At 35.7% G+C, this 72,089-nt stretch overlaps 1 protein-coding gene across 1 annotated transcript; it reads left to right on the plus strand.

The window, feature by feature from the left end:
• Positions 1–20,040: 20,040 nt before the first annotated feature.
• SLITRK6 (SLIT and NTRK like family member 6) lies at positions 20,041–26,910 on the plus strand. The gene is made up of 3 exons (XM_072344480.1): positions 20,041–20,261; positions 20,349–20,537; positions 23,690–26,910. Exon 3 carries the CDS (start codon positions 23,705–23,707, stop codon positions 26,228–26,230), a length of 2,526 nt encoding a protein of 841 aa, XP_072200581.1. The 5' UTR covers positions 20,041–20,261; positions 20,349–20,537; positions 23,690–23,704; the 3' UTR covers positions 26,231–26,910.
• Positions 26,911–72,089: the final 45,179 nt, after the last annotated feature.

Below are 72,089 nucleotides of genomic sequence, written 5' to 3' on the forward strand. Positions count from 1 at the left end.
TGATTTAATTATGTACAATCAAATGCAGGAGTCCTAAGCTCTTTGCTACATAATGTACTATTTTTGGAGTATACTTTTTATTTTACTTTATCAAAATTTTAGACATTTTTAGAAATTTTGTTTAATAAATTTTGTTTTTTCATTTTTTTTTTTTCTTTCTCCCCCCCCCCCCTCCCCTTTTTTTCTTCTTTCCATTTTCTTCTATACTCATAGGTAAGAATACATCATTTAACTTTATAACTCCTGTTTAACTTCCAGGTTAGCATACAGAATGGGTAATCTGTAATTTTTCTTTATGGTTACAGATGTTTGCTTCAGCAAAGCTTGTAGAATAATATTGTCTTGGAATTTCCCACTTTGTTAAATTTGTTGTAGTTTACAGCGGATTAAAAAATTAATCCACTCTGAAGGAACCTTCACAATCAAGAAGGCAGTTACATAAATACATGCACATCTGCAAGAACATGAATAGGAAGAAGAGACATCATGACATCACTCAATAGCTTCAAGTTAATGCAACTGTCTAGGGTAGATTTCATACAATTAAAATACTACCTCCACCTGATTAGCAGGAATGGTTCAATTCAAATACATCCTCACCACAAAATGTCTAATTTAAGCAGGAGTACATTGTGATGTCTGTTAAACAATTATATAAAAATTATGTCTCCAGATCCCTGCCTAGGCACCTACTGATTGCTGCTATTATTTTATATTTCACTGTGTTATCTGGAGCCATCATGTTCTTCATCTGTTCTTCAGTTTCTCCGGGTAACTAAATCATTGCAAGAAGTGGCATGCTATTAATTCTTAAGGCTTATAGGTTTTACCATTAAAATTCAAACTTTAGTAGGAAGAAAACACACTAAAATCCATGCCATCTAGAGATATGGTAGCAAATCATAATATTTTGATCTCCTCATGGTAGTATATTTAGTGATGTTAACAGTTCTGACCTTCTTTCAGGCTGTAGTTTCATTATGCATGTCTGAAGTATTTCTGAGGTTGGGAGGTCAAACTTCGCAGCAGTATTGGTTTCACTAACCAAATACCATCTTATATCACCTATTTAATGGACATATTTATTGACCTAAAATGATGAACAAAGAAGGTATTTTTTTTTTGTGATGGATGAAAGAACTCAAATTACCAGCTTCTTTGTAATATGATATCTTGAAAGAGAATGACACACAGTGCTGAAGTACATCATCCAGAAAATTTGAACTGATATACCTAATTTTTCATGAATACTGTATTTGAAAGTACGAAGCCAGCTTTACAGATAAGAGTCAGTGAAAGCAATTTTCTTTGCAGTATTGAAAGCAGAAGAGTTTATGAGAAATTAATACTGCGGATTTTTAAATGATCATTGAAATTAGAATTTCATATTCTGAGATATGTGTGGAAGTTTCATATTCTCATCAAGATGCTTTAAGTCAGGAAATTGTCTCTAACTACTGCATGCTTGCTGTGATTATGCGGGAAGAACCAAAACAGATCTGTAACAATGTCTCATGTGTTTGCAAAAATGTGTTTTCATCCAATGATTTTCCATTTCCATCTATATACAGATACCACTGTTTACCTATATAAAGCTTACTCATAGCACACTTTAGTGGGAATAGACCCACCAATCTTTCTATTACCTGAAAAAGAATTATTTATATATATATATATATATATATATGTATATGTATGCATATCCAGCTTTAGTTTGAGAGCTAATACAGACATTTATTAGGTCTGTTGAGTCAAAACAATATGTACCTCATTTCATTTCAAATAAAAGCACTGTAGAAGAGTTAAAAGGTTTCCTGCTACAAAGAATGAAATGTGTACATCTTCTTTACATTATAGTTAGATCAGTTTAGTTAAGCAAAATAGATGAGCTAAAAAAATCATGACTATTTCTCCTTGCACTAAATGTATCACTTTAGGTACAGGAACATTTCCATTATTTATAATTTATGTACTAGTTTGATAGAACACTTTTTTTTTCTTTTTTTTTTTTTTTCTTTTTTTTTTTTTTTTTTTTTTTTGTTACAACAGCAAACAGCCAGCCAGCAGAAATATTAAATTTATTTGACTCTTAGCAGGCATTTCAGAGGAAAAATGCTAAGATTCTCTTAACATTTGTCCAATGATAATTGCACTTTTGCCATCAAGTAACTATTATGACTTATTTTTGTTCAACGTCTGAGTATATCATATACAACAGAGGTATGACAAATCTAGGTAGTTCGTGGTCTAACAAACAATAGCCCTTATGTTAAATGAGACTAAGGAAAACTCACCTGCAACATTAACACTAATGAAACACAGAATAAATCTAATAAAATAGCTCTAGTCAAATTAAAAAAAATTGACTTCAGCAAGGCAGTTTCTGTCTTGTTGCCCTCAACTATTGGCTGCTCTCTCTGTCACAAAGAGATTTAGGCTGGTATGATCAATCAGAACAGAATCACCCTTTTTCTCCTGCTGATTACTCTTTTTTTACTCAAATGATTCAGGTGTATAAAGGCTTTGGTAATGAAGACTGATTAAAAAACAAACAAACAACACACACACACACAGAGTCACACAAACAAAATACTCATCTGTCACACCCATTTTCCTTAGTGAAATTTTCCATTGGATAATTGTCAAAAGAAGCTAAACAATCTCAAGCCAAAGCATGCCTTAAGAAATAATCATACTACACACTGTCAAATCAATACAAAGTATATGATCTTGTGGTAGCTATGGCAAAATTTCTGTTTCTTCTGATGCAACTTAGATAAGATGGATATATTTAAATCCATAGTGTTGGATCAAATTCATTCACTGGTGATGAAATAGCAGGCCAACGTGGTTGTAGGATCATTACAAAATACAGAAAACTGTGATTACTGAAGGAGTCTCGGGGGGAGGGGGGAGGAAGGGGGATGGAGAGCGGGGAGAGGTGAGAAGAGAGAGAAATGTTACTTTTATCTTTTGCATTGTTGAGAAGGACTTGGGGACTTAGCCTGTTTAAACACTATAGAGAACAACATCTTGGAATCCATTTTCAAGTTTACCAAGTGCTACAGAGTTATCTAGATCAATATACGGCTGTGGTAGGGGGGGCAGTAGGCCCGTGGACACCCCGGTCCCCCAAAAAATGGGAAGGGAAAAGGGAAAGGGGTAAGGAGACTGGAGCTGGGCTTAAGGAAACAAACATAGCAGCAGTAACAATCTAAGAAGGAAAGCTGAATTGAAATTGAGGCTAATAAATCAAGTAAAAAAAGAGAGTTTTCCAAAGACTGAGAAGCCTACTTTGAAATTGAAGGCACGTGGCTTGGAAGAACACCCACACTCACTGCCAGACAGTGAGTGAGAGAGAGTGAGTATCATTTCTGTGATGCATTCCCCTCTATGAACGTGAGATCCTCTGGGACATGTAGTTCTTCTTTGTGCTCCATGTGATGTCATGATGTGGAATACTAACAGCAACAAATTACAAAACCATGACACCAAGTAAATACAACTTTGCCATTTCCAGGAAAGCAGTGTATTTCTCTGACACAATAGTGTCTCAGAATTTGTTTGAACTTAGCCTGAGCTGGATTTAGTTTTTTTTTAGCTGTGACAGAAGCAGTGTAGTTGTAAGTGGGCAGAATACTGCTGCCTAAGAAGTTTTAGTCTAGCTTCATTAACACCATATCATACAGTAAAAATCAAACAAATAGAAATGGCCACTGAATACCAAACACTAGCCCCTTATGTTAATTGTACCTGAGGAAACCATAATGTTACTTTAAATAATAGCTAACCAGTGAAGATTTTCAAACTTGAAATAGAAACCACTGTCTTAAGAGCAAGTACATTTTGTGTTAGGAAAACATAAAAATAATCCCAAAAACAGACAAGTAAAGAGGAAGAGACCTTTGTCATCAGTATCAATCCTTCCCAGTGAAGAATTCAGGATAATAAAGACTGATCTTAGCTCTTCTTGAACTCAGACTGATTCTGAAAGAATGAACTTGACAAAAGAAGATAAAAGGAAAAGATTCCATTAATTTTTTGAATAAATAATTTAAACTGTAACATTAATTAGTCCTTTTTTTTCCTATAATAATTACATAATTTTATCTATAAGTGCCAGTTGTAGATATTGCTTTACTCATAAATCATGCAGCCATCATTTTATAAAAAGAAGACGATAACATTTGTAAATAAATACTATAATGTATTTTTTTATTAAAACTCAATTAGATTTAATATTTTTGCCCAAATCCATTGACTTCTATGATGAAATAACTGGCTATATGAATAGTGAGAGTGATGGTTATACTTTAATAACAGTCATGACAGTATGTATTTACAAGTGTTGCATGGTGCAATTGCTTACAACTGACTGACTGATACTCAGACAGTTCTTGAGAGGTGGCTGTCCCCCCACCCCCCAATCAACTCCCTCTTCATATATATATATATATATAAATTTTATATTTTTATGTGACTTCTTGTAGTATAGAATATCCCTTCATCTAGATTAGGTTAGCTGTCCTGGCTGTGTTCTCTCAATTTATTGTGCACACCAGCCCTTTCAAAGACAGAACAGTACAAAAAGCTGAAATGTTCTTGGCTCTGAACCGCACTACTTAGCATCAACTAAAACACTGATGTGTTACCAACATTGCTGTTCTTCTAAATACAAAATGCAGCATCATATCAACCACTATGGAGAAAATTAGATCTATCACAGCTGAAACCTTATTAATGTTTATAAATATGTAAAGGGTGTGTGTCAGTATGATGAAGTCAGGCTGTTCTCAGTGACATCCAAAGATAGGACAAGGGGCAATAGGTACAAGCTGGAACATAGGATGTTCCACATAAATATAAGAAAAGCTTCCCAATAAGGGTAACAGAACACTGGAACAGGCTGCCCAGAGAGGCTGTGCTGTCTCCTCTGGAGACATTCAAAACCCACCTGGACGCATTCCTGTGACCTAATCTATGTGCTCCTGTTCCTTCAAGCTGACTGGACTGGATGATCATTTGAGGTTCTTTCCAATCCCTGACATTCCACAATTCTGTGATTTTGTGAAACCAGGACAGCTATACAACCAGGTCAAACAGCAGTGAACAGTATCTTGATGCCCAAATACTGCCAAGTAACAGAAAGAATGTCCCAGAAACATCTACTAGATTCCATGTTCCTGGGCAACCTGATCTTGTAGGCAACAACCCGGCCCACAGTGGAGGGGTTGGAATTAGATAATCTTTAGAGTCCCTTTCAAAGCAAGGTATTCTATGATTCTATAAAAATAGCATTAAAGTACTGTAGTGCTTTACTGCTACTCTTATTGTTACCTATTAGTGGAAAAAGAAGAGATAACAGGTTGTCAAAGGCTGTCAACTAAAGAAACTTCTGAAATCTTGCATAAAAATATAAAGAAATCAGATTTGTTTGGAAAAGTCTAAATCCGTTGTAATGAACAACTACTCAAACTTCTATTCTGCAGCATCTTTCTTACTGAAGGGTAAACACAACAGATTTCAATTCTTGACTTTATATTTCAAAAGTTGTGACTTACTTCATTGTTTCAATTGCTGATATATTACATCACGTCAATTACCAACACATCATAACATATCAATAATGCATGCACTTATAGCTACTCAGAAGTAGATAATGATTATTTGTCAGGCTTTGAAGTCCTTTGGAAATACGAAATGGAATCTATAATCTTGCAGGATGTCTTAATCGAAGTTTAGACTGAAGCAGTTTTTAAAGATGTAAATTCCATATTTTTCTGGTAGCCTGAATTTGTGCATACATCAAAGCTTAATTAGATATATATTTTTCCAATAAAATATGTAGAAATGTCATCAAAAGCTTATTTACAAGAAGAAAGAAAATAGAAATAAAAGAAAAAAAGTGAAAAAAAAATATAGGGTCAGGATTTGATTACCTTTCTCTACCTCCGATCCAATTTGTGGCTTGTTTTTTTTTTTTTTTTTTTTTTTTGGGGGGGGGGGGGGGGTTGTTTTGTTTTGTTTTGTTTTCTTCCATGAAAATATTTAATTCACTGTATAATTTACTTTAGATACCCTTTTCCTCAAGACTGGGAAGCTATCTTATAATGCAAAATCTTGTAGCTAACATTGGGTGAAATTTTCAGTGGAAAAAAAAAGTGCAGAAGATACACAAGGGTATTATATACAGTGCAATTCCAGAAGGAACTTTTTTTTTTTTTTTCTGTTTTCTGTTTTTTCTTTCTTTTTTTAAACAGAAGTACTATTTTAAAATCAAAGATGGATAAAATAAAGCAAATAAAAACAATTTTATATAGTGTAACTAAACTTTGATCATGAGCAATCCCCTCTACTTTTTGAAACCTAAATTCCTAGTCTATCTATATGCAGCACTTATCAGTGGAGCAACTACTAACACAGATAACCTTCCCATCTAATAGGTCAACAAGACTTTGTATAAAAAAAAAAAAAAAAAAAAAAAAAAAAAAAAAAAAAAAAAAAAATTGGTTTGTTTTTGTTTCTTTCTGGTTAAACTATTTCTTATTTATAAATCAACATTTCTCTCAAAATAGCTTTTGCAACTGCAGGCACAATTAACAATTAAGTACTGATAACACATGACCTCATTTCTTCTGCAGAACTATTGACACACAAGGCAGAAACAAATTTCTTTCATATATTTCTTGCTTAATGTAAAAATGAATAAAGATAATGATCACAGATATTTATTTAATTATAATCAACTCTAATTTTAATCTCCATACTCACATTTAGGTACATGGCTTTCAGCACTGTCACTGTGGGTGGTTTTTAATATTTCAGTTTTGTTACTTGATCTGCAGTAATCTAAGTTTTAAAAGAAATAATAATAATAATTATATGAACACCTGGAAATTGGGTGGAGTATTTCTAGCAAGCATTGCCAAACTACTTATTCATTGCATTACTGTAACTCTTAAAAAAAATATATCAAAATATGCTGAGCATGAATAAGAACATCAATACACAAACACTGAATAGGAAAGCAGAAACATGCATAATAATATGTGCCAAATGGAACTGCAGATTAATTTAAGTGAATGGCAACATTTGGAGCATCTCCCATATGATCTGGGCTTCTCTGGAGATATTCAAGACCTACCTGGATGCCTTCCTGTTCAGCCTACTCTAAGGAACCTGCTTTAGCAGGAGTGTTGGACTTGATGATCTCCAGAGATTCCTTCCAACACCTATGCATCTGAAAAACTTACAACAATTTCTATAGATCCAAAATACAAAACTCTTCTAACCTGAGATAAATATTTGCATAATAATAAGTCTTCACCATATATTCTGTTTCATGAGATAAGATTATTACTTATATATGTAGACAGAGTGGCAATGACTGCAATTAAGTTTGACATGTCATTTGGCTGTTGTGAAAAAGATGTTGAACTCTGAAAACAAAATTGGCCTTGTTCGTGTCAGAGGCCATCTATTTTCAATTTTCATGTGCACATGATTATTATTTTTGGACTCAGTATAAATTAAGATGTTAACAGAAACTGATTCCACATGACCTTTACCATATCTTTTCTCTTAGGCTCATCATGTTATTGGATAGATTTCACTGCTTTAACAGAAGTGGTGTATTTCTTGAGATAGGTTTTGAAGTTTTGCCAAAAACACAGTCAGTATTGGAAAGTAATTAAAATAAAAAATCTGTAAGTGTGTAAGAACCTATTACACAGAACTTGCAAAGTAATTAGAGAGAAGGAGAAACAGTTATGCTTCATCAACATATAAATCAAGCAGGTAAGATTTCTTATTACTTTACCCTTTACTCAAATTTCTGTTTTCTTATCTTTTTTTTTTTACATCATATTGAACTGAAATAAATTCCTGATCTTTTATTTGAAAATATTTCCCTTGTTTCCCCCCATGTTCACCTCCACCAATCTGGTATACTGAATAAATCAACAGAGGAAACAAGTAATGACATTTTTAAGTGGTTAAAACACAGAACTGTTAACTAAATATGACTTGGGAACTGCATGCAGGCTCAAGTTTGTACAGACATTTATGGGAATTTAAAATATAATATTTAAAATTAATTATTATAGACCAGTCTATTTATTTATTTATTTATTTGGTGGATGAAAGTTTTCACAATAAATAAATAAATCATTTTCTCCTCCAGTATGTTAAAAATTTTGTCTTAATTAATTAAAGTAACACGTAAATTTTATGAACAACACACACATAAAAAAAATTTTGTTCAAGACCTATTTCTTTTTAGTTCAGGAATTCTTCCAGGAGAGGGTGATAGTGAACTATAAATCTAAAGCTATCATGTCTGCCTTCACTTGAAACTATGTAGATTATTTCTACTAATTGAGATTCCAAAACTTTCTATTTTTTTTTTCAAATTCTTACTTGAAAAATGGCAAGGATATTGTAAGGCCTTCAAATAAATACAACTAAAATTTCCAACATTAATAGAGAAGGAAAAGAACAGATTTTTTTGTTTGTTTGTTTAATTTTTATTATTTTTTTCCTACTCATCAAAATGACAAACATTTATATGAGTCATAACAATCAGATTGTAAATGTGTATTAAATATTAAAGAAGAGAACAGACCATTAGCACACCAGTTAAAGGTCATTAAGGATGGCTCTTCTCTCTTCTTGTTTTGATGACTTTCCTGACATATGTTTTTACTTAGTTACAGAGAATATTGCAGTTTATGAAGAGCAGCTGAAGACACTCAGAACACTCGTTTGTAAAAAACAAAACAAAAAAACAAACAAACAAAAAAAAAACAGGCAAAACGAATTGTAACAATTTCTTACATAAACTGATAAACTAGAAAGCAATATTACTACTTACTTATGAAATGTGGAATATGAAATCACAGTCATAATCTCTCTTTGCTCTGTGTAACAATCTCAGCCAAGAGGATAGGAGTGCTGAAGATCTGTCACTAGGCCTATGCAGATGGGTCAGCACTCTTTTCACCAGTGAGCAAGGAGTTCTTTGCTGAATTTAAGTTTCTATCTCACTGGTCTGCATATAAAATCTGAATTTTTCCATGTGATATTTTTATGATACAGGATAATGAGTGGAAATACATTGCACTGGATGAAGAAAAAAATTGTTTCCTGTACTCTTTGTTTTTCTTCTTCTGTCAGGTGTTACAAAATTGAATAAATATCACATGTTGTTACTGCAAAAGACATGAGCATACTTAATTTTGGCATATTAGTTAATACTAATGTGCCAGTTACGTGTTTATATCACACTTGTTATTCAAGAAAGACTGACAAATTGATCTATTTCCAATAGCTGTAGGATGAGAAGAGACTTCAGTAGAAATTAATGGATGTTTTTCCTGTAATGAAATGCTTCATTACTAATCTTACTTATCTTTCAGAAACTGAATCTTAATCACTGCCACCTGGAAAAAATTACACTTGATTGGAAAGAAACAAGAAACAAATAGCCACATCACAGACACATCTGACTGTGTATGTGACAGTCTATTTACAGATCTGACTTTTAATTTCCTGCATTAAATTATTTTACTCTGCTGCTAATATTGAAAATCCAACCATTTATGATTATTTTCTAGAATGTATTTATTATTTATATATATAAGAAGGTATTATTTTTAAAGCTCTTGAATCATTGATACTTCCATAATTAAGGGACAAAGACACCAAAAACTTATAGTTAAATATTGCCCTTGAGACCATTAAAATCTTTTGAATGCTGGCCAGTCAAAATGTTGGATGTCCATGGTAAAGAACATTTTTGTGAAAGTACATATGTTTTTTCTTGTGACTAGTGATTACTAAAGGAATGTATGTGCTTCTGCTGAATGGCTATGAAGTTGCTCAATACTTCGATAAATGGTGTGGCAGCACTGATGTTCAATACATGTCTGGTTTGTGTTTTAGACACACTAAACGATATAATTTTGCATCAGTATATTGAGAAAATTAAATTGACAGTCAAACCTTTTGATCAATTATGGGCAGAAGACCTGTGACTTTCAAATTGTATTCTGTATAGATTCTGACTTGGTCTGTATTTTAGCTAATTGCCAGTGCTTCTAAACTGACATGAGACAATTTTTCCTTATAATAGTTTTAACAATAAAGTGTTTACAAGATTATGTAAGAAATGTCAGAAACAAGACTTTTTTGAAGACTATATACTGCTAGCTTTCATTATCTGCTTTCTCCATTGGAACAAGAAATATCAAGTAAAGTACTATTTATGGTATACCTTTAATCTTAAAATTACGTATTTCAAAACTAGGCTATGTCATTATTTTTAATTGTAAGATATCAGTGTCTACATTTGCCAGATTATCCATAAACATTAGGAAAGAATCCAAGATAAGTGTTGTGGTTTAACACGATAGGTGTCTCAGCACTGCATAGTCACTCACTCACTCCCTGAATTCCCAATAGGATGGAGCAGAGAATGATAAATAAATAAATAAATAGGTAGATAAAATTCAAGCTAGTAACTTGAGATAAAAATATTTGTTATGTGGAGAAAAGGAAAAGGAAAATAGTTATGACTGTATATGTATGCAAATGTATAAAAGACTGATGCACAAACAACTGCTCACCCTCCTATCCCAGCTAAAACTATGACAAAAAAGTAGCACTAAGTGAGCTTCTTGATTTCTCCAAGTTAACGTTACATGGCTTGTTCAACATGAACAACTTTATGCTGACATGATATTTTAGTGCTACATGCTGTTTTCAGATAATGAAAGCATCATTTCCATTGTAACTATACAGAAACCACATAGCATTGTATAGAATCACAGAAAGAATCACAGAATGGCTTGTCTTGGAAGGGATCTTAAAGGATCATCTCGTTCCTTCACTCCTACCATGGGCAGGGATGCCAGCAACTAACTCATGCTCAACATCATGTTGCACAGACTTCCATCCAAACTGGCCTTGAGCATCTCCAGGGATGGGGCATTCACAGGTTATCTAGATAGTATGTTTCAGTGTCTCACCACCCTCATAATAAAGAATATATAAAGAATACTAATATGTAAACTACATAGATCTCTGTCTTGCCTCAGTTACTGGAAGTGAGATTCATGCTGAGTACCCAGAGTGTGACTAAGACACAAATAAATATCAAATGTTCTCTCAGCTTACCACAAACTCTTAGTTAGGATGATGGGGAAGGGTAGGCAGGTGATAGTAAAAATGAAATTAAAGCAAAGGTTCTCTATAGAAAGCAAGAGGTAGTCATCACTATGGGTTCCAGTGGCATTCCATTGGTCCAGGAATGTCTTAATGTCAATGAGGAAGGTTATCTTTTTCTTCCTTTTACTTCCCCTTTCTCTCATTTTAACAGTCCTTTATACTGACCTGTCAATCTTGAGTTCCTAGGCAACAGCAAATGTTGGTGAGTGCATCCCCTCTCAGGCGGTTGATATCCTTCAAGGACCACCCTACAGGAGATTGCTTGGCTATACCTTGGACCCTGGCAGAAATTGTCTTAACTTCAATGCCCCTGGCAATCATGAATATGCATAGGCAGGACTGGCAAGACAGGAAATGGCCACCAGCCTTTGCGTAAACCTTGAGGCAAAGAGTGTGAAAGGGCTCATACAAACTTTGAGATAAACAGTCTCACAGCAAACTCTAAGTCCAAAACAGTGTTTCACAGTCTTTCCTAAAGTATATTTAGTTATTTCTATGGAAACTACAATAGATACAAAGAACACAACAACACTCTTCAATAGAGCAAACTATTAGCTACAAGACACTATTTTTCAACATAGTCACCACCAGTAGCCATGTGTTTTCACAGATGATGAAAAAGTGCCTGCATGTCATGTTAGTAAAAATCTGTATGGCTGTTCAGGACATGGCTTGTTCTTCACATTGCTATTTACACTGCTCTAAGGCACTGCCTACTGCTTCACTGTGCTCATATCCACAGTTTGGTCTCTATAAATATCCAGAAAGCATCAATGAATGTCAAGGGGTGCCTTTTTTTTTTTTTTTTTTTTTTTTTTTTTTTTTGCATGGAGGAGCTCAATTCCACATATTGTCTTCATATGCACTTCCATTTCAGATGCCATTTTGTCAGACTGCCCTTCTGCTGCCACCTGTTGCAAAGCAACAAAGTGTAACAAAATATTGTTGGGAAGGTTCAGCCTCTACTGCCATGCCTCCAACATCCATCTCTGATTCTTTGGACTGACATAATAAATTAGGATACATTACTTTCAGAACAGTCCTTGTGAAACTCCCCTCATTTATTTTAAAACCATTCCCCTATGTCCTACCACTATCAGACTGTGTAAAAAGTCAGTTTATATCATGTTTATAAACTTTCTTTAAATACTGAAAGATCCCAATAAGAGCTCCTCAAAACTTTCTCTTCTCCAGGCTCAGCAAGCCCAGCTCCCTCAGCCTTTCTCTATAGGAGAGCTGCTCCAACCCTCTGGTGCTCTTCATGACCTTCCTCTGGACCTGTTCCAACAGCTGCATAACAAAAATGAACATTTGCTAATTACTATATTATGAGATACAGTAATTCAACTCTGATGATTATGTTAAAGTGATGTGATTTTCATAAAATTCTGAACCTATGGATGTTAGACTGCCAAAGCACTTCAGAAAACAACATAGGATCATTGAGTTTTGGAGAGATGTTTCAATTTTCTCATTTGCCTTTCCTGCTTAAGCAGGGTCAGTTTGTGTAGGAACAAGTTTTATTATTATTATTATTATTATTATTATTTTATTTTTATTTTTATTTTTATTTTATTTTGAGTAACTCCAAGCATTGAGATTCTGTACCTTTTAGGGGAAACCTGCTTTCCACGGAATAGCCACCCTCACTAAAGTCACTACACCACAAAAAAGTATTTTGTGAACTGGTGTTCGCAGAACAATAGATTGAGAACTTCAGTTCTAAAAGGATAATGAATACATTTTTGTTTCTCTTTCTTCTTTTGCTGACTCATGGTCTTAGTTGCTAAACATACAACAGATTTTGCTATGCTTATATGACTGGCAGGATAAAATAGGTGGCATCACTAAAGGAAAACAGAATATTTGTTTTAAATACTCTGATTCAACAGAAAAAAAAAAAAATAAATAAATAAAAATAAAAATAAAAATTCAACATCTCTGTCCCGGGCAGGGTTGCTACCCACTAGGTCAGGCAGCCCACAGCTCCATCCAACGTGGCCTTCAACTTCTCTATGGGTGGAACACCCACAGCTTCTCTGAGCAACATGTCAATGAAAATCTCCAGGGATGGGGTATCCACAATTACTCCGAGCAGCCTGTTTTAGTGCCTCACCACACTTTGAGTAAAAGTACATATCACTGATATCGCAGTATGTACTGTGATTTTGAATTCATTGATATACTAAAGAACTTATTAAAATCTCAATATATGCTATTTTTTTGCTTTTAGTAAAATCTTATAGATCATCACAGAATCACAGAATGGTGAAAGATGGAAGGATTGTCTGGAAGACATCTGGACAAACGTTGCTGCTCAAGCAGAGGCACTTAGCACTGCTTGCTCATGACCATGTCCAAATAGCATTTGATCCCCAGCAAGAGAGATTACCCATTTTAACTTGGCAACATGTACTAGTGCCTGACAGAATCTCTTGTGTTTTTAGTTTGTGTCCATTGTCACCACCACTGAACACCGCTGAAAAGCACACAACTGTCTTCTTTGTTTGTCTTCTATGGACCCTCTCGTCTGGAATTTATCCACATAGGATTCTTTCCAGATTACCCAGGTCTCTGTTGCACTGAGGGGGCTAAAACTGGACACAGTACTCCAAAAATCTGTGAGATTTTTGTCAGACTGTCAAGGACCCTCTGGATGGATGTGTGGCCTTTTGGTTAGTCAGCCACTCACCTCAGTTTTGTGTCATCTATGAATTTACTGTGGATGCACTTTGCCATAACATTCAGATCATTAATGAAGAAATCAAACAAGACTGGACCTAGTATTATCCAATCATGTTACACTGTACATTGCATGGAAGTTTCTATTAGTTCACTGACCAAATTATTAATTAGATTGAGACAGTGACTACCAAGTTGAAAGTGATTCTGATGACAAAATCTACGCCTGATACCATGCAGAGTACAAGACCCAGCTGTCCTACTATTAAGTTCACACCTGCTCATGGTCTGTAATTACTTTTCACAGATGCTAGTATATGGTTGTTATTAGAACAAACATTAATCTGTAAAGCCTCAAGTGAAAATGAGATAAACTTAATTGGATAGTTTAGGTGCTTGTAAAAGGCTTTGTATGTAAGGAAGGTACATAGAAGGTAGGGTACAGCACAAATGGAGTTTTGGAAGTATATAACACATTTAGCAGTGTCACTGAGAAAGTAAATGTTTCTATCAGTTTGACCACAGAGATGAGATGGACTGTCTCAATAAAAAAATATCACTACTTCACCCTATTCTCATCTTTTTCAATAGCAAAAAGAACATAAAGTTCACTCTTCCTGTCCTACTTTCTGCTTTTTTCTTTACTGGAAATATTCCCACTCTCATCTCTCACCTCTGAGGAAATGAATTTTTCTTTCATCTTCATAAAGAGGATTTTCCATGCTTTTCCCACTTTTACAGGGGCAAAATGACGGATTCTTGTGTACTAATGGTCTTCTTAGCCCATATAAGCATGTCAGATTTATGATTTGGATAAAATAGATAAGAGCCTACATATGGATAAATATGAATGCACGTTGCATATGAATAAAAATTCTTACTTGCATGTATTGCTCAAGTGTTCAGTTTGTCTGTATGCCTGATTGCTTAAAAAAACAAAACACAACATTTAACTAAATAACATCTGAAAAATAACACTGAAGAGAGATATATAAGCATGTTCTTACTTCAGAAATAAAGCAAAATTTACCCTAATGAGCTTGATGTTAGAGCTATCATCCTGTCATCAAAATTTCAAGATAAGCTTAACTGATCAAATAAACACCTCTCAAGTGCTTACTTATATACACGAGATAGATACTTTTTTAAGAAGAAACTTGTCATTCCTTCTGCTGAGATATAACATTATGTTTTTTCAACAGAGAAATTACATCAAAACTTCTAAAATTATATTCTTTAAATTAAAAGAGAAACTAAAAACAAAAACAAACAACAACAACAACAACAAAACACAACAACACAAACAGCTTTCTTATTCAGTTCATTACTTTTTTTTTTTTTTTTTTTTTCTAATATATGATCTTCAGTAGTGGCCAGCATGACTCTCATACCTTTGAAAGTTAAATTCTTAAACTAAATGACTATATTAGAACAGAAGCCAAAATGAAATCATTGGCAGATGTGGGTTTGTATGTTCTTCCCAGATAGACAGAAAAGCTTTTTAATATTGCTGAAGTGAGTCCAGTTAGTCCTAAATCTGGTAAATTTAATTACTGTAATGGGCTCTATTTGATCTGTGATAATAATATGAATAATATGAAATAAGAACTGTGGCTACATGGCAGAATGAAAAGTTGAGACAATATCCTCTAAATGCAGGAGTGAAGTTGATGAGGCCAGACTCTTCAGTGATGTGCAGCAATAGAATGAGGCAATGGACAGAAACTAGAACACAGGAAGTTTAATGCAAACAGAAGGAATAACTTCTCTAGCGTGGGAGTGACAGAGCATGGGACAGGTTGCCCAGAAAGATTGTGGAACATCCTTCTCTGGAGCTATTCAAGACATGCCTGTATGCTTTCCCATGCATTTTCCGCCTGAATATGTACATAGCATCCTCATGTGAATGCACTGGCTATTTTTGGCTATATTTTGGCTATATTTTTGTTATATTTTAAACCTGATTGTCTATTGCCGTACATTTTTTAGGTGTTTTTATTTTTTCACGCTCTCAAGTATAATCTGTGTTGGCAGAGTTTCTTGGAACAGAAATATCATGCAATTTACAATTAGCCTATATGCAAGCATTATTATCATGAACAGGCTTAGACATATTCAGCATGTAGAACATAATTTACATCTAATAGGATACTAATATCGTACACAGCAGTTCCACTATTTGATGGTTTCCCATTTAGACTTACTGGAAACGACTAAAACCAATGCTTTTTAACATGAAAAAGAAACAAACAGAAAAACATATTTAAATTGTCATCTTTTATTCCACTTGTTGATTACAGCATATTTAGTGACCATTTTTAGCTTGTATCCTTTTCCTGTAAAAGCTTCTAACATATTAGCATATCTGTATATTCATGTTCCAACAGTAAAATTTATAAACCACTGATAGATGAATTTCAAGCTAGCAGTTCATCTGGAACAGTTAACATCTTGAAAAATTACATTTTACAAATTACATGATGAACCTATACAGTATGTGCATGTGTGTGTTTATCATCCATCTTAGGAACTAGAAGAGAAAACAGGATTTATTTTATTTTATTTTGTTTTATTTTATTTTATTTTATTTTATTCTATTTTATTTTTTCTTGAAAAATACTATGGCACACAGGACAGACTGATCTGTTACTTATTTTACTTATGTTGAAAACTTTTCACATTTTTTTTTTTTTTTTGAAAAGCAAATAGAACATATGTAGCATATATTAACTTAGAATTATATTTTAATTTATTTACTCATACAAGCATAGTTTAAAGGATATTGTTAAGATTTTAGGAGTATTTGTTAAAAAAAAAAAAAAAAAAAAAAAAGTCAAATGCCAAAGAAGACAAGAGAAATTTTTCTGCTGATTTCACTTTGGGTTTTCTCTCCTACTTGACAAAAAAAACCTTTACAACAACTGCCTTTAAAGTTTCAGTGCCTATTTGTCAATGGAGAGGATTACTTGACTCTAAAATTACATAAGATGACTGTATCAGTGTATCACTGTAATCAGTGACAAAGATTCTAACCTGCAAAGATTGTTAAAAAAATGGAGCACAGATAGATTGCTACAGAGACTTTTAGGCTGCGAGCTTACTATATAATACCAAACCAGAACTCAATTGTTTGGTCCTCAGGTAATAGGCAAGCCAATTACATCAAAGGGTATGAATCTGATTAATCACAATGGAAGACTGCATGTACTCAGGTGACTTTTTTTCTCTCCAGACCAGTCACCTCCAGGCACTAGTTTTTGAATTGACAATCAAATATTGCCAAGCTCAGGAGGAAGATAAAGGGGAAGTGGGAGAGAAAAAAGGGAAGAAGGGAGAAGGAGAAAGGAAGAGGAGTGAAGGGGACAATACTCCTCAGAATTCTGAGATTTTCTCAGAACACATTAGAATAATTTAACTTTGATAATAAACTCTCCATTGTGCAGAACTGTGAGTTTTCTGTTAGTGAGTAAACAAAGGAGAAAAGCAGAGAAGATTCAAAATCTATTGCATAGAAGGAAATAATATAAGTTAAATAATAGATTACATATTTGCAAAAAGATAAATAATGGAATAAAGTTGTTGCACTAAAGAAGTATGAAATATTTTCAGAAAAGAAATCAGTTAGCTGTCACCTGTTCCCAAAATAAAGCCAATTTATACCCACTGTATCACATTTTATGAAATTACTAACAGGACAGTTACTCAGGATTGTAAGATTGTTTTTGTTTAATCCAGCTGCTAATTTAAAGGAACAGAAAAACAAAACAAAAGCTTCAGTACAGTTTTCTTTAAAATCCTTTAGGGAATGTGATATTTACATGATGATTACTATTAATGCACCAAGAAAATTAATGTTTTCAAGCATTTCAATCTGTAAATTTTAAGTTCAATGTCTACATTAGAAATAATTATTTTTTATGAAACAAATGTTGCCCAAAGTAACTGAGCATTTATAAATTCTGACTGACATGATGGCTTTCTGTTACTTCCTACTGACTTCTCTGTAGTCTTCAAATTTTTCCTGAAAAGAACAAACAAATTATTAAGACTTTCCTCAGATATCAAACAAAGTATTCCAGAAGAGCCTTGAGAGGCTTTTTCTGATTGTACTAAAGTTTACTTTGTGTCAGTTGTTTTGTCTGTAGCATATAGTGTCCTGCACAGATCATCATAAAACATAGAATTTAATAAAGCTTAATACATAGCATTCAGTCATTCTCCATCAAGGTTTAAATACAAGGCATTGTAATTTCCACCTCTCTGTGTATGAAAATTTAGTACCTGAGGAATATACCTGTATACTATACCTGTAGTATATATGTATTACTTAGAGTACTATTGTCTCCTTATATGGAGATATGATAGTGAAGAATTAAAGAGAAATGATATAAAACATTCTGGCCTTCATGGAAGTAAGTAAGCATGACAGTTTTAGATTTTATTTATACAGCTTCAAAAATGTTTAACACTGTCAGAGCAACTGATAAAGATGAACGTTTTAAGTGGAATCTGCAAAATTCATATCAGTTCAGTCTTATTCATCAACAGGCACTTCCAGAAATATTCTTTATAATAACTCAATAAATGATTGTTTCATTTTGGTAGAAATAAAACAATTAGCCATGTTTTTAAAAATCTAGTAAATATGTAAGGAATAATAAGAAATGATTAACATTCTCAGTGGTTGTTTTAATTATATATGATTATGAAATGCTTTTTTTGTTTTTCTAGTAGTTGATTTACAAAAACATTTTTGTGATCTTGTTTTACTCTTGTGGATGTTAACAAAAGGGTAGTAAAGTTGTTTTCATTTAGGACATGAATACATTACTACCAATATTCTCCATCTTGATCAAGTATGAAGTATGAGAACCCTTAAAAAATTAAATACAAAGGATTTTATCCAAACAAGCCAAAACATCTATAGACATCTACCAATACACATGTATGTATATATTCAACAAAATTTTGATAACATACATCATCTGGAACATATGTATATATAATGATATCATTATATGTTTTCACCTGGAGGGCTATCCTCACAAAAGGAGGTTACTGGAGCTTGACTGGTATAAGGCCTCTAATAAGCAAACTGTTAAGTAATCAAGACACAATAAGGAAAAATAAAATAAAATAAGATTAAATTAAAAGACATAGAAATTATGTGCTTTACAGGATTAATATGCCCGAGTACCAGATCTGTTGTCACTCACCAAAATGGCCTTGTGGTAGTAGGATGAACAGGAATGTAGCTATTACCGCATATAAAACTTGCTGAAACAGTGTAGGAAGGAGAATAAAACTGTTCCCTTAGATCAATGAAAAATTTTGCTGTAGTCCTACAGGGTCTGATAATCACTTGTTTATGGGCACAAATAAATTAATACTTTACACATAAGACATGCATTTAAGAATGCTGTCACACTGAGAACAGACTGTTTCTTATCAAAGAAATATTTCATGGATTTAGTACAGAATCTCACATGGGTAGGTACTATAACACTGTGCTATAGCATCTGTAAAATAGACAATTGCAATTAACCGAGTTCTCCTCCTGTAGAACAAAGGGGATATTTTAAAATAAGATCTACTGTGTGTGCAATCACTGTGCAAACATAATCACAAATATATACATATATATATATTTCTCAGAAATTAAAGACATTAAACTGTAAATCCTATGAGTTGATTGAACTAAGCTGTACAGTTTCATTTATATTTCTGAATAACCGTGCATTAGATTGTGATAGACATATTTTCCAGAGGACATTGTTTCCCTTGTGGTGTATTTTGTGAAGTGCTTTAGGTGTGGAATGTTTACAGTTTTTAAAGCAAGCATTAACAGATATAAACTAAATGCAAGATTTGTCTCAGAGAACAAATGAGCAGGAGCTGCAGAAGATGATTTACTGTTCCACAAAATCAACAATTAACACTTATCCACAAAATAAGTAGCTGAATTTTACTTTCTGAGGTTTGGTTAGACACAGGAAAAAAAAGGAGGTTTGTGTGTTGCAGGAGGAGGAGCTGATCTGTCTCAAGGTGGAGCTATATGTTATATTAAACGACACTGGCAGATTAAAGCTCTCTGATGGGGAAGGGCTTAAAGGCTGAGTCAAAAGCCAAGAAGTCTCTTTATTTACGCCTACCTCCCAGCCCCCGGCAGTCTGACTGATAACAAACTGAGCTAGCAAGAAAGACTAGAAAGAGCACAGAGAACACAGAAGCAGCTAGGATCTAAAAATCTGACCAGACGAGTGATCCAGTAAAGCTGTGCTTAACATCTTGTTTGTTTACTGCATCCCAGTGCTTGCAAACAGTTAACTGCATGCGGAAAAATCAGCATAGCTGTTAAGTATGCTGTGAATTTTAATCGAGGGAAAAGGAAAACTGCTTACAGGACGGTCTAATGTACACTCTGGATTTTTTCTTTTCAGTTGGACGCTTTGTACTTAGTCTTCTAAACAAGGATTTTGACTTCATGGAGCTGTAGTATCTCCGGAGATTTCAGCAAATAATCTGAGAAGAAAGTGCACATTTTTTCACGGAGAAAAATTACACTGTATTCTCACAGCTGTTCCAATTGTGCATTACTGAGAATTTCAGGGAGTTTCACTGCTGTACAGGTAAGTAAAACATTCCAGTTTGTTATGTAGCTCTGAGTTTAAGAAATTCATTTATCAGTACCAATTAGATTTATTTTTTTCTGCATGACTTTGAATTACATTTAGGTTAAATTATGGTGGTTTATACTCTTATCGCAAACAGTCTTCCAGGTGCATTTATTTATCTTGTTAACAGTATTTCTGAATAGTAGAATATGCTTATTAAGAAAACACTGACCTGATGTCAGTTGAAGGTGGAATGAACAGATGTTACCTTTTGTTTTCTGAAATGCAAAAATTCTTGTAAATACTTTATTTGACTGTGATTCCCTTCAGAATTTAATAAACAGTTCTAAAGGCTTTTAGAAAGTGCCAGTTCCAGGCTGGAGGTTTTGGAATTCCTCAAGATGATTTTTTTTTTTTTTTTTTTAATAGTTGAATTAAAACAAGCAAAAAATAGAACCCCAAGTAAAATTTAAAATAATAGTAAAGCAATTTCAGTGTTCTAAGAGCCTGTTGTTGATTATTACTTGTCAATCATGTGAGTTCTTTGCTGTAAAGTGTTTAATTCTGAAAGTATTCAACATTGCCTTGTAGAGAAGACTGATGTTTTTTGCTTTCAGAATTCAAAATGCAAAAATATATTATGCAGTTAGACAGTGACCTACTGAAAGCAGATTAACTCATCTAAGTTAATAGACAGCCCACTGAGAGTTTCATGAGGAGTTCTTGGATGTTTAGAACAAAACCAAAATTTTAAAAAAGTAAAAATGAAGGAATACTTGTATTACTTCTTTAGAGTGTGTATGTGTATGTGTGTGAGAGAGTTCTATTGATGCTGTTCACAGAAGTATGATGATGATTAAAATGTGACTGTTTTTCAATTGGTAACAAATGTTGTTACTTTCATTTCTAAGAACAAGGCTTTCATTTTAATAAATAAATTTTTAAATGTGTGCTAAAATGCAACAAACTTTTCAGATTTTTGTTTTTTTTTTTTTTATTTGTTTATGTTTCCCCGGGGATTTTTTAAGTACAGCTTGATTTTGGTGCAGATCAAAGCAGGAATTTCTATAGGGGAAAAAAAAATAAAGTGTAGGAAGAGGCTCAGCTAGTCATACAGTCGGTTTGGAGATGACATCTGTGAAAAGAGCCTGTGTTCTTTTACCTTGGGTCAGTGGAAAATACATTGATTAGTATAAATCATAAATAATTTTCTAGCATACTCTGATCCTAGCATTATTCTGCATACCTCAAAATAAAGTTTTGTTATGTTGGATCTTACCCTATTCACTCTGAGAGGAAAAATAAACAAATAAATAAATAAATAGCAACTTAAAAGATTATACATATTAAACATATGCATTTAGAGTTCAAGGGCTATTCTACGAGACAAAACAAATTATTTCCTCTCCTGAAACAAGTATGCATTTAGGGGACACCTTCAAATACCACAAGTTATACTCACTACTTCTAAACTCATACATCTGCTTCCAGTTATCACAGATCTCTAATGGAGAAAACACAGTTCACTTTCCATACATTTGCTGTTGGTGTGGTTGTATATAAAACACTCATATGAGAACACTGAGGTGCTTACATTTGTAAGTCTTTGCATCCTTGAGAAGCTGTGCTGCTACTAAGGTACCATTATTACTAAAAATGGATTGTTGAGAAACAAAATATTTGATCATGCTTTGAGAATGTTCATGCATGTAGTTGAATATATTCTCAGTAAGGGTTCTAATCCTTCAGAAACTAACACTTCAACTGGTTAATTCTGTGGTGATAGTTAATTCTGCAGTGGCATTTTGAAATTCCTGTTATAAGAAGTTACTTTGAAAACTTATAGAACTTTAGTATCTGGATTTCTTAAGAAACTTGCTAAGATCAGTCCTAGAATGAATAAAGAGCCCAAAAACATTGCTCTGTAGTAAATCTTGCATTCCATTTGAAAATTTCACTCCATCTCACATATCAAGAAATATTCATTCATGCTAATTATATAGAAACAGAGAATCTAGACATGAAAAGTGCAGTATAATCTATTTTCAAACAATAACAAACATTTGTTTGACTTAAATGCATAAGTTTTGATCTAGACTTCACAGTTGTACACTAACAATGCATTTCTCAGGTACTGCAAAGTTTCAGATAAGCTTGCTGTTACATCACATAGTTGATGATTCTGCCAATAGATTTTAAGTAGTAAGATGAAGTTAACTCTGCAGATTTCAGAATTATTGTGTTAATTAATATCTATAATAAATGAAAGGAACCTAATGATCAGTTTCCAAATAATCTCTTTGTTACTTGCCCACCTATTTCTTCTGAAATGTGCTGCATTTTATTTTCTCATTTCTTTTTCTCTAATTGCATCCACAAATATGTGTATATTTTATGCAATCATCACAATATTAAAGAGATTAAAATTGCTCTTTTACTAAATACACATGAACTACATTATGCACATTATAAGTTATCTACAGGAAAAACAGCATTTTGTCTACTTCCTTTTTAGCTTGAGTATACAAGGATTACAAAGGAAATAACTTCTAATTTGCATACGTAATACAGAATCAGTGGAGAAGTTCCCTGTTGGAAGGTCTTTTTGTTGATGTTGTGGTTGTTTTTTTTTTTTTCCTACAGCACATTGTTGAATGAAATCTTTTATCTTCTTTTTAGCAGCTGGACAAAATTAAGTTGAGCTTAGAAAGGTACTTTTAAAATCTGCAATGTTAAATGGTGATGTATAGAATGCATCCAAAATATATAAGCCTTGATATAAGTTGCTTGGGGGCAGTAACTTACTATTTCTGTGCACTGGTTAACCATATGTTATATAAGTGGTTTATATGTAGAAAATGCACTTCTGATTATCTTCTACTGAGGTGTATCAGCATGATACAATACTGAAGGACTCTTTGTGAATGTCTGCTGATTCAGTACATTAAACTAAATATTCCTAAATTTTCCTAATCCTTCCTCCACTTGCCACCACCACCTGCCCCCTCCCCCCCCCCCAAAAAAAAAAAAAAAAAAAAAAAAAAAAAAAGAATAAAAGAAAAAAAGAAAGAAACAAAACATATGAAACCACAAAATGCACTAATTGTGAAATCATGACTGTTGCTTTTTCTTTTTCCATGCCTCCCTCCACCCCTTCTTTATTATAGAAACTGCTGAGCAAGATGAAGCTCTGGATTTTTGTGGTATGTTCAATTCTGGTTGCATCTGATCCTTTCCAGTCAGAAACATCTTTTACTAGAGTCAGAGGATCTTGTCAGAGTTTGTGTTCCTGTGAAGAAAAGGATGGCACTATGATTATAAACTGTGAAGAAAGAGGCATCAAGATGGTGTCAGAAATAAACGTCCCACCATCACAGCCTTTCCATCTTAATTTGTTAAACAATGGCCTGACAATGCTACGTGTGAATGATTTTGCTGGCCTTGTTAATGCTATCTCTCTTCATCTTGGATTTAATAATATTGCAGATATTGAGCCTGGGGCTTTTAATGGTCTCCACCTTCTAAAGCAACTTCACATCAATCACAATTCTTTAGAAATACTTAAAGAAGATACATTTGATGGATTAGAAAATTTGGAATTTCTTCAAGCAGACAACAATTTCATCACAGTGATTGAAGCAAGTGCCTTTAGCAAGCTCGGTAGGCTTAAAGTGCTTATTTTGAATGATAATGCTATTGAGTACCTTCCTCCAAACATATTTCGTTTTGTGCCGTTGACTCATTTAGATCTTCGGGGAAACCAGTTACAGACACTACCATATGTTGGCTTTTTAGAACACATAGGTAGAATTCTAGACCTTCAGTTGGAAGATAATAAATGGGCTTGTAACTGTGATCTGCTTCAGCTGAAGACATGGCTGGAAAACATGCCTCCCCAGTCAATAATAGGAGATGTTGTATGCAATAGTCCTCCAGTTATCAAAGGCAGCATACTAAATAGACTGAAAAAAGAATCGCTTTGTCCTGTTCCTACTGCCAATGAACTTGAAGATCCTTCAGGGTCACTGCCCTTGGTTGTAACCACCTCTGTAAGTGACAGTCACCTGTCAACTAATGTCATTCCTATACTGAAAGCTCCTACTAAAGAAGCAAATTTAATGTTTCATACTTCAAAGCCACCTACACAATTTCCAGGAATCTATTGTCCCATTCCCTGTCACTGCACCAGCCATATGCTCTCAGGTGTTCTCATGCACTGTCAGGAGCGAAATATTGAAAGCCTGTCTGATTTAGGACCTCCTCCTACGAATCCTAAAAAACTTATTCTAGCTGGAAACATTATTCAGACATTACTTAAGTCAGATCTTATGGACTATGCTAGTCTGGAAATGCTTCATCTGGGGAACAATCGTATTGAAATCCTTGAGGAAGGGGCTTTCATGAATCTGACTAGACTGCAGAAACTGTATCTCAATGGCAATCATCTTACAAAGCTAAGCCAGAATCTGTTCCTTGGCCTTCAGCACCTTGAATACTTGTACCTTGAATATAATGCCATCAAAGAAGTTTTACCAGGGACATTTAATACAATGCCAAAACTTAAGGTCCTCTACTTAAATAATAACCTGTTGCAGACTTTACCACCCCATATCTTTTCTGGGGTGCCACTTGCCAGATTAAATCTGAAAACAAACCAGTTTTCTCATTTGCCTGTGAGCAATGTCTTGGATGAACTGGATATGTTGGTACAAATTGAACTTGAAGACAACCCCTGGGACTGTACATGCGATTCAGTTGGACTGCAAAAATGGATACAAAAGCTGAGTAAGAGTACAATGATGGGTGACATTTTTTGTAAATCTCCAGGACACTTAGAAAAAAAAGAACTGAAATCCCTCAACAGTGAAGTCTTATGTCCAGATTTAATAAACAGCCCTGCCCTACCAACTCATGCCAGTTTTGTAGTTGTAACAGCTTCTACTACTACTACTAGCAGTGCTGCAGACAGCATCCTGCAATCACTTACAGAAGCTGTCCCACTTTCTGTTCTAATACTAGGACTTCTAATTGTGTTTATAATTATTGTATTTTGTGCAGCAGGAATAGTTGTTCTTGTTCTGCATCGGCGGCGAAGATGTAAAAAGAAACAAGCCAATGAACAAATGAGGGATAGTAGCCCAGTTCACCTTCAGTACAGCATGTATGGGCATAAGACAACACATCACACAATGGAGCGTCCAGCTGCAGCTCTCTATGAACAACGTATGATTACTCCCATGGTTCAGGTCTATCATAGCCCATCCTTCAGCCCAAAGCATACTGAACAACAAGAAGAGGAAAGTGAGAAAGCAACTAATGATTCGAAACATCTCTGCAGAAGTCTCCTGGAAAGAGAGAACAGTTCACCACTTACTGGTTCAAATGTCAAATATACAGCTGCAGATCAATCTGCAGAATTTCTGTCTTTTCAAGATGCCAGCTGCTTGTACAGAAACATTCTTGAAAAAGAGAGGGAACTGCAGCAACTTGGAATCACAGAGTACTTAAGAAAAAATATCGTTCAACTCCAGCCTGAAATGGAAGTACATTATCCTGGAACACAAGAGGAACTGAAGCTAATGGAAACACTAATGTACTCCAGACCAAGAAAGGTTTTTTTAGAACAAACTAAAAATGAGTATTTTGAACTCAAAGCTAATTTGCATGCTGAGCCTGACTACCTAGAAGTCCTGGAACAGCAAACATGAAGTGATAAAACATTGGGCTAGGGCCAAATTTCTGTAATTCCATTTTAAGTTGGAACTGTTGAATATAAAAGTGCCTTGTAATGACATGTCAACAGTCAAAACATAAGCACAGCAGTAATCCTAGCAAAAAATAAACAAAAACAAAACAAACAATAAATAAACAACAAAAAAAACAAAACTCAGGGATCACTGTGGGAAGCCATGGGGTTGTGCATAGACAATATGTCTCAACTCAAACATGAATTGTGTGATTGAACTGTGAGAGGAAGATTGCTTATTGCAATATTCCTTAGCATTTTTTTTAAAGGTGTGTATGACGTTCTCTTTGTGTACCTAACCTATGAAAAAATGTTTGTTATCTGTACTCTCTGGTTTTCCCCTAGCTTAATTAGATTCCTTAAAACAAACACAAAAAGAAAAGCAAACAAGCCCTCACACCTGTGTTTGTAGTTAGATGCTTAGAGTGTATTAAGTATCAGTATGAGCACTGCATACATGACCATTGTCTGCAACCACACCTAACATACTCTTATAATAAATATGAAAGGATTTTAAATATTGTCCTGCTAAGTGTCCATTAAAAGCAAGAAAAGAATGATTTTTGTGTATCTACCCACTGACACAGACTGCATAGATTTGATATTTTTTATGGAACTTCATCATATGCGTTCTTTATCAGTACAAGGAACAAAAAAGAAAAAAATAAATAAAATTAAAAAAAAAATCCACTTTTACCCAACATCTTACAAGAAGAAACATTGCAAGCATTTTGATATTTACCCTATATGATAGCTTTACTTAAGTTTGGACAATCTTTTCTTAAGCTGCTGCTATAAAGCATTGTGTATCACTGGTGTTTCAACTCACAATCATGGGCAATTGGAAAAGCTACTGAGACTCAGCTGTAAATATCTTGCTGTATTTAATAAGTTTGATTTTTATATCTATATATAAAAACAATTTCTGTGCTGGCTTTAAATATCCTTGGAGGAAATTAGTTTGCTGCAACTAGGAACTTCCACGTGCAAAAGCAGGTTCTTTCCCTCACTACCCAAGAGCAACTTCCAAATAGAACAACTGCAACAAAACATATGTGTGAGGAACAGTAATATTATTTAGCTGTTGTTTGTACAAAAATATGTTATATTTTGCAGAATCTAGAAAAAAGTAATGTGTTGTGGAAAAAATACAAAAAAAAAAAAAAAAAAAAAGTAGAACATGTCAGATTTATTTTTGCAATGAATTCTAGCTAGATTTATATATACTATTTATTCTGTATAATTTTGTATTTTATTTTATTTTTTTTTTTCAACTCACTAGAATAGAAACAGCTTATTACTAGCTGCCTTTCAGGAAAATTAAGGAACTGGTCTCTATCAGTGAAAATGAAATAAAGAAATTTTTAAATGTCTTCTTAGAATTCACTTTTCAAAGAATAAGGCAGCAATTTCTGCATGCATAAGTTTAGAATTGTTCAGAAACTGTCAGAAGACAATGCTTTTCATTGTTGTCATGTAGACAGGATCGTCTTGTCTGGAGTGCAGTAAGGTTATTCAGTTTCTATGCATGACTGACATAATGCCAAAACACAAATTCTGACCTTCATATATCTTCCTCTGAGCAAATCTTCTGTAAACTGACTATGCATGAAGAACTTCCATTTTGTTAATTTCTGTTTGTTGACCTAAGGATCAACTGAATTTCCACATGTCTACATTTGAATGCCAGGCTTTACACTGAAGTCTTGATAAAGTCATAGATACATATTCTTTAGTTGATCTCACTGCTGATATATTACCTATATATCCTATATATCACCCATATTACCTATACAAATGTGAGTTCTTCATTTTATGTGCATAGAGGTTTACAGGTTTCCAACATATTTTTTTCCCTATATTATATACACAATCAAATTATCAGTTCTTTCAAATTTGCATAAAGGTAATGTCTTAAATGGTGCTAGTCTATTTTCTGTAACTTGACCATCTGACCACTTGCCTCTATTAACAAATCAATTTCCTTATTAACATTTTTGAGAAGTCATCACTTTACTATTGAAACAAACTCCTTGGTTTCAGGAATAAAAATGCTATTTATTAGAAAATAATAATTTTTCTTCTTTCTATAAATGAGAATTATATAGTTTAGAATCCTCTGTATTCATAAGAATTAGGAAGAGTAAATCTGGTTACAATTTATATGGTTTTTTGGTATCTTTGTTTAAGACAAGGGTAATGCGGAGTACTGCTTGTGGAGGTAAGAATAAGACAATGCTGGAAAATGCAACTACATTAAATTTACATTAACTGAAGTATCTAGTGTTATTTTAGCTGTCCTTGCACTTAAGTCATGTGACTGGACTTCATAGACCTGTCACAGATTCTATGGAAACCCAAACCTTGTTCTCCAGGAGAGACCAGATTTCAATTGGGATTGCGTAGAACATTAAAGTGACACTAGTTTTCTACATTTCAGCAGTTAAATTCCACTCAGAAAATAAGAAAAGACTTCATTCAATGGGAATTGCACTAATAACTGATTGAATATTGAATCTGCCCCTCAAATGTTATTTTCTAAATTCTCAGGGATTTAAAATTTGTGCAGAGAGAAAAATAACAAATATTTATATGGTACATCATAAGCTTTAGTACTTAAGTATTTTGGTGTCTTTCATTTCAGTAATAATTTCTATTAGCAAAAATGAGTGTAAAATTAATACACTGTAATTGGCAAGATGCAGGGAAATGATAATTCAGGCCCTCAGGCCTGATTAAAGAGAAATAGTTTCAGACTAAAGACAATTGCCACATGCACAGATGTCACTTTGCTTAGCTATCAACTGAAAATTGGCAGAATGCTGAAGACAACTGTGTGACAAAACATTCTTCTTCATTGCCATCTCAAGGCATCAGAAAAAAAGAATGAGCTAAATTCATGTCAAAGCAACTCAGTTACAAATCTGTATCAGAGCATCACTCAGAACAAATGAATAGAGCTTTAGCTATTAGCTTTCCCTCAGATGGGAGATTCACACCATTCATTATATCAGGGTGACTGTACTCTGTGGTAGTCTGTAAAACTGCAAGAAGTTTTGTAATATCCAGGAATCACAAAAATATTTCACATCATCCATTTTCCTATCATCTGATCCTACTGGACTATCATGTATTAAATGTTGTATGATGAGGTGAGAGCAGGTCTGTCTGTTTTCTTTCCTCATATTAACATTCTAAGATTATTTTTTTTTTCCAGCTGTGAGGAAAATGGATATTGCCATGACAAAATGGGATAAGAATTTGTCTTCATATGATTATTCTTCAGCTGAGGAATATCAATATTAGCTAACACAAATAAAATCAAAAAACAAAGAATGTATTATATTTGAATGGGAAAAGAATGAAATATCTATTTGTAAAGGTTCCTTGGAATATGTTCATTATAGTAATTTAAACAGTTACCTAATATTGTTACTGTTGTTTATGGAAACCTGGAAGATTCATTCAGATTTTATTTATTTATTAAAGCCATGTTCTGATATATATATGTCAGATTTTTTTATTTTTTTTTTTTTCCCAATGGCAGATACAATAAAGTGGTTTCATACCTTTCACTTAGCTAGAATAACAGAGGCTGGAAGAAAAGCTAGAAGCTTGACAGTGCAGCAAAGTGAATCATTTTTTCTCCTGTCAGCATGATCGTTAAACTGTGTGCACGAATTGCACGAATAGTGCTTTATCAAGCACACTATTGTACTTGAGAGGTATGTTATTGTTGCTAGGGTACTTCAGCAACAACAACAACAAAACCCAGAAGCATATATTTACTCTTACTTATCTTGGCTTTATCTACTTAAACTCATAAACATCAAATGCATTTCCTTTTATTTCCACTTTTTTTTTTTTTTTTTTTTTCTCATAAGCTTTTAGTATTGATACTGAATATATTACCTACAGTCATGTCTTTTCAAGCTTCTGAGCTGAAAAAAAAAACAACACTCACACAAAATAAATCAGAAAACTGAATTTGCATGTAAAGTAGTGCATCTACCTCTTCAGTATTTTTACATCTACTTCTCCATTAAAATGATGTACCTTCTCTAACCAAATTCTAATATGAAAATGAATCTGTACTTTTTGTCTATGATGTGTCAAAGCTATAGGATTTAAATGTGAGCTTTCTTCACCTGCAGTCGTTTCTCTATTTGGAACCCGAGGACTGGGTTCTGTCCCCTCTCTTCATGACAAAAAAGTTCCCAGTAAAACCTCTAATAGCAGCCCTTTGTATAATGTGCTGTTTATATACACAGAGATTGCTAATTGCATAGTATTCTAAACTAAGAAGTTATGTATGACTGAAAGAGCAGTCTATCTTATCAAGATCCTGGTATATGAATATAAAATGTATATTTACTGCAACAAAAATATTATTCCAGAGCATTTAGATTTAGAGGCAAGTGAAATTAATTCAAAAGATCAGCTGATACCTGTGCTGAAGACAGCATACTTCTATACTTCTATTCCCTTGTAATGCCCCAGTACAGAATACCTCCACTTCCATCATGGACAAATACTACTCAGCCACAGATTTTTTTTTCAATTTTGCTTTGGCAGTAAAATTGAAACCTACTCCTTGGGGAGGTTTTAAATGTGTTCATTGCCTTCAGTGTTCAGTTCCTCTCTCACTTGATGTTAAGTGCATCCTACTGGATTTGGGATAGGGAAGACCAATCTATTACAGGGCTTGTATGATAAGTCAAAAGATTTGTCCCTTTTTGATTTTCCAAAGTTTATGAAATTCTTGAACTTGTTCCAGGTATTGCTATAATTTTTTTAAAATTATTTTTATTTTTTATTTTATTTTTTTAAACTTTAAACATAAATGAGCTGTAGGTGGAGACAATATAAGGAACTTACTTGCCATACTGAAAGGATATAGCATGGCATTTTCTTTCCTGCACATCTCCTAGCAGTCAGCTTTTGCTTTTTGACACAACAGTATAAATTCTTAAGAGACACAGTCTAATGGGAAGCAGCTAACCTCAAGAAAAAAGTAAAACACCAGATGGTGCTCAACTCTATGAGAGCAAGATGTGATTAATTTTTTTTTGTTGTTGTTGTTTCTGTTTTTCAATCAACTTCAACAAGATGGTGTACATATGTTCCTCTTATTACTACTACAAGGACTTCTATAACGTTTAGTTCATGCTATGGAATGATGGCATAGAGAAAAGAAACAGTGACCTAATTTTATATATCAAAGAGTAGTGTTACTATTATAATTTCAGCTGTTTACTTCTCATTTTGAGACAAATTATTTTAGGAAATATGATTTTAAAAAATCTTGCCATTGTAATTAATTACCTAAAAAACTGCAGTTTATAAAAGCAGAAATCTGTTCTAGGGAACATTATCATGAGCTTGTTGCTCTTTTTATAAATAAACTGTAACATTTTTATTTTTTTTTTAGCTCATAAAGCTATTATTCTTAGTCAACAATAAGAGCCTTATGAGCATTTTTGTACTTTTTAATTAAAAGCCAATATAACACCTTTATTATTATGCATATTTGGGTTAAGTACATATTAGAAATGCTTATACTAAGACACAATAAAAAGGCCAGTACCACAGAAAATAATCTAATGCCCTTCTCCTCTTTCTCTGTGTAGAAGCAACACAGTGTGCTGTTCAAAAAATGTCCATTTCCTGGGTAAGAAGAAAAAGATACATTATTTTTATCTTAGTTATATTTACTTTTGGAGATGTGCAATATTTTGAATTACTGTCCATGTGGTGCAGTGTGATTCTTATATTATGAGCTTACAAATATTTAACAAGTTCATATTTAGAACAATGAAATGCACATATTTATTAACACAAAGATGCAACTAGAAGGCTATGTAGACATGTCCTATTGTAAATAGAAGGTATTTTCACTTTTAAGAAGATATTGTGTGTCAAATATCGTTTGAATATATCTTCAAAATGGGATCTCAAAGATCCTCTTACATCTTTAAGAAACATGTTAAATGTAAGACTCAGGCTGTCAGTGATGAGCTTATTCATGGTTATCCAGACAGTTTGGATGTTTGGATATTTGAAGGTCACTGAAAAACTTTGAAGACGACATGCTGAAGAGCAAGACTAACATTAAATGTTTAGATGGTTCTTTTCATCACACCCAATTCAATGTTCCATAGAATTAAATCATGATTTAAGGATAAATATAAAATATTAATAAATCAGAAATGTAGCATTTAGTTGCCACTGTTCACAAATGGTAAATGATTCCATTGGATACCATGGAATTAAGATTAAAATAGAGAGACTTTCACCGTCTCGTATTATGTAAGTGTCTTTAAGTGTCTTATAACCTCAGAAAACAAGATGGATGAGAGGGGATTGTTGTGTATTGATCACTCATGCATACAGATTTTCTGAAGGCAAATGCTGGGGAGGACAGCTAACTGCTGCCATACATGATATTATGAAGGCTGAATCACATTTAATAGATTGTAAGATAATTATGTGTTGTAGATTTAAAACTGTCACTGCTCTAAGCTCTGAAGTGTCATCTGATGTCAACAGGACTTCTTGCAGTCTCAGATTCCATGAATTTTTTTTAGTCATAAAAACCTCCACTGAAAAAACAAACAAACAAACAAACAAACAAAAACAGAAACTTTATTATTTTCCTAAAGACAGTCCTGTAAAAAATGTTATTCCATGATGGACTATACAGAGAATTAAATATCATTACTTGAAATCATTTAGTCATCTTCCCTTATAGATCTTTTTTTGTAGAGATTTTTTTTTTTTTTTTTTTTTTTTTTTTTTTTCCTTTTCTGATATTTGGGTTGAAACAGTACCCATACGTTTTTTGTTGTTATTGTTGTTGCCCTTTCTTGGAACTTCCTCATAGAATTGAGACCAAAGATTCACTGCAGTATTATCTATGTATAACTGTGCTTTAGCTAAATTATGTTCCTTAGCTTGTTGAAGTACTTTTTGCTTGAAAAAGAAAAACTTTTTTTTTTTTTTTTTTTTTTTTAAGATACTATAAATATTGTCTTGAACTATTGTCATGATTTTATGCACCAGGTAGTGATGCAGTCTCTCTTCTGGATTTCCCAAAGCAGAAGTAGTGATGGCTAATGTTCTAATAAATTTGCTAGCTTATATTAATTTTCTTTTGTTTGTTTTCTCTTTTAGGGTAAAAACCACTCAATACAAATGAATAAAACAATGGGGGAAAAATAGTAGGAACTACAGCAATAGGTAGTGGGAAATTTCAATCAGTGTAGAGCTTGAGAGCTTGATGGAAAGAATGTTTTTTAAATAAAATTTAAAATTTTATACAGGAAGACTTTTTTTTTTTTTTTTTTTTTTTTCCCCAAAAGTTACATTTATTGTATTTTTCTATCAATAATGAAATACTTCAGTAAGTCAAACTGTTCTGCTCTGATTCATTTTGAAATTATCCAATTGTAATCTTTCATAAAACCCCATAGAAATTGTAGGAGATGAGCATATGATATATTTCAGTTAAAAACCTTTAATTACTGAACAGCACTTTTCATTGTATTTTTATACTTTCCCACCTAGCTTGACTGCTAGAAGGCCTGACCACACAAAATAGGAGTTTGAAATATATAGACTGAGAGATGGCAAAATATTATAGAAATCCTACATTAGTTTCATTGGTTGTATCAGCCAAAATTTTATTAAGAAAAAGGAAAAGGATAATTTACACCGGAATTATACTTACATTTATTTCAGACTACTAGTGTAACTATGTGAAATGCAGTAACCTATTTCCATTGTATAAGAGGATTATAATTTCTCATGAACTCATTAGAATGCAAATTACATAGACTGGATGGCAGACTCTTAGAGACTGCCAGGACTATGAGCCCTGCACTAGTTGTTCTTGTATTAGTATCAGATGATGCCTCTGAAATGAAACAAAGACATGAAGCGGAGGAATTGCAATATGTATTAATGTTTACAACGTATGTGCATAACATGCTTATAAGTAAAAGAGCTAGGCCTGGATTCCCGCAGTCTCAAACAACTTTTAGTTGTGGATCAAAATATTTCACAGCAATTATTTTCTAACTAGATTACAGAAGGTGTTCTAAGTCTAAGAGAAAGAAATATGGTAACTTTTGAGAAGTGTCTATCTTTTAATTTGGAATTTGTAGTTAGCGTCTTCATGAAGAGGTGGTCTACCCAATATTTGAAAGAGTGTATAAACAAGAGGGTCTGATTGTGATTAGGGAGGAATTGCTTTAAACTAGTAGAAGGGAAATTTAGATTAGATATTAGGAGAAAATTATTTACTCAGAGAGTTGTGAGGCAGGTTGCCCAGAAAAGCAGTGGTTGTCCCACCCCCTGGAGGTATTCAAGGTCAGGTGCTCTGGGCAACCTGATCTAGTGGGACACAACCCTGCCCTAAGAAAGGGGATCTGAAATAGTTTAAGGTCCTTTCCAACTCAAACCTTTCTATGATTCTATAATTTCTTAAGTTGTACTGTGTGTGTGAGTCTGTGAATGCCACAGTTCCTATAGCGACAGCAAGCAGGCCTCATCCACAAACTCCCCCTGCTCAGGTGGCCTGCAATATACCCTGACCACCAGATATCCTTTATTGATCTGGTCCCTAATTTTCACCCACAGGCTCTCAATCTGATTGTCATTGTTTCTCAGAGGCAGCTCTTCACACTCCATCCATCTCTTAATGTAGATGGCAACTCTCCCTTCCCTCCTTCTCTGTCTATTTCTTCTGAAAAACTTGTAGCCCCTGACTTGTAGACCCTGCTTCAGTAATTCTCATGCCTTTTTCTGCCAAATCTAGCTTAAAGCCCTGCTAATAAACCCAGCCAGCTTGCTTCCCATAACAGTTTTACCCCACATGCTCAGTTGCATTCCATCTGATGTTCACATACTTCTTAAAGGCCTGTCCAAAATCATAGAATTCAAAGCCTTGATCACAACACCATCCATACAGACAGTCATTTATCTGATCTGTTCTTCTTTCTGGGTCCCAGCTGCCAACTGGAAGGACAGAGAAGAACACTACTAATGCTCCCAATCCCTTCACTGTATTTCCAAGGAATTCAAAGTTTCTTACTGTTCTTCAGTTTCCTTGTTTCATCTTCTCATGACCCAACTTGAAAGAGAACAAGTGGATATTAGTCTTCCTGTTTTATCAGAGACGGTAACGTCTTCATTATATCTCTAACGAATGCCCCTAACAGACAGCAAACCTCAGTGGAGAGGTTATCTGGGCAGCAAACTGGGACCTCTGTGACCCTTAGAGATGAGTCCACAGTTACAAGGACTCTTTGTCCTTCCTTTTTTTGGTAGTGCTAGTTTATATGTGATACTTTGATTGACCCTACTTAATGTATGCCATCTCCTAGGTTGTGACAGCTATATAAAACCATTGAACATTCCTCAAGAAGTAAAACTTAAAAGTTTAGGAACAGGTCAGCCCTGTGTGCCATAAGTTGAAACAGCAGAGAAGACCAGATGGTTGAACAAGATGCTTTTGCTGAGACCCAGGAAAAAAAAAAAAAAAAGTTTTCCATTTACCATTGGTGGAAGAGGGGACAGACAAAGACAACTCAAGAACAAAAGAATGTTGGTAGGATATTCAGAAAGAATATTGGAGAGGCTAAAGGCAAGCAAGAACTTAATCTGGCCATCAGTGCACAGTGCTGCTCAGCACTGGTTTATTATCAACAAAGTTTTTTCTCCTAACGCCAAAACACATCATCACACCAGACATTATTAAGAAAGTCAACTCTGACTCAGATGAAACTTGGACAAAGGGGAGGGCCAAGGAGAATTTGTGTCTTTCATTGAATGAGGTGGGAAATGTTACCAGCAAGGATAAAGAAAAGGCTGAGGTTCTAAATGCTTTCTTTACTTCTAGTATTAGTAGACCAGTTATCCTTGGGGTGCTCACCCCCTCTGAGATAGAAGACAAGAATTGGGAGCAGAATAAATCCCTTGCAGTTCAGAAGGAAACAGCTAGAGAACTGCTACTCCACCTGGACTATCACATGTCCATGGGGCCAGATGGGATCCACCCAAAGGTACTGAAGAAGCTGGCATAAAGTGATTGCCAATCCATGTTCCACTGCAAAGGTTCCAGATGACTGGAGACTTGGGGATGTGATGTTCACATACAAGATGGACTGGAAGAACAATCCAGGGAAATATAGCTCTGTCAGCCTGACCTTGGCATCAGGGAAGGTAATGCAACAGATTGTCTTGAGTGTGATCACATAGCATGTGTGGGGCAAACAGGGAATAAGACCTAGCCAACATAGCTGTGGCCAACACAACCAGAAGGCTGTGCAGCCATTCAACAAGACCTGGACAGACTAAAGCCCTCCACAGGATTCTCTTCAAAAGATCCTTATCTTTTTTATACCGGGGAGCTCAGAACTGGATACAGTACTTCAGGTGAGGCCTGACCAGGGCAGAGTAGAGGGGGAGGTTCACCTCCCTTGACCTGCTGGCCATGTTCCTTTTGTTGCACCCCAGGATCCCATTGGCCTTCTTGGCCACCATGGCATGCTGCTAGCTCATGGCCAGCCTGTCATCCACCAGAACAGCCAGGTCCTTCTCTGCAGAGCTCCCCTCCAGCAGTTCATGCCCCTACCTGTACTGATACTCACGGTTATTACTTCCCAAATGAAAGACTCTGCACTTGCTTTTGTTAAAACTCTTTTCAGCTGTCTATGGGGACAGCAAAAAGGGAAATGGCCATGAACTTGAGCACCGGAAGTTCCACACCAATATGTGAAGGAACTTCTTCACGGTGAGGTTGATGGAGCACTGGAACAGGCTGCCCAGGGGGAGTTGTAGACTCTCGTTCTCAGAATATATTCAAGACTTGCCTTAATGCCTAACTGTGCAGCCTGCTATAGGGGGCCTGCTTTGCATGGAGGTTGGACTTGATGATTTCTAGAGGTCCCTTCCAAATCCTACAGTTCTGTGATTCTGCAACTTAGACTTTCTCGTCCCTTCAAGAGAAAATTCACAGACCCTCTGGTGTCTCCTTTATCCAGAACAGATTACAGCCTCTTTGATATTGGCTTCCCACACTGCTTATTCTAGATCAGTTTGATTTAAAATTCATTAGTGATTATTCACTGACGTATGTACCCACACAATATTCATCCATTACAAACTTTCTACATTACAGATGAAAAAGCTACTGAGACCCATAGTGCAGACTCACTTCACCCAGAAATAAAATAATAAAATAATAAATTATATATGTGTGTTTGTGTGTGTATATATATATTCTTTTTAAAAGAAGACTGGATAGAACATGCAGGTCTGTCAGGTGCAAACCTCTTTGATTCCTCCTTTATCTTGTTACTCCCCTAAACACCTCATGCAGATTTCATACAATAACAAAATACTCTACCCAGGTATCTCACAGTAAGTCCTGTTCCCCTTAGTAGCAATGCCCTATTCCTTTAAATAGCTGCAAAACACCCAGAAATGTCTAGGCATTACATACTTGATATAGGATGCTGAATATCATTGAATAGTTTTCTGTGTTAGAATAGTGTGCTGTACTAATTCAGAAGAACCATTGGAGATAAAACTTGAGCAAGTACAGGAGCAGGGTACACCATTTGACCAGGACTTACTGTTTATGAAATATAGTCATAAAGAGTTTAAGCATGTAGTAAATTAATTTATAAATTGTTTGTTTCTATTGATATTTTGCTGTAACACTAACAAAGATTTTGCTGAGAGTGAACATTCCTCTAATGAAGAAATCTTTTACCAAAGACCACATTTATGAAAAACTGATTTTTTGTATGTGGAATAGAAGTCACTGAAATTATAGTGATTAGCTCTTTTTTTTTTTTTTTTTCACCTACATGACCAAAATGACCAAAGCTATAAATGCATTGCTCATTCCTGTTATTAAATATCTGCAGGGAGATTTTCTTACAGCTCTCATCTAATAGAAAAGCTTTTTGAGACTGAACCTTGTTAGCTCATTGTAAGATCTGACAAGCAAATGACATTTTCACAGGTTAATGGAAAAGAGCCAATTGTAAAGATTGAATTTACAGTTCTTATAACAAGAATTTAACCTATTCTCCCAGAGCATTCGGTGTCTAAAAAATGTGCTTTCTACAAAAAGACTGAATGTGCTGGAACTGTTTATCCTAATGAGGAATAAAGAACTATGGAAAGAAGATAGTGGTAGTTCCTTTGATCTTTGATCCATTAAAGTCTGCTGCAAAGAGAAAATAAATGATTTCTTAGGTAAACAATAATGGTTTTAACTGGGGAAAATTGGGTTGGATGTCACTAAGAAATCCCCATATAACTTCATAATAAAGGTAGCTTAATACACAGATTTCCTGTCTGGCAGATTATTAAGTATCTGTTATGGGAGATTTTTTAATGCAAGTAGGACAAATGAGTATCAAAACCATGTTGGAGACTATGTGTCCTTTGAGAAGAGTCTTGACTTCAACTCTAGAATCAACAAGAGTTATTTATTTATTTATATTTCAAACTACCTTAATCACTGACTGTATTTTAAGTCAGGTCCTTTATTTTTTCCTATAGTCTTAATGTTTAAATATATGCATGCAATATAATTTGAATTCTAAAGGTTGTACTGGAAAATTCATTATCACAGTTCACATACTGTTTATGTATAGTTCATTATTACTTCCTTTTACCTCTTCTCCTATTACAGATATAATTCATATATTTCTCATGGGTGAAGACCTAATGGACAACTCTGAACAGTGTGAAATCTTTGAATCATTTTCAAAAACAAGCCAGAAATTAATTAGCAATCATATCACACTCTATTTCATGTTATTTTTTAAATGACTTGTGAAACTAGTTTGTCATTCAGTGTGTTGGTTTTCTTTTTCAAGCCTCATGTGTAAGGTGTTCAAGCCTTCCTTGATGAATAAGAAGTCAAGGCTAAAACTTGTGCTAAATAGAAACATATTTGTCTATGCTATATTTACTCATATACATATATATAAGCATACATATATAGAGAGAGAACTTCTAAAACAGATTAAATATATATTTAAAACATACATATGTATGTACATACACATTCCCTTTATCTACTACTACTCAGAGGATTTATTTTGGTTTCTGTCAGAGTTCTTGTCGGATCAAGTATCATTTTAATTTGTGCTTTATGAAGAACTCATTGAAACTAATCTATTCTAGAAAAAGAAATGCCAAGGATAACTCTAAGAATGTCTAAATATATAGAAAAGATAACTAAAATCACTTTGTCTGAAGTCTTTTTGAGTGGTGAAATTATTTTGGATATGCGAGATTTTTTAAAATTTATTTACTTTTTTTTGTTTTGTTTTGTTTTGTTTTGTTTAAATTCAGTCATATCTATTCCATTACTGATATGAAAACAATTTAGAAATCATAACTGTTAAAATTCAAACTATTCATCCATATTCATTTTACTGACACTGGGTTGATAATGTTCTGGTTCTTGGATTAAATTATTAAATACTTGTGATTCCATATTTTTTCTGGAAAACTGAATTACTGTCAATGCTTTGGTTTTCTGCTGCACTTAAAAGTATGTTACCAGAAAGGGTGTTTGGACTCTGTCATTAATATTTTGTTGTTTGTTTTTTTTAAATGGAAATAGATTTACAAATGATGGGTACTAAACATTGCATATTCCATTTGGAATAAATGTTGTAGTAATCAGTTTTAGTTTGCCCCAAAAGGGAAACTCATAAATGGATTGTATTTATTGGAACGGAAATATAATGCTTTGATGAAGGTCTCGTTAGAGAGTGAAAAAGAGACTAAACCAGACACAGTGGTTTGTACAGAGTGTGTATTTCCAAATCTTTTTGACATGCTGTCCACAAGAATAAGGCAGGCAACCAGGGGGATTGAGAGAAGACTTCCTAAGTGATTTTAAAAAGCAATACATTTTCTTAATTCATCGACTGTTATTAAATTAGTTTGCTCCCTTAACTGCCACCTCAGGTTTCATTCAAACAGAAATCTGCAGTAATATCTAACCGCAGGACATGTATTCACAAAACCATTTAAAATGCATCTTTTCTTTTTGGCAGATGTTCTCTGTGTATTGTTCCACACTATGATTTCTTTTTAATGATTGTCAAAAAGCAACACTGCTAAGAAGATTGAATAGAAAAAAATACCTCTTTAGTACAGGGACAATTTAACATATCAAATGGTTGTACATGTCTGTCTCCTTCAAAGCTAGTGCTATTATAATTAAAGAAATTTCCCTTTGAAATGAATGAACAGTAGGTTAAAAGAAATTTTTGCTTGTGTACATGTGTGTAAACCATATTCACATGCACTAACATGTACATACATACATACACATATACTATTTAGTTTTTGCTGTCTTTTTACACAACATCCACTTTAACAAAGTCCCCACATCTGTTCTCCTTCACACATGTATATAAATATATATGCATGGCCGTCACAAACAGATACACGCACCACTCACACAAACACAAGCAAAACTAGTGGTCTCATTCAGTTTTTGCCTTTGCTCAACTAGGCCAAAGGTCTGTTGGTGAGAGTTACTAATAAGTGTAATGCTTCCTATTTTATTATGTTTATTATGTATTAATTAATATGACCCAGGATGTCAGAGGCAGATGTTGATGCTGTGGTAGTAGAAGTTGATCCTTCCTGCTCATATTCCATTAAATTTTGCTGCTGTGCAACAGATGGCAGCAACAAAGCAGAATGACAAAAGGGCATCTGACATGGAAGTGCAGGTCATAGAATAACAGAATCATACAATCCTCAGACTTGGAAGGGACCTTTAAAAGTCTTCCAGTCTAACTGCAATGAACAGGGTCATCACAGCTCAATCAGGTTGCCCAGAGCTTGGTCCAGCCTGACCTTGAAAGGTTTCAAGGGTGGGGTATCCACCACATCTCTGGGCAACTTGTTCCTGTTCCTCACCACCCTGACTCCAAAAGATTTTCTTATTTCAATCTACCTTCTTCAAGCTTGAAACCATTTATTCTTGATCTATCACAGGAGACCCTGCTCACGTCTGTCTCCTCCTTTCCTGTAGCTCCCTTTAGGTACTGAAATGCACTATCATGTCACCTTCTCCAGTCTGGAGAGCCTTAGTTCTCTCAGCCTGTCCTCGTAAGTGAGGTGTTCCATCCCTTGGATCATTTTTGTGGCCCTCCTCTGGACATGCTGCAACAGGTCTGTGTCTCTCCTGTACTGAGGACTCCGTATCTGACTTCAGTACTCCAGGTTAGGCCTCACCAGCACAATAAAGGGGCAGGATCATCTGTTTCAATCTTCTGGCCACAGTTCTTTTGATGCACTCCAGGATACGATTGGCCTTCTGGGCCGTGAGGGCATGTTGCTATCTCATGTCCAGCTTGTCCACAAATCACCTTGGTTAGATTAAGGTGAAAAAATACTTAAAGTCCAAAAAAAATCATACATTTTATTGAGAATCAATAAAATTAATAGTCATTTCATTTGTATAGAAACATGAATTGTTATAAAGCTATATAGAAAATGATCTTCTCACCACTAATACTATGGAGATTACCTGGACGTTTTGTACTGGAAACTCTCTGTGTTACATATACAGTTCCACTGGGAATGGAAAAAGAACATGGGTAATTTGTCACAAGACACTTGTATTTCTCACTCAGTTTTAGGTTTCTTTTAGTTCATGGCCCACAAAATTTGGCATTTCTGTCTATAATGGTTTTCAAATTCAATAGAATCATAGAATTACCCAGGTTGGAAAAGACCTTGAAGATCATCAAGTCCAACCACAGACTAACCAGTACCCTAACTCTAAAAACCCTCTGCTAAATCGTATCCCTGAGTACCACATCCAACACATCCAGGGATGGAGATTCAACCACCTCCCTGGGGAGCCCATTCCAGTACTTAACTACCCTTTCTGTAAAGAAGTTCTTCCTAATATCCAACCTAAACTTTCCCTGGCGCAACTTGAGGCCATTTCCTCTCGTCCTGTCACATGTCACTAGTGAGAAGAAACCTGCCCCACTTTCACTGTAAGAACCTTTCAGGTACTGGAAGAGGGCGATGAGGTCTCCCTTCAGCCTCCTCTTCCTCAGACTAAACAGCCCCAGCTTCCTTAGCCTGTCCTCGTAGGGCTGATTCTCCAAGCCCTTCACAAGCCTCGTTGCCCTTCTCTGGACCTGCTCCAGTACTTCCATGTCTTTCCTGTGCTGAGGTGCCCAAAACTGGACACAGTACTCAAGGTGATGCCTCACCAATGCTGAGTACAGGGGCAGGATGACTTCCTTAGTCCTGCTCACCACACCATTTTTGATACAAGCCAGGATGCCGTTGGCCCTCTTGGCCACCCAGACACACTGCTGGCTCATATTCAGCTGACTGTCCATCAGCACACCAAGGTCCCTTTCCATCTGGGAGCTTTCCAGCCACACCTCCCCAAGCCTGTAGGGTTGCCTGGGGTTGTTGTGACCAAAATGCAGGACCCGACACTTGGCCCTGTTGAAAGTCATTCCGTTAACCTTGGCTCATCAATCAAGTCTATCTAGGTCCCTCTGTAGTGCCCTTCTTCCCTCAGGCAGATCAGCACTCCCTCCCAGCTTACTGTCGTATGCAAACTTACTGAGGGTGCACTCAATCCCCTCATCCAGATCATCAATGAAGATGTTAAACAGAAGCGGCCCAAGCACCGAGCCCTGGGGGATGCTGCTTGTGACCAGCCGCCAACTGGATTCCACTCCATTAACCACAACTCTCTGGGCCCAGCCATCCAACCAGCTCTTCACCCAGCGGAGTGTGTGCCCATCCAAACCACTGGCAGCCAGCTTCTCTACCAGAATGTTATGGGGGACAGTGTCAAAGGCCTTACTGAAGTCCAGGTAGACCACATTGACATCCTTTCCTTCATCTACTAAGCGGGTCACCTTGACATAGAATGAAATCAGGTTAGTCAGGAAGGATCTACCATTCATAAACCCGTGCTGACTAGGCCTGATCCCTTGGCTGACCTTTAGTTGATCCTTGATGATACCTGAGATTATCCTTTTCATAACCTTCCCAGGCACTGAAGTGAGACTGATGGGCCTGTAGCTGCCAGGATCATCTTTCCTGCCCTTTTTTGAAGACAGGTGTCACATTCGCCAGCCTCCAATCCACCAGGACATCCCCAGTCAGCCAAGACTGCCAACAAATTATGGAGAGTGGTTTGGCAACTACATCCGTCAACTCTCTCAGCACTCTAGGGTGCAAACCATCCAGCCCCGTGGACTTGTAAACATCCAGCTTTCCCTCAGTAGGAGAGATAAACAATAGCTCAGCTCTATGTATCACTCAGACAAATAATGTGGTCTAATTCTTCTGTACCTAGGAGGTTCATCAAAGACTTTTTGTAGTGAGAAAGAGCTATGTCTCCTTTTATAAGCAATTGTGTTAGAAGGTTGTTAATATGAGTCTTCAAGTGATGTGTAGTTAATGGATAGCGTGGAATACAAGGGCTACTTTTTAATAATTAGGTCTAGATAAAGCTCTACGTCCAGAGGTTAATCTGGGATGAATCTATAATCTGTTCAATTCACAATGTTTCAACTTTAAACCTCATCATTTTTGTTAGGGGAAGGCAGGACTACGATCTTCGTTTGACAACTGACAAAAAGAAGTCAGATGTAAAATGTGATTCATCTCATACTCTTCATTGCTCAAGTTATTTATTTGGTCAATAGAGACCACTGTGTTTCCTCACATTGAAGAGATTTTAAATAAATCGGATGTCTTTTTGCTACAAAAACACTATTTCTCCATTATTTATGAGGTGACTAGAATACATAAAAAAACAGTATGTGAGGAAACCCTCCCAGTGAGGTTTTAGGACTTGTCCATGGTCAAAGATCTTTTGAAATGGGCAATCAGTGGAAGTCCCTTGAGGTCTCATTTATAGAAATTCTTCCCTGAAAAAATAAAATAAAAGGAAATTGTACTACTATAAAAATAATATTTATGGGGCTTGGAGGAGAAGGACTGCAAGCATGTTTTTGAGTGGTTAAATTTTTTTTATGTTTTTTTGCCCACCTGAATTTGTTTCCTCCATGTAATCATTTTCCTGGCCTTAATTAGTCATCATCATGACACTGAGTTCCAAATTAATTGTTCAAACTCATTTTATTGTTATTTATAGTTGAAGAAATAATTATGACAATGTACTGGTCTTAAAAATATGCATAAATTAAACATCCGGACTTCATTTCAAAATGTTTGTTTCTTACTAATCAACCAGAATTACTAAACTTCTCATTCTATACTTATCTGTAAATTTATCTTCCTACGTAAATTCCCTAATATATACTAGCTCTTCAGACCACTTCAATTTATTATATTTCTAAACTATAGATGTGAAACGCAGAATATAAATATCTCTGTAAGTTTACAATTACTTCTCATTCTTTTAGTGTAGATAGAAGAAAGTAAATTGTTTATCAAAATCTGAGTGTTTCTTTCCTTAATTCTAAACAGTGTTTAAATCAAGCATCATTATTTGTGTGTGTGTGTACACAAAGTACAAATTAATATTAAACAAATAGCTTTAATCAAATTCACATGACTGAACAATGACCTAAAAAATAAAAATAAAAAAATAAAAAAATAATAAAAAAAAAGAATTAGGACTGTGATGTTTACAGAATTCCTTTCCCAAACATAAAACACTTTGAAAGGCTGTTTTTTTTTAATGTTACTTGGGCTTATGTTTCCTTCTAAATAGGATACTTGGTGTGATGAATATGAAATACTGAATGTAATGTTTTACAATTTTTTCTAAGTAAATTAATGCAACATTCTCTTGAACATAGAATAGCATGTATTACTTCATAATTGTAATCTGATACAAGTTAAAATTTTAAAACTGACTTAATGTATCATGCTTAATTACAATATTGTATTAACTCACAGAACTTTTATTGTAAGGACAATGACATCTGAATAAGAACTTTAATGTAAAGTTTTAAGCATCTTGATATTTCCATCTCAAACTTACTTCCATTTTGTGAGGAAGGAATATTATATGTATATGTGCCTATCTATTTCCAGGATTTTACAGATACTGATGTTTGGATACCTCCAATTTTTTCTTCTATCATCTGCCCATTCACCAGCACATTTGATTATTGAAGTATTATCTGTAGTGGGTAACATTTGGTTCCAGTTTAAGCACCATAAACAATGGAAAATAAAAGTCTAAAAAGAAACAAAATTTACATATATATGGCTAGTAAGAAAATAAACAGGGACACAGAAACTTCCTATGAACAGGTTGCCCAGAGAATTGTGAATGCCCTAACCCTGAGAGTGTTCAAGGCCAGGATGGTTGGGGTCCTGGGCAGCCTGATCTAGTGGGTAGCAACTCTGTCCATAGAACCGTATGACCTTTCAGATCCCTTCCAACCTAAGCCACTCTATGATCCTATGATTCTACAATTCTGTGATTCTAAAAGCCCTTTTAGGTCTGAACCTCTTTCTGCCAATAAGAAGTAGTGAATGAATTCCTTGTTTTGCTTTGCTTATGCACACAGCTTTTGCTTTATCTAGGAAACACACAAGGTTTCCCATTTTACCTTTCCTATTCTCTCCCCCAGAACACCACAGGAAAGTGAGTGAGCATTTGTGTGGTGCTTAGCCATCTACAAAGGTTAAACCACATCTGCTAGGCTAGTTTAAGATAAACTGTGTTAATAATCCTCTAATAAATCAAAGAATGTTGCAGTGACAAACAGATTAGTCTCTATGTTGTTATGGAAAAAGTAGGAAAAAAACCAAAACAGTTAAGTAAAGCGAGAGTTGGCAGATCAAAAAACAAAACAAAACAAAGCAAAACAGACAAACAAACAAAAAAACAAAGGCCATTCTAATTCTATAATCACCAGATGACCAAAAAAAAAAAAAAAAAAAAAAAAAAATCTAACTGTAAACTCAAACAAAATTAGAACTTTGATTAATATGTTCAGAAATTTTCTGCTCTGGACTAAGCTTTGAAAAGTATAAAGGCCAAATCTAGATAAGGTTGAGTACTTTATTTGCAGTGCTGACATATTTAGAAGAAGGCTTAACCCATTTGTGAGTATGATCCTGTAATTTGAAATGAATTTACTCTCTAAAAGTTATGTATTTAGCCTGTATAATCTACCCTGGATTTTTTCCAAGGTCAGTAGAGTGATAAGACCTCTAGCACTTTCTTGAACAGTGGAATTAATTATGCCTGTGCATTATGTTTGATTTGCGAAGGCTGATAAAGCCTGGTAAAATCAATCAATCAATCTCACTCTTTTTTTTTTTTTTTTTTTTTTTTTTTTGATCAGCACTCAACTGTCTTCAATTTTGGCACATTCTCCGGCAGTTATATACAGTTATGCGGTATATGTAAAAATGAGTTAGATTTAAATAGAAGCACTGGTGCCAGCATCTGTGCTGGTATCCTTGGAAGAGAACTGAGGACCCCCTGTTAGAAAGCAAGGCTCATTACACACTGAACAAAGGCAAGACCTGAAAATAAGGCTCAGTGCTACCAGCACTTTTATGTAGTTAGCAAAGTGCTGAAGAGCAGAAGTCTAAATTCTTTGCCACATTGGGGATTGCTATATCTAGAGTGAACATAAGTATATGAAACTACTCTTTCAAAAAACATTTTTGGTAAATAGCCTCATAGCTCGGATCTGTTATAGAAAATCAATGCTGAATTTATTTGCTATGGGAATTATCAACATGTGATATCTCTTTAGAAATGTCAGATCTTCCAATTAGAAACTTTCAAAATAATTTAAGCACACTTTTTTTCCTACTGTTTTAAGATAGGCTGTGAAGCAGTGTGCCTCCGGTGGCGCAGCGGTAAAATTCCCGTTTGCAACACCAGGGGGCCCGGGTTCGAATCCCCCCTGTGGAGCGGGGGGTAGAAGTGCCGCTCTGCTACACAGAGGGCTCGAATCCCGGGAGTTGGACTCGATGATCTCTAAGGTCCCTTCCAACTCGCACAATACTATGATACTATGATGATAATTTTCAACTATACCATTAAGAAGAGAATATTGAAAATTCAACACTGCTTTGGTAATGATAACTGATGGATGTTTTTATTATTATTATTATTATTATTATTATTATTATTATTATTATTATTATTATTATTATTATTATTATTATTTTATTTTCTCTTTGCTCACAGCTTTGTTGAAAGTTCTTTATGTCAAAATTAATTAGGAAATAAAACCAGTACAATACAATTTTGGAACAGAGAATAGAATGAAGGTTGTTAACCTCTGCTTAAATGGTGGATCTCTGACCTTAAAAGGCAAGTTTACATTTATTTCCTTCCCTGGACCAGTAGTTTTTGAATTATTCCACTAATACAACAGGTTCTTCAGAGAATGTGAAAGTGTTACTACTCTTTCTTCTATGCGTCTGACAGCCTCCAGTTTAGCCTTTAAGTGACTGTCATGAGGATGAAAAATGTACATTTATAATCCTTCAGGCATGAAGGGAAACGAGAGCTCAGGTTTTCATTGTATAAATAGATACTTCAACCTGTCAGATTTATTTAAAGGGACTTCACAGTCTTTCAGCAAAAGCTCTCTAGAAGAATACTGCTGCCCTAACTACATCTTGTTTGGTGTACTATTTCTTAAGTTGGGTCTTTCCGTGACAACTAGGTGAATTCCATTCAATGCTTACAATACTTAAGGGCTGGAAAAAATGAGAGTGAATGGTATGGTTAAGTCCCAGTAATGGATGACCACACAAAATTGATTCAACCTTCAACTTGTGTTAGAACAATCAGGTAGAGTATTAATAACTGAAGATTCCTTGCTGAGAAACAACTGAAGCAACCATCCATTGTCCATTCTCTACAGGGAGTTCTGCAAACTGACGGGAGCCTGCATTCACAAAGAAGTTATTGTTCCAGAAGAAGCCAGAGGACTACTACATATTCCTTCTATTTCAAATAGGTTCAAATGAGGCTGCAGTGAGAAGGATCCAAAATAGCAAGAGACCTTATGTCTCTCAGGACTGTGTTGAAGGTTTCAGGAACACAAATACCATTCTGATCTGTGCTTTGAGTTGGAAACAGGATCCAGGAAGAAGGAGGCAAGTGAATCAGGTGAATCACTGGTTTTGTGGATGGTGCCATGCTCAAGGTTTTTGGTTCTGTGAAAATTCTGCTTTGAGAGACTGGGCATTTTGGTGTCAAATGAGGCACATCAGACTTGGTGGGGAAAGAGTCTTCTGGGCAGCAAACTAGCTGGAGCTATTGACAGAGCTTTACACTAGATTCAAGGGGAAAAAAAGGATGTATTGCTGATTGACAGAGAAGAACCAGAAAATATCAGTGCTTTAGGAAGAAACAGGGAAATAAATCCCTGTGAATTATCCCAGAGGAATTTGGGAGGACTCCTCCAAGATGGCAACATGGTCAATAGTGCTGCTGAAGTGCCTCTACACCAGTGAAAACAAAGTGGAAAATAAGCAGGAGTTGGAAACCATAGTGCAATTGGAAAACTGTAACCTAATTGGAATCTGAAAAAGTGGAGGAAAGAATCACTCAACTGGAACACTGCAATTAGTGACTATAAGCTTTTCAGAAGAGGTAGGACAGGAAGGAGAGGAGGGTGAATTGCTCTCTGTGTCAAGAATAGATTGATTGTGAGAAACAGCCATGAAAGTTTGAGAGTTTGTGGGTAAAAAAATCACAGACCAGATTAAAATATATATATATATGTGTGTGTGTGTGTGTGTGGTGTTTGAGATCTGCTACGGGCTGCCTAATCAAGAGGAGTCTGTTGATGATACCTTCCTGGAAGTTCTGATGGACAAAAAGCATTACATGAGCCAGCACTGTGCTCTTTCAGCCCAGACAGCCAACTGTATAATGGGCTGTGTTAAAAGAGGGCTGGCCAGCAGGGCAAGGAAGGTGACTGTCCCCCTCTACTCTGCCTTTGTGAGACCCAGTGTGGAGTATTGCATTCAGGTCTGGGTACAGCAAGAGTAACAGGAAGGATTTTCATACAGACAGTTATCCTTTTCTACATGGCACTTGTGAGGTCATATCTCAAATACCATGTTCAGTTTCAGAAAGAAAGGTGCTGAGTGTTTCAAGTGTGTGTTGAGAAGAACAGTGAAGCTGGTGAAAAGAGTAGAAAACAAGACTTATGAGGAGTTGCTGGACAAAATGGGTTTGTCAGTCTCATTTTTAGTAAACAAGTGATAGGACATAAAGAAATGATCTCAAGTTGTTCCAAGGGAAATACACTATATATTTAGAAATATCTGTTTGTGAAGATAATGGTTAAACATTGGAACAAACTGTCTAGCCCCAGTCTCTGGAGGTACTTAAGATCTGTGTGGACATTAAGGGACATGGTTTTACTGATGGGACTGAGTAGATCAAGGTGATGGTTGGACTTGATATGGAAGGTCTTCAGATTCCATGACTCACTGAATGAATTTAATTTCAAGATAATTCACAGGGCTAAATTCAAAATATCTTCCCAAAAGTGTATTAAAATAACATTCAGCACATTTCTGTCCTGTACACACATTTTAAATTATCAACAAGCCATAAAAGCCATGAACTATGCAGTTGTATCTTTCTGTCATTCAGTTATCCTCTTGAGCTGATTCAACTTATTTGCACAAAAGACTGGTAGTGCTTCACAATCCTATCTTGGAGCTTTCTGGGGCTTAGAATACATTTCAGCACCCAACCTGGGTTCTTCATGATCTGACCTCCCAGTGCCAGCTCTTACACTGCAGAACCAGGGGGATTTCCATCAAGTAAATCCTTGGTAGTCTGAGAAAACTGAAGATGGGAAATAACAAATAAACAAACAAACATATAAGCACGACACAAAGCCTGGTCAATACTCAATTTCAATAAATTGAAAACAAACAACAATTTCAATAAATTGAAAACAAACAACAGAAAAATATTACAGTGTTTCATCCATTTTTGAGACTAAACTATTTTGATGAGTTATTATTTTCTGCAGTGATAATTGTTTCCCTCAGTTCTATTAAAAATATTATGCATCTAAAATGATACTAAGATAAGCTAATAGCATAATATAACAAAATAAATCAAAATTCTACAATATCCTATCCTTTTCTTAATATCTTCCTTTTCTTAGAGCACTTATCACAGAATCACAGAATTGTTGGGGTTGGAAGGGACCTCTAGAGATAGATCATCGAGTCCAACCCCCCTGCCAAAGCACTTATGTCTTATGACAGCTGCTTGAGAACCATTTTAGGTGACCTCGCAGCATTGATTTATCTCTAGATAGAGATCAAATCATTTGCTGGAAGTCAGTCTTTGTTTGGTGTAGATATGATCTTCATTACCAGAGGGGCTGCAGGGAAGCAGCTCTTTTCTGTAAGCAAAGAGTTCAGACCTGCCCTGTCAATGACAGAGCCAGTTTGAGGGTAAAGCTCTGGTATCTCTGTATGTCACTTGTATGTTTGAAGAAAGAATAGAAAATTTTGTTTTCCACAGAGGTCAATTCAGCATTTTCAGTTTAAAAATAGTTCAAATCATATGGTAGGAATATATGTCAATATCAGAGCAGAAACTGCCTTTCTGGAACTTCTACTGCAGGTGATGCCGTGTTATGTGTGAAAATAACAAGCACTGAGAGTTTTACCAGATTCAGAATCTGAAATAAACTTTTCTCCTCTATGCATTGATTCAGCACTCCAGAATATTACAATGCTGCAGAAAATTAACTGTCCCAGTATTATTCAAAACATGTAATAAATTTACTGTGTTTGACTGTTATGTCATTTTGAGATATAATTTAAGTTTATGTCAGCAAAGCAAGCAATTATCTTTCATGTTGTAAGATTTATTATCCAGATGCATACCTAGAATAGTAGGTAGAGAAGCAGCTTTGCTAATTTAGTAACATGTAGTTTACACAGGAAACTTATGGATTAGCACTACAGACTGCCATTCATTTTCCATTAAAACATCTGAGACTGGAGATATGTCTTGAAATGCCTGGTGTTGCAATTTATGCTTTTCAAATATTTTGCCATGTCATAGAATACACAGTCTGCTTTTACTGCTTAACTCCCTTTTGTAGTGGGAAAAAATTACACACATAGAGTAATCCATGAAGCCAGAATGCTGTAATAAGGTCTTATGCCTCATTTCTCAAAGTACTTTATATTGGTCTGGAAAAAAAGCTTGTCTTTAAATTTAGTATTCATGGTCCATCTTCTCATCTTAAGGACCTGATCTACTTGTCCAGTATTTGCTATCTTAATGATTGAACATCATAAAACTTCTGTTGAAATCCTTCTTTTGCCTAGGGGGATTTGACCTGTATAATGTATTAAGTTACAAATAAGATATTTTCTATCATTGTTATTACTGTGGTCTACTTTGAATAATATTTTCATTATGATTGAGAGAGACATTATATTTGAGCTTAGGAGTGCTAAATATTAGAGTGTATGTCTCTTGTTTCAGAAGTCTAGAACAAGCTTCTGTTTCTGTCAGTATTCTGTTACAGCCGCATCAAAATAGATACCCAGTGAGTTTTCATCAAGAAATTATTAGTTTTTCTAAGAAATCACACATTCAATAGGATAAATAGCATGGAATCTGATGTAAAGAATCTGAAGACCTGAAGTTGTTAAGCCATATGACTCAATGAGACATAATTAAATCTGGTCAATATCTGTTAGAATGACTTAAGGATACTTAGGACACAAATAATTTAGCCATATTTTAGAGAACTTGAAGATGAATGCTGTCCCCCATAATATTCTCATGGAGAAGCTGGCTGCCCATGGTCTGGATGGGCATACACTCCGCTGGGTGAAGCACTGGCTGGATGGCTGGGCCCAAAGAATTGCGGTCAATGGAGTGGAATCCAGTTGGCGGCCAGTCACAAGCGGCATCCCCCAGGGCTTGGTGCTTGGGCTGCTTCTGTTTAACATCTTCATTGATGATCTGGATGAGGGGATTAAGTGCACCCTCAGTGAGTTTGAATATGACACTAAGTTGGGAGGGAGTGTTGTTCCCTTGCCTAAGGGAAGAAGGGCACTACAGAGGGACCTGAATAGATTGGATCAATGGGCCAAAGTTAATGGCATGAGTTTCAACAGGGCCAAGTGTCGGGTCCTGCATTTTGGTCACAACAATCCCAGGCAACCCTACAGGCTTGGGGATGTGTGGCTGGAAAGCTGCGTGATGGAAAGGGACCTTGGTGTGCTGATGGACAGTCGGCTGAATATGAGTCAGCAGTGTGCCCAGGTGGCCAAGAAGGCCAATGGCATCCTGGCTTGTATCAAGAACGGCATGGTGTGCAGGACTAGGGAAGTCATTCTGCCCCTGTACTAGGCATTGGTGAGGCCCCACCTTGAGTTACTGTGTTCAGTTTTGGGCACCTCAGTACAAAAAGTATATGGAGGTACTGGAGCAGGTCCAGAGAAGGGCAGCGAGGCTTGTGAAGGGCTTGGAAACCAGCCCTTTGAGGAGAGGCTGAGGGAGCTGGGGCCATTTAGTCTAGGGAAAAAGAGGCTCTCTTCCAGCATCTGAAAGGTGCTTACAGTGAGAGAGAGGCAGGTCTCTTTTCACTGGTGACAGGTGACAGGACAAGGGGAAATATAATAATAATAATAATAATAATAATGATGATGATGATGAGATACACATACAGAATGTTATGTTTGCCAGCCTATATCCAAACTTCAAAGCATATAGTTTTCTATTCAGGTGACAAACTTTAGTTTTGATTTTTATGCAGCGTTTATGGTTTCAGAAGGCATGCATACAGGTTTTTAATTTATGAAAAAAATGTGCACTTAAAAGCAAGTGCAAAATTTGAAGAATATCAAATAACTGACAGTATCTGTATGGTATTGGCTTTTTTTTTTTTTTTTTTTAATAGTATTTTCCCAATGAATAACTTATTTACTTAGTCTTTTACAGAAAATTGATTCTTTTTACTACAGTACTTTCATCTTCTTTTGTTAAGAAGTAATGTGTGTGTAATCATTTAAGAGTGCTTTCAGAATTCCAGAAATAAAGGATCTTGTATTCTTTAAAGAGAGCCATGGAAAGTTTGCCCTTGTTCTTCACTTTGACACAAATGTCAGCTTGTAGCCACTTCTATTTAATTTTAACAAGTTTTCTTCTTATTTGGGTGGGGAAAGAGGAGAAAATGTTGGAAGAAATCACAAGCTGAATCACTGCTGTTAAAAAAAAAAAAAAAAAAAAAATTCTAAAACACAATAGGAATCTGTTCTAAGAGGTGATCTGAGGGACTTTTTTTTTTTTTTTTTTTTTTTTTTTTTCTTCATGAAGAAAGGATAATGCAAAGCTTTAATCTTTGTAAAGGCTTTCTATGTCTATGAAAGCATGTTACATTTTGTGTTGGTTTTTGTACTGATACTGGCAGGTGGCTGGAAAAGGACTCAGGAGAGGTTAACATCTGTCTTTATATAGCCTGAAGAATCCAGGTTTCCTCTTTAACTCATTTTAACTCTTAGAATGCTGAAATATTAACTTTTAAAAATTATTATTCCTATTTTTTTTTTTTTTCTCCCATTGTTACAGAACTATGAATCATTTTCATTAAGTCTCTGGCTGAGACAGATTTCTGAAGAGAATTATACATGCAAGTATGTACACACATATATTTCCTACTTTCAATTAACTAATCTCAAGTCAATTAAGAATTTAAGGGATTTAAAGGCAGAATATCATTATCTACTCTGATGGTAAAATTTACATCATTATAACTGTCTGGACATCTGAATATTTATATATACATATAAGAGATATCCAAATTATACCTATAACAGATATACATACATACATCATACATATGTATACATATAAAAGAAATTGAGCTAAAGACTCTAGATACATGTTAAGAACTAATTACTGTTAAGAATAACTAAATTTTTAATTTGGAAAAATGCAATAGAATTATAGGAAACAGCTGTTCTGCATAAAATGTAATTTAGTTGTTATTGGTTGGTTGAAGACAATAAGAGTGAAACCTAGAATCCCAGTTTAGTCAGCAGAGAACACATCAGTTCTTCTTTAGTAGTTTTTGACAAAATTTCCTGCATCTTTTCTCTCTCTCTTTTTTTTTTTTTTTTTTTTTTTTCTCAGCCTCAATCCATCTATGCTATATTTATGCTCTATCCTTAGCTTATTTCTATTTTCTGTTCTTTGCCACATCCTTGCAAAATTACATAAATAAACTTTTATCCTTATACCCCGAATGGTAGAAGGATTATAGACGAGTTTTTAAAAGTCAGCTAATTCTTACCTTCATCTTAGACAGGTAGAAATGCATAACATACGATTGCTAATAGGTCTCAGAAACCCCACAATGAGTGACACAGAACACAAGATGGAGTTTCATTGCTACACAAAAACATTGCTTCATGAAACTCCACAGAGGCCTTTGTGGTAGTTGACAGTGAAAGCAAAAATTGACTTTAAGAGGAGGGACTGAAATTCCAATAGTTATCAGTTCTCCCATAATTCCAATATACAGAATGTTCTCTTCAGTGGCACACAAAGTAAACAGAAAATAATTCAATGTGAGTGTTTCACCCTTCCAGAAACCACACTTTATGCAGAAAGAAAGTACTAGGCTTTTGTAGCTGTACAATAAATTCAATACAGCATCTCTTGACACTTTTTCACATTCAACTTTGACTAAGTGACAAAACAAGCCTAAATTTATGAAACATAAAAAAGTGCTTTTGTCACAAGTGGAAGTGCTATAGAAAACATCTAAATAAGGGGGTGTACGTTTGTCTAAAACTATTAGCAAACACACAGATAAAAAAAGAGACATATATATTATTTCTGTTTTATATGTCTCTCCCCCACTTATACATTGGCAATTTATTTATACATAGACTTCAATAAAACCCACCCCAAATAAAATACCAGCATTTTAAAATGCAACAAATAAATATGTTTAATATGAGCACACTGAACTAAGTGTTTAGGAACAGCTAGAATATGACTAGGTTTTACCAGAAGAAATGATAATATTGCTAAAATGTATGATAAGGAAAAACTAAATATGTTGTTAAAACATGAAGATTCATTTGGAGCTATCATTACTATTTCTGACAAAAGTTAACTCTGAATAAGTAACAGAAAATAGGCATTCTGTTCAGGTAATTTTCTCCTGCAGGACTAACAGCCTGCACAAAGATGTTTAGTTTTAAGAGTGAGACTCTTGAAGAAAAGGGAATTTTGCCATTGATTTCAATGAGCACAGATATGCATTATCTGAAGAGAAATAAATTAACTAAGTTTTCCAACTAAAGCAAATGAGCAACCTTCTAAATTCACCACAGCAACAGTCCACTTGGTGCAAATCAGAAACAGAAAGAATAAGATTACAAAAACTATCTGTCTGTGAACTACTGAGACTTGCAAAGCTCACTGAAACTGAGTTTTTCCAGGATGTTGAGGAAAAGTTATCTTTACATGTAATACAAGTTTTGGCATAAGAGCCAAACAAAAAGAACAAAAACAAATACCAATATTTTGTAACTGGATACATATGTAATTAACAATTAATTATGTGTCACTAATCATAAACCAGCCTAGAGTTAGTCTTGAATGTCTTCTACAGCATAATTCAATATTACATTTATCCTCCTACACTTCATTTTCTGACCTTTTCTGATCCCTTAGAATAGTTCTTCATTCTACTTTATACATGCAATCATCTAAAGATGTCAAACAGTGCTATTTCTGTTCTAGAGGAGATACTGAATTTAGAGCTATCCCTGACCTTTTCCCATAGGAAAAAGAAAAAAAAGGAAAAAGTTTTGAAGCAAGTGTATAAAAGTAAACAAGATAACTTGGAAGCAGTTGTGATCAGCTGTTCATGTTTTTCTCATCTGCCTGTATTGTCTAATTACTTGCTTTAAGTGTTTTCTGCAAAATACACTTGAAATTAACTGAAATTTATAGTGAATTCATCTGAAGAAGAGTATCTCAGTACTATTAGAGTAGTAATCACTGTGTGCAGTTTGCTTATTCCTCCAGGGATTGAATGCTAATAGTTTCTCTGGGAAAACCTGTTCCAGTGTGCCACTGCTCTTGCTATGAATGATTTCTTCCTTGTATCTAATCTAAACCTTCTCTTTTCTAGTTTAAAACAATTATTCCTTGTCCTCTCACTACAAGATTATTGTGGTTTAACCTGGCAGACTGTTCAGCACCACACAGCCGTTTACTTTATCCTCCCAGGTGGGATGAGAGAACTGAAAACCAACCAGAACTCATAGATAAAATCTATTTACTAAGACAGAAAAGGGAAAAGAAAAACAAAAACAAAAACAATTACCACTGCTCATGGACCAACATTCAGCCAATAATATAAATGCCAGCAGATTGACACCTCACTGTCAACATCATGTCTCACTATCCCAGAATGTGATTGACTTTTTGGTCTGAAAGTGCACATCGCTGACTTGGATCAAGCCTTTCATCAAACAGCACTCACAAGTCCTTCTATACAGGGCTGCTCTGAATCCATTTTCCATGTTATCAGCAAAGATGTTAAATATTACTGGTCTCACTATCAGTCCCTGTGGAGCACCATTTAATATTTTTCTCCCTCTGGACATTAGCCATTAGCTACAACAGTTTGGGTGTGACCACCTAGCTAATTCCTTATCCTCTCAGTGATCTCTCTGTCAAATCCATTTCTTTCCAATTTTGAGACATGGGTGTTGTCTGGGACAGCATCAAATGCTTTGCCCCGGTCCAGGTAGTTGCTCTTCTGTTATTAAAAGTAGTCAAAATTGCAGGTACATTTGTGAAAGTAGGTTTAAGACAGGACAGTAAATGCCATACAAACATAAAAGACTGAGAAACGCAATGTGAAAATCAGAGAAAATGGCGGGGGAGGAGGTGCTGCAGCTACCAGAGCAGTGATTCTTCTGCAGCCTGTAGAAGACAATGGTGGAATAAATATTTCACTGCAGTCCATGACACAGACTATGGTGGATCAGATAGTCCATTAGAAGTGCTGATGGGGAAGAAGATAATCAGTGCAGGCTGTAGAGGATTGTATGCAAGAGCAGTTGGATGTTTCTGGAAGTACCTGTGGCTACCTGTCTTTGTCACTGATGGAAGATTCAGTATGAGCTGGTAATGTGTGCTTGCAGACCAGGCCAACTGTATCGTGGGTTGCATCAAGAGAAGCATGACCAGCAGGCCAAGGAACCTTATTCTGCCCCTCTGTTCTGCTCTTCTGAGTCCTCACCGGGCATACTGCATCCATTTCTGGACCCTCCAAAACAAGAAGGCCATTGCTGTTGGAGCTGGCCTAGAGGAGGGCCACAAAGATGATCAGGTTGTAAATGCCTCCTCCCTGGAAGCATTCAAGGACAGGTTGGATGGGGCTTTGAGTAACCTGTTCTAGTGGGAGATGACCCTGCCCATAGCAGGGGATTTGAAACTAGATGATCTTAAAGGTCCCTTCCAACCCAAATCATTCCATGATTCTATGACTCCCAAAGAGTCCATGCTGAAGCAGATTTATTCCTGAAGAAGCAGCATCCTGTGGGGGAGCCCTCACAAGGCAGGAGAGTAGCATAGACTTTTGTGTACTGACCATACCACCATTCATTTCCATCTGTGCTGTTTAGGTTGGGAAGATAATTTGCTAGTGATACTGAGCCCTGAAAAAGGAGGAAGAAATGCTTGTCTCTGTTTCTCACTGTATGAGTTTATTTTAATTTTCAATAAGTTGAACTATTTTTCGTTAAACTGAATCTATTTTGTCCACAACAATAACTAGGAAGTAAATTCTCTGTCTTCACTCTAACCCATGAACTTTCACCCTTTATCCTACTAGGAAGGAAGAATGAAAATCCCTGGGTAGGGATTTTGGCCATTAGCCAAGGTTAACCCACCACAACTACTTGTTAGTACTTACTCACTTATCTGAATCAGGTATATGCGATCTATCTCCCTGTCTGATTCTAGATGGCTACAATTTAGAATTCTATATTGAAGTAGGTAATCTTAAGTTCCCTTTAAAAATCATAAATAAAAATGACTAATTTATTATTATTATTATTTTTTAAATTAATCTATTTTATGATCAGAGATCATACCATCTTTTTCATTGATTAGAAAGTTTGCAAATTCTGAGACACTTTGGGACTCTGCTTTCTCATCTGATTTTTTTTACTCAAGTTAGGCTGTTTTACTATAAAGTATTTTTTAACTGCACAAAACTATTCCAAATTTTCAGAAAGATCTCTGTATATGAATTCCAGCAGCATCTTGCTCTTCTCTTTTATTAATATGTGTACTTTCTTTCTTGTGAGCTGCCATAAAGGATCGGTAGATTAAGTAGGCTTTGAAATACGTATGGTGATGAAAATGCTGGCTCATTCTTTGTTTATGGAGGAAGTGTCATGTAAGTATTCACATTACTTGGTGTAAGTACACCATGTATCAAGGCATATGTAGACAGTAATGAGGTGAATGTTTAAACACATCAGATAACATGAATGTGACAGTTATTCTGACAGCAGAAGAATGCAGCCTTGACTCATTGCATTATTTCATTATTTATAAAGATAGATATGTTACTGAAAAAAAATTATCAATAGATGGAAACATATATTTCTAAAATTGAGAATTTATAATCTCATATAAAATATAAAATGTAAACTATAAACTATAAAATACAGCTCCACAGCTGACTAAACCTTTATGACAGAGGAGGTAATTTTATGCTAGAAAAAAAGCACTAAATGGGGGGGGATGCATTATAAAACACCAGACATCTGCCAAGGCAGTGATGTGCATCTGCAGACTTGTGAATACCATGAGAGAACTCTCTGTAACTAAAGACAAACTTGGCCACAAGCTCATCCATTCAGGTTTCTTGAAAGGGCTCTGTCACTCGTTTTTAGAACTGAAATGGTGCTTATCATTTAAATTTTCAGATTTTCTTCTTTTTTTTTAACCTTGGGAGCACAAGATATTGTCAGCATTTGCAACCAAACTTTTGGCAGATTGCTAACCATAGCATCTCTTAAATGAATAAAAAAGATGCACAAAATTGAATGAAATATTATCCTCAAGTCCTTCAAAAGACTTCTGCTTTTTCCAAGGGAATTTAGGATTCTCCGTATTATCAAGGAACATCCTCCTACAACACGTGGAATTTATTTATTTGTTGTTATTGTGCTTTATCTTTTTCATATCTAGTTTGGAAAGATTTATATTTCATATAATCATTCAGAAAAGCTGAAGTCAATTTTGGTCTATTAGCTTCAGTCAACTCAAAGTGTTATAAATGGCATTGTTATCCTTAATGATGCTGTGTAGTAGACATGTATGAACAAATATGGATATGCTGACTGTATATCCATACAGACAGTTCACATCTGACTTTTCTAACAGCAATTTTGTAAATTGAGTTGAATCTAAAGATTCTCCTGTGGATAATAGCCTTCTGTACTATTCTACTGTCTATTCCACAGACTCTGAGAGAAACAAAAGAGAAAAAGAATAACTATTTTTATAATACTTGAATTACTACAGCTAATTAACCTGTTTTCAAATATATCATGCCAGAATGAAATCACAGTATTTATAAATATCTAATGATGTGGTCATGACCAGCACACAGATTTCCCATTAAATAAAAAAATATATTTTTCCCCCCTACTTTAAGTAAAATTTCAGTTCAGTTTAAAAGTTACAGAGAAAAAAATAAAAAGAAGAAAAAACAAACAAAAAAACCCAACAAAAAACAAACAAACAAAAAAACTTGAAGTGTTTGTAAGCTGGAAGTTTAGTTCAGCATACTATTGCACTAAGGCCAGTGATGATGTAAAAGTTTACAACCTCACTTGCAAAAATTGCTGAAGTTGAGTTTACTTTGTGGGTGAATGCTTACAAACACACACACAGCAAGCTAAATAAAACCAAACCAAATCAGAAACATAAAATATATTATTTCAGGTATAAATACTCAAATCATACCATGTATGAATGAAGAGATAGATTAAAAAGCTAAATTTATGTCTGTAATTAGTATTATTAGTGTTCAGTTATTACTTTTTATCTATTGATAATAGCTGAAATAATCAGAAATAAAAGCACTAGATTTATCTAAGAGCTATCACTGTGATTAAATAATTACTGATATGTATATATATATATTTAAATCAAATATCTCTAAATTCAATTAATTTGTATTTTATCAGTTTAGATGACAACCTTCTTGAGCTGTACTTTTTGTAGTATGATATAACTGTCTTCCTTTTGCAGTTAATTATCACTCATGATTGAACACTCGCTTTAGAAAATTATGTGACATTGTGACTGGAGGGTATGTCTTTGATGTTTTGTGCTAATTTAATATGATGGAGTTGACAGAAACAATAGTAACAGGGAATGGAAAATATAAAATAAAATAATAAAAATACAGTCTATGATCAACTTCAACAATTTCAGTATTTGGAATGAAAGTATATTTTAACTGATACAGTCTCAGATTACATTTGCTGGCCAGCATTAAGTCAGATGGTAACAACAACGTGTGGATGTATGTGTTGATAAGAAAAGCATAGAACAAAAATGCAAAACTAGTAGGGAATGAATGATGTATTCAATTGATCCTTCCTGGCCTGTTCTGTCATGAACAGTTTCAGTAGTCATTTGTACCAGTTTTCTATTTCAGAACTTCTAATTTCCGGCTTTAGACATAAAGATCAAACACACATGATTTATTAATGAGCTATGCTTTTCTTTTTTGCTGCTACAGCCATTACTGAAAAAAATGTATAAGTAGGCAAACTCATTTTTGTATGTACATAGAGTTTTGGATGAAAGCAAGTTAGATTTTCATTACCACACCCACACTGTGCAATCTATTCTGCATAGTTCCAAGGTGCTACTGAAATAACAAACTAGTTATGTATAGAATTCAGAAAGTATTGCCCTGGAATGAAATCCATTAGTAAACTAATTATCTGACTCATATGTTCAACCTACAATTCTTCTGCACTGTATTTCCAGAAGGCATTTCTTATGATGACTATCAGTGTTTGCTTAACATCTACTTGTAATTAAATATTTAGTCATTTAAGTAGTGGAGGAAATTAATAATTTATACTTCCTAACGTGTGATATTTGTGTTGTTTGCAGTGAAAAATAAAGCTATTTTTAGTTCGTCCAGTCTGTCAAAGATAATACTCCCCTCCTTCCCTTCCCTTCCCTTCCCTTCCCTTCCCTTCCCTTCCCTTCCCTTCCCTTCCCTTCCCTTCCCTTCCCTTCCCTTCCCTTCCCTTCCCTTCCCTTCCCTTCCCTTCCCTTCCCTTCCCTTCCCTTCCCTTCCCTTCCCTTCCCTTCCCTTCCCTTCCCTTCCCTTCCCTTCCCTTCCCTTCCCTTCCCTTCCCCTCCATTAATAGAATCATAGAACCTTAGAATGGCCTGGATGGGAAAGGACCATAATGATAACCAAATTTCAACCTCCCCCACCATATGCAGGGCCACCAACCACTAGACCAGTCTTCCCAGAGCCACATCTAGCCTGGCCTTGAATGTCTCCAGGGATGGGGCATCCACAACCTCCCTGGGCAACCTGTTCCAGTGTGTCAACCCTCCACGAGAAAAAATTTTCTCTTGATCTCTAACCTAAACCTCCCCTGTCTTAGTTTAAAAGCATTCCCCTTGTCCTATCACTATGCACGCTCATAAACAGGCGTTCCCCCTCCTGTTTAAATGCTCCCTTCAAGTACTGGAAGACTGCAATGATATCTCCCCAGAGCCTTCTCTTCTTTAAGCTAAACAATCCCAGTTCCCTCAACCTTTCCTCATATGAGAGGTGCTCCAGCCCTCTGATCATCTTAGTGGCCCTTCTCTGGACCCATTCTAAGAGCTTCACATCCTTCGTGTATTGGGGGCCCCAGGCCTGAACTCAGTACTCCAGATGGGGCCTCACAAGTGTTGAGGGGAACAATCACCTTCCTCTCCCTGCTGGCTACCACTTTTTTATTGCAGCCCAAAACACAGTTGGCCTTCCAGGCTGCAAGCATGCACTGCTGGCTCATATCCAGCTTCTCATTCACCAGGACCCACAGGTCCCTCTTCACAGGGCTGTTATCAAGGAAATCTTCCCCCAGTTTGTATAAATATCTGGGGTTGCCCTGATCCAAGTGCAGCACCCTGCCCTTGGCCTTATCAAACCTCAGTAGGTTAACACAGGCCCACTTTTCCAGCCTATCCAGGTTCCTCAGGATGGCCTCCCTTCCTTCCAGTGCTTCCTTCAACAGCACAACTCAGCTTGGCATCTTCTGCAAACTTGCTGAGGATGTGGTGAGGGACCATGTCAAAGGTATTGCAGAAGTCCAGGTAGATGACATCCATCGCCCTTCCCCTGTCCACTGAAGCCGTCACTCCATCACAGAAGGCCACCAGATTGGTCAGGCAAGATCTGCCCTTGGTGAAGCCATGCTGGCTGTCTCAAATCACCTCTTTGTCTGGTACGTTCCTTATAATAGCTTCTAGGAGGACATGCTCCATGATCTTCCCAGGCACAGAGTGAGGCTCACCGGCCTGTAGTTCCCCAGGCCTTCCTTTCTTAAAAATGCAAGTAGTATTTCTCTTTTTCCATTCTCCAGAGACTTCATCACACAGACAGGATTTTTCAAATATGATGGAGAACAGCTCAGCAACCACATCATCCATCTCTTTCAGAACCCTAGGATGGATATCATCCAGTTCCATGGACTTATATACGTTCAATTTCATGAGGAGGGCTCAGACTTGTTCCATTGTTACAGTGGGACAGAAACCACCCCCCACACCCTCACCTAGAGGCTCAGGATCCTGGCAGACACAAGAAGCCTGACCACTGGTGAAGACTGAGGCAAAGCACTCACTGAGTACCTCAGCTTTTTCTATGTCTGAAGAAGCCAGTCTTTCATCAGAGGGGGAACACTCTCCTTGGCCTGTCTCCTCCTGCCTATGTACCTGTAGAACCCCTTCTTGTTATCTTTCACATCCAAGTTCAGCTCCATCTGCACCTTGGCTTTCCTAATCCTATCTCTGCACACACGGACAACAGCTCTGTTTTCCTCCCAGGCTACATAACCCTGCTTCCACTTCCTATACATTTCCCTCTTTTCCCTCAGTTTAAGCTGCAGTTCCTTGCACATCCACAATGGTCTCCTGCCTCCCCTGCTCGACTTCTTTTGCAAGGGGATGGAGAGCTGTTGCACTCTCAGAAGGATGTCCTTAAAGAGCTACCAGCACTGTTCTGCACCCATGCCCTTAAGGACAGTTTCCCAGGGGATCCCACTCAGCAGTTCCTTGAGCAGCACAAGGTCCTAGCTCTGCTTTTTGCCAGGCCCACATTCCTGCATATCACAGACTCCACCAAGGCATGGTCACTACAGCCCAGGCTGCCTCCAGCCTTAACCTCTCTAATGCTCTCCTCCACATTTGTGAGGACCAGGTCCAGCAGGGCTTCACCTCAGCTTGCTCCATCTATTGCTTGGACCAGGAAGTTGTCTGTTGGTGCTCATTTGAGTTAGAGAGCTCTCTTAGTTTCTTGTAGCATCAGAATCGTCTGTCTTTATTGTGTTTAACATACATCTTATATACCATTTACTTATAAGCAAGACATTCCTGTTCCTCTAGCAGTTCCTCTAATCAGTTAATTGGTCCCAAACAACAGTGATAAAGGATGAAAGGTTTCTTAAGAATAACAGGATTAACAATGCATATCAATAGAACCTCCTGTCTACCCATGGATGAAAACAGACACTGCTTGCTCTTGTCTCACACTCCGGTCTTCCAGGGTTTCACCGTGATAAGGTCTACCAAAGAGTCTGATGAACTCTTTGGTGACTTGCTCACAGTTACCCCCACAGTTGTCCTCAACAGATTCCAGAAATCTCCTGGATTGCCTACCACCTGCCATGTCACTATGCCAGCAGATATCTGGGGGGTTGAAATACCCCATCAGGACAAGAGCTTGTGCGCAGGAAACATCCTGCAGCTGGAGCAACAAGGCCTCATCAACAGGTTTCCTCTGATCAGGTAGCCTGTAGCAGACCCAAACACTAGATGCCCTTTACTGGACTGATTCTTAATTTTTACCAACAAGTTCTTGACCTGATTGTGGATGTTCCTCAGACACAGCTCTTCACAATCTATCCACTCTTTGACATAGAGAGCAACTTCTTCACGCTTCTTTCCTTGCCTATTCCCCTCCCTTCCCCTTCCTTCCCTTCCCATTTCCCTTTCCTTCCTCTTTCCCTTCCTCTTTCCTTTCCCTTCCTCTTTCCCTTCCTTCTTCTCTTCATAGAATCATAGAATCATAGAATTACCCAGGTTGGAAAAGACCTTGAAGATCATCAAGTACAACTGCAGCCTAACCAGTACCCTATCCGTAAAAACCCTCTGCTAAATCATATCACAGAATCACAGAATCACAGAATCACAGAATTATAGGGGTTGGAAGGGACCTCTATAGATCATCGAGTCCAACCCCCCTGCCAAAGCAGGCTCCCTATACCACGTCGCAAAGGTAGGCGTCCAGGCGTGTCTTGAATATCTCCAGAGAAGGAGACTCCACCACCTCCCTGGGCAGCCTGTTCCAGTGCTCCGTCACCCTCACCGTAAAGAAGTTCTTGCGCACATTCGTGCGGAACTTCCTATGCTGGAGTTTCAGCCCGTTGCCCCTAGTCCTGTCCCCACGCACTACTGAAAAGAGACCAGCCTCGCCACTATAGCTCCCACACCCCAGGTATTTATAAACCTGGATCAAGTCCCCTCTCAGCCTTCTTTTCTCAAGGCTAAACAGACCCAGTTCCCTAAGTCTCTCCTCGTAGGGGAGATGGTCCAGGGAGATATCCCTGAGTACCGCATCCAAATTGCTCTTAAACACATCCAAGGATGGAGATTCAACCACCTCTCTGGGGAGCCCATTTCAGTACTTAACTACCCTTTCTGTAAAGAAGTTCTTCCTAATATCTAACATAAATTTGCCCTGGTGCAACTTGAGGCCATTTCCCCTCGTCCTGTCACATGTCACTAGTGAGAAGAGACCTGCCCCACTCTCACTGTAAGAACCTTTCAGGTACTGGGAGAGCGCGATAAGGTCTCCCCTCAGCCTCCTTTTCCCCAGATGAAACAGCCCCACCTTCCTTAACCTGTCCTCATAGGGCTGATTCTCCAAGCCCTTCATGAGCCTCGTTGCCCTTCTCTGGACCTGCTCCAGTACTTCCATGTCTTTCCTGTGCTGAGGTGCCCAAAACTGGACACAGTACTCAAGGTGAGGCCTCACCAATGCCGAGTACAGGGGCAGGATGACTTCCTTAGTCCTGCTCACCACACCATTTTTGATACGAGCCAGGATGCCGTTGGCCCTCTTGGCCACCCAGACACACTGTTGGCTCATGTTCAGCCGTGCATCAATCAGTACCCCCAGGTTCATTTCCTCCGCACAGTCCTCCAGCCACTCCTCCCCAAGTCTATAGCGCTGCCTGGGGTTGTTGTGGCCGAAGTGCAGGACTCGGCATTTGGTCTTGTTGAACCTCATCCCATTGGTTTCAGCCCAGCTCTCCAGCCTGTCTAGATCCCTCTGTAGGACCTCGCTACCCCCAGGCAGATCCACACTCCCAGCCAATTTAGTGTCATCTGCGAACTTACTGAGGGTGCACTCAATGCCCTCATCCAGGTCATCAATAAAGATATTGAAGAGGACAGGCCCCGGCACCGACCCCTGGGGAACACCACTCATGACCGGTCGCCAGCTGGATTTAACTCCATTTACCACCACTCTCTGAGCCCGGCCCTCCAGCCAGCTCCTTACCCAGCCGAGAGTGTACCCATCCAAGCCACAGGCTGCCAGCTTCATCTTTTCTTTCCCTTATTTACACTCACCTTCCCCTCTCCCTTACAATATATTTGTATGCATATATTTATTTATTTTAATAAATTAAGAGTTTTAGGTTTAGTTGAACATACTACAAATATTCAGTGAAATCGACAATGAAGAATGTGTTAATGAATTCATTATTATGTGTGGGAAAAGCCAGCTGTTGGAGAAGAGCCAGCCACTCAAACTAGATTGTATCCTGACGTGAAATTTTCCAGTAATTTTGGTGCCCTATGGGATATGATCTTCAAAGAGCTGCAGCTGAAAGCAGGCTTCATCTTCCAAACATACTGGGAAATAAAAAGAAGTCTTTGTTGTGGCAACATATTTTTTTCTTTTTTTCCAGTGTTCCTTAACTTTTGTAATTTTCAGTGTCTATGGATTCTTAAATTAAATTATGTGTCTAGCTAGGATGGTCTTCAAGTATAATGACAGTAAGACTCAGAGAACTATGTTTGATGACAAATATTTATTTATTTATTTATTTATTGTATGGAAATTACTTGTTCAGTATATATTAATGATTTTCAGGTGCATTAAATAAAGATCTAGTTATAAAATATCTTTATATCTCAACAATTTGTAAGCAACTGAGAGAAAAAACAAGATTGTATTACTCCTCTGTCAAGCACTTGTGGGGTTTTTTATGGTTTAAAGAATAAAATGTTGTTGCAAGACTAGCTTACTAATATTATATATAGAGACATTTTTTTGGCAGAAGAAAAAATAAAAGAATTTTATTTACAGAGAAAGGGGCAACTTGGGAGGGGGTAAAATAGCACTGTAAGTGTCACTTATAAACACTATAAAGGAGGAAAAGAAACAAATTCTGAAAGCTTGATGATGTCTGGAAAAACTTGAAAGACATTTTTCAAATATTAAAGCAGCACTGTACAACTTCAAAATGTTCTTTTTGTTAGAAAATTACCAGAAAATGAGTTCTTATGATTAACTCCAGAAAACATGTTTTTTGTCTTTGTGTGTGTGTGTGTGTGTGTGAGTGAAATTGAACTGAAATCTTGTACCATTACCTGCCATTAATGCACATTGTTTATGTGTATTGGAATCCCAGGAAAAAAAAAATATATATATATCTGTAAAAGTATGCTGGGGTAAATAGATGCTACTTTACTTTGTTAGTGTGATACATACAATATTTTGTAATAGCTAATAAGTGAACTGACAGTCCTTGAAGAAAAATGGAATGTGTCAGTCTCAAGATGACTGTCAGTAAATAGGAGATAGAAAAATGTAATCTTTATATTGATTAGTTTGCAAAATCTTTGTCCTGGATCTGGTTGTGACCCTTCTGCTGATGAAGTTGTGTTACAGTCAGGCACATTCTCCTCAGATGTTGCAAAAACATTTTTATATTTATTTATTACAATATAGTGTTTACATTCAGATAAAACATTGGAATAATAAATTCACTTCAGGCTTGTGGAAGTTAAAAATAAAATGCATATGCTACAGCATGTAGGTAAACTTGTTTGAATACTTTTGCAATGATCAAAAGGACTGTAAAAAAAGCATGTAATTTGAAATAATGCATAACATTCAGCATTTTATTTTATTTTATTTTTTTAATTATGAGCAAATTCAATCATGTTCCTTACAAAATTTAATCCGTTGCAGCCAACAAAGTCTAAAGAAAAGTCCAAGGAAGGCAAACAACAACAAAAAACAATAACAAAACTAACAACCAAACAACATGCCTAATTAAAGGGAGTTAAAATATTTGTTATTTTCAAGCTTCAAGCTGTAATTCTAGTGCTCTTAGAACTTGACACACTATTCCCTCTGCTGCTGCCAGCAGTAAGAAGTGACCAGTGATTATTCTCCATGGAAGTAAAGCATCTAGGTGTTTGTTTTTGTTTCTATTATTATTCTGAGAGCTGTCTGAAAAAGAGAGAGAAGACTGTGAAAAATGGCAAAGAACAGATTTTCCACATTTTCCTGTATGTGAACACTGTTTCCCACATTTGTATATTAACCATGTTTTCTTTTTTCTTTTCCTTTCTCTCCCCTCCCCTGCTCCTATTCCCTCCCCTCTTTCCTTCTTCTCTCTTCTCTTCCCCCCTTCTTCTCTTCCTCTCTTCTCTCTTCTTTTCTTTTCCTTCAGTGATATGAGCGTCAAAATATGCTTTACATGATGTATTTTCATTCCTTCCTTTTCTGCACTAAAGGAGGTGCAGGATACTTTCTCAATTACAATAAGCAAAGTGAAACAACAAATGGTGTAGTAGAATTACTTATAATAATAACTTAGAAGTAGCAGCAAGAAAAATATGGGGAAAAAGTAAAAAATATTTCCCTTTAGATACTGTGAACCCTGCTTTTGTGTGGCGTGATTTTTTTTAAGAAAGCAAGTCAATTTGGCAGTAGTTCTATTTTTTTTCTCATAAAATTATTTCACTATTGTGATTGCTATTTTTTTTCCAAAATATTATATTAGTTATCTTTTTAAATGTAGATTCATGAAGCACTACAACTTATTCTATCATATCACAAGACTTGAATAATCTCTGCTAATCTACATCATTTAATTAATAATAGGAAAAAGACCAGTTCTACCACAAGTGTCAGATGCATGTGTGAACTGAGAACATTAGGCACATTCACAACAGACATGTGCTGTTATCCATCTGCCACAAGCTTATCCTGTTAGTTCTAGATGAGAGGGATGTGACACATTATATTAGCATCCAGCAGTTTTCCAGTCACTCTAATACTGGAAAAGTAACATGAGTTGTTTACCTGAACCAAACAGTCATCACAGCAAAAAGGCAGAATCAAGAACAAATCTGTTTTGTACAATTTTGCTTTCACTGATAAAGAAGGAGGAAAAAAAGGAAAAAAGAAAAAAAAAAAAAAAAGTTTTATTTTTTAATACATAAATCACAGTGTATCCGATTTTTCAGAATTCTTAATTGATTTATGTGCTCCTCTGCTTCAAAATCAAAATGAGTTGCTAACTCCTCTTTCTTCCGCATCAGTCCAGTTAATATTGATTAGGAATACAATCTCATACAAAAACTTATTTTTGTCATTAATTCACACATTATGAGAAACATTTTCCATTGTGCATATTCTGAGCAAAAAATTATTCTAGTGAAGTTTTGGGAAGTTTCTTAATGTACCCTTAGACTAAAATCTTGCAAAACAAAATAAAACCCTGCAGTATTAAAAAGTCCTAGATAAATCTTATCTAGTCATTCAGCTCAAATCACTGAGTCAGTCACTTATTTATTGTTAAAATTTTCCATATATACATAAAACATCAGATCAGAGTTTTAACACCTGTATTACATATCTGAAGTAATTAATCTTTTTTACACAGGTATGCCTCATTCTCTTTTTCCTATAAATACATAAAAAGCAGTATCATTTTTTTAAACTTCCTCTCAATATTTATATTATTCAGTCTTAAAAATGATCTTATTTGTCCAAGTAAATATCTAACATGATGACAAATACCTTCACACTGATTCCCTGTATTTTGAATTAGACTACTTGTGGAAGTCTGTAGTGTCTTCTTTTATACTTAGCTTGTAAAATGCTTCAGATATATTCATATTTTTGTTCCATATTGATATGGCTCAAAGGAGACCTAACCTGTGCCAATAGCCACAATGTTATATAAGATAATTCAGGAAAACAAATTTATTTCAATATCCCATATAAAAAATAGAAATACTATAAAATAGTAGATAAGACCACATATAATAACATTAATTTGCCAGAAACTAATGCAATTTATCACAAATCAAATGTGAGCAGTGGAAATCAAAGATGTGAACAGAATCTAACATTAGCCATAAATGAATCTCAAGTGCTTCCACTAAAACCATACATATAGTACATATGTACTTACATATTTGCTGACATTATCATTTTGCCTAAATGATATTGGTGGCAGATTGACACCAGCTGGCAGGTACCTTCCCCCCCAGTTTTATTTCAGATTATGCTATTATAAAAATATGGAGTATCTCATTGGTTTCTTGGGGTCAGCTGTCTTCTAAATGGATCAAACAGGTTGAAAATGAAATCTCTCTTATATCATTAGAATAACTCTGTTTTATATTTATCTACATAAGATTTATCTTATTTTTCTTGAATTCTATGGATGAAGTGAAAATCTAAGGAAAATTATATTCAAACGAGGATAATGAGAAAACGTGGACATTCTAGAAAATTTTAAAATATACAGAAATAAGATAATTTCACAGGTTGCTAAGAGATCTATTATTTTGTGAAGCATAGTATTTATTCTGAAATTGCACTAATCTTCAAACAACAATTATTTAGTGAGAAAACACAGATAAGTGCTAAGTTCTGGTACCATATAGTATTGCTAGAAGCATACAGAAATAAAGTGAAGGTATAACAAACAAACTACTTCCAATTACATATTTTCTGTTCTTTGAACTTACAGAGAAGGGAATTTCATTTGAAAATACACACACTTGCATATATTTAACTTATAAGATTTCCACATTTTTTGTTTGTTTGTTTGTTTATTTGTTGTTTCTCAGAAAAATGCTAAATTTCTGTTAGCATTACAGATACAAAACATCTTTGATATAATGAGAGATATAAGCATGAAGTATGTATATTCCAAAACATCTGGTAAGCAGAGAATTATTAACCACATCAACTTATCACTGAAAACACAAGTTTAGTCTCCTCAAAGTGACTTAATACGAGGCAAACAAGCCATCCGAGTGTAAGTAATGCCTCAAGCAAACCTACAACATAATAAATAATACAGGGAATGATAGAGAACATGTGGTGAGAGGTCTTTGAAGAGAAGCTTCAGTTACACCAGTTCTGCCCAACAATTATATAGAAAATGATTCCTAGCTTTTGTTAAAGAAAATAGGCTAGACTCCTTTATTTAGCCAAGAATGTAAAGAGAGAAGTCGATTGGACAGATGGAAATCCTGCAGCATTTGAAATGCTGGATAACTCTATAGGGCTTCTAGTGATATATCTGATAATATTCATAGAGCTGGCATTCAGATACAAAATAGCCTGAGTGAAAGAAATTCTAACTGATCTCAGTACCTCAGAGAACAACAGACCTGAAAGTATTTGTAGATATGCCCAATGCTATGAATATAGTAAGTTAGAAAGAAATTTATACCAGTTTCATTACTGTATGACACAGATAATAAAGCAGATACATATGACAGATATGTGGGTTAGCTTATTCACTGGTTATAAAGCAGCAGTTTCAACATTTCACAATTACAAGGTGTCAGAGAGTATTCAGCAGTACTACTTAATATGTACTAGTTAATATGATTTCTTCTGTCTTTTCAGAAGTATGTTTTCTCCTCTTCCCGAATTTACCAGTTCAAAAACTTACAGCCAAAGTAAAGTGAAAAGATAGATGTTACCTAAAGAAGAATAAAGGGGAAACTTTTGAAATGTTTTTTTTTTGTTTTGTTTTGTTTTGTCTTGTTTTTTAATGATGCTCATAATTATTTCATGTATTCATGTTAGAGATATAACGCTTGGTTGGAAGCATAGCCTGGCAGTGTGTGAAACTGCATCAAGATCGTAAACTAGAAGGACAGAAAATTTAAAATTGATCTTGTTAAGCTAGAAGTATTCCACCATTTAATGCACAATTTGGAAGAGGTAGAGATAAAATAATATATATATATATATTAATTTACAGGAAAGAAACAGAATTTTGATTATGACTTAGCTGGAACCTGGAAGTAAGATCTGTGATCCAAAGAAGCAGTTCTGATTTAGATTTACTTCTCAGTCATTTTCAGAATTGAAAAAAAAAAAAACAAACAAAAAAAACCAAAAAAAAAAACACCAAAA

Source organism: Excalfactoria chinensis, chromosome 1, assembly GCF_039878825.1.
Source record: "Excalfactoria chinensis isolate bCotChi1 chromosome 1, bCotChi1.hap2, whole genome shotgun sequence".
Classification (NCBI taxonomy): domain Eukaryota; kingdom Metazoa; phylum Chordata; class Aves; order Galliformes; family Phasianidae; genus Excalfactoria; species Excalfactoria chinensis.

Coding starts and splice junctions, on each gene's coding strand:
- SLITRK6 (XM_072344480.1), top strand. CDS start 23,705: ATGAAGCTCTGGATTTTTGTGGTATGTTCAATTCTGGTTGCATCTGAT.